The 62,857-nt window shown below is 45.7% G+C and overlaps 1 protein-coding gene across 2 annotated transcripts; it reads left to right on the top strand.

The window, feature by feature from the left end:
• Positions 1 to 3,150: 3,150 nt before the first annotated feature.
• Positions 3,151 to 62,194, top strand: ALKBH8 (alkB homolog 8, tRNA methyltransferase). 2 transcript variants are annotated; one of them, XM_028726197.2, is made up of 12 exons: positions 3,151 to 3,221; positions 6,587 to 6,744; positions 8,102 to 8,342; positions 11,908 to 12,039; positions 14,780 to 14,875; positions 17,581 to 17,685; positions 19,978 to 20,048; positions 42,585 to 42,691; positions 44,811 to 44,962; positions 50,212 to 50,468; positions 59,104 to 59,253; positions 61,519 to 62,194. In XM_028726197.2, the coding sequence occupies exons 2-12, from the start codon at positions 6,616 to 6,618 to the stop codon at positions 62,050 to 62,052; spliced, it is 1,974 nt and encodes a 657-aa protein (XP_028582030.2). In that variant the 5' UTR covers positions 3,151 to 3,221; positions 6,587 to 6,615; the 3' UTR covers positions 62,053 to 62,194. The 2 variants fall into 2 exon arrangements, with proteins under 2 accessions (XP_028582030.2, XP_077783168.1); XM_077927042.1 differs by lacking the exon at positions 3,151 to 3,221 and adding an exon at positions 3,240 to 3,430.
• The last annotated feature ends 663 nt before the right edge of the window (positions 62,195 to 62,857 follow it).

Below are 62,857 nucleotides of genomic sequence, written 5' to 3'. Positions count from 1 at the left end.
AGAATTGATGCTTTTGAATTATGGTGCTGGAGGAGACTCTTGAGAGTCCCATGGACTGTAAGAAGATCAAACATATCCATTCTTAAGGAAATTAGCCCTGAGTGCTCACTGGAAGGACAGATCATGAAGCTGAGGCTCCAATACTTTGGCCACCTCATGAGAAGAGAAGACTCCCTGGAAAAGACCCTGATGTTGGGAAAGGTTGAGGGCACAAGGAGAAGGGGACGACAGAGGACGAGATGGTTGGACAGTGTTCTCGAAGCTACAAACATGAGTCGGACCAAACTGCGGGAGGCAGTGGAAGACAGGAGTGCCTGGCGTGCTCTGGTCCATGGGGTCACGAAGAGTCGGACATGACTAAACGACTAAACAACAACAACAACAACAACAACGAAACATTCTGCTGCTGTCCCATTATTTACATACAATAGGGAACAATCCAGCCCAAGGTAATGGCAGAGTCCCAGTGATTTCAGTGAGGGAGAGCAGAACATATGCTTAACTTAGCTCAGGTGTTGCCAACTTCCCTGCCCCACGGGCCAATTTGCACACTGGAGAAACTGTCGTTATAATTCCTGCTCCATGATTGCAGTCACGGGATTGTTGTCTTTCACATGATGGTATATGTTTTGACTCCACAGAGTGGGAAGTGACGGAGACAGGATGTTTGTGTTACTGTGTTCCGCGAAGTGGGACTATTGTTCTTTGTTCTTTTTCTCTTTGCTGTCTGAGGCTTGAGAGAGAGGGAGCCATGTTGCAGTGCTCCATGTGTGTTTATATGTAAATAAAGTCGATTAGCCAAAATGCTGAGTTGCTGAGGTCTGTCATGCAAAGCTGTGAAGACTCTGTGGATCTCTAAGTGTGCCGTTGTCGGTTGGCATTGGTTGCTGTGAAGCTACTGAACGATCGACCAGGAGGGAGAGAACATGTCTGTCGGGCATGTGTCTCTGCCAGGGTCCTACTCGAGTGTAGGCTGAACTCTTGACACAACACACACACACACACACACACACACACACACACACACACACAGAGTACACACCACAACCAATCCATTAGCTACAACAAAATGTCTCTTTCAAGCCAAATTTCAGTGGAGGGAGGGGACCCTGTGGGGGCCAGGGAAGGGCCTCTATAGGTACAGATGTGGTCACAGATGCTGGGCTGGCAACCCCTGGCCTCAGATTTATTTGCGAAACAGCAAGCAGAAAAAAGATGGAGAGAATCTCCAATAAGCCAGTGAGCAAGCAGATGTGCTTTTGGAGTTGTGTCTTGAATCCACAGCGACTGTTTTGAGACTGGGGAGCAAGAGTGGAGACCAAAAGAGAAATTGAAGGGCTCCACCAAAAGGCAATATATGGTTTGAGTCTGAGAGCAGCTGCCGATTAGCTTTGACTGAGAACCCGCCTGAAACCCCAGAAAAATGATGGTGATGATAATCAGGGGTTTTTTCCAGCCAGAGCTCGGTTCCGGCACGTCTTATAATGCCATTGCCATTATAAGAGAACAGGAGAGGCATTTGTGGTGATTTCTGGCACCTCTATTTCTCGAAAAATACCATTGATGATAATAAATAAAATGAGAAAATAAATCAGATTTTTTTTTTGTTGGGGGTGGGGAATTGTATGTTTATTGTATCAGCCAGGATGTGACGTGATCTCGTTTATGTTTTTACTTTTTTCTTATATTATTTTTTCAAAAAAGCATTTTCAAAAGAATTACTCGTTAAGCTTTGCTTTAAAGCAGGAATATAGGAAGTTGCCTTATGCCGAGTCAGACCATTGGTTCATCTAGCTCAGGGTTTCCCAAACTTGGGCCTCCACTTCTTTTTGGACTACAACTCCCATCATCCTTAGCTAGCAAGACCAGTGGATGATGGGGATTGTAGTCCAAAACCAGAAAAGGAAAAAAAGGTGGCATATAAGTGTAATAATAATAAAATGAAGCATGGCCTCCAATAGTTCGCAGATGATGATAGGAACATGCTTGTCACATGGAGGGGAACCAGGAGAGAGGGAAGTACCACTTGCAAACGGCAGAAACAAAGGAGGCAACTCTCAGAAGGGGCTTGGTGATAATGACATGCTCTCAGGCAGCCTCCACCCACGACATCACCTAGGTCTCATGTTTGGGCCCTGAAATCTCAGGGTCTGGGGTGCTCCTGGCAACCCTAGTTTAGCGTGGCAGCACCTACACCTTTGGAACTCCCTGCATATTGAGATCAAGCAGGCACCTTCACTGTACTCTTTTCGGCACCTGCTAAAAGCATTCCTGTTATAGACAGGATGCTTTAGCCAGATGCTTAGAAAGTTGAGGTAATTTTTATTTGCTTTAGTATTTTAACTTTTGCATGTTTTAAAGCAGGGCTGTATTTTTTAATATTTTTTTTTGTAAATTGCTTTAAGGTGGCCAATACATCAAGTGGCCAATACATTTTATGAAATAATAAAACACTTATGGGGGTTTGTTATTGGTATGAGCTTTCGTGTGCATGCACACAAAAGCTCATACCAATAACAAACTTAGTTGGTCTCTAAGGTGCTTCTGGAAGGAATTTTTTTATTCTGTTTCGACTATGGCAGACCAACACGGCTACCTACCTGTAACTAGACTCATAGGGGTGATCATGAGGAAAGCTTGCACTCCAGAATTCACCACTACAAAACTCCATGTATGCATGTCTGTTTAATTAATTGCTCATCCATTCCCACTACCCTTTTGCTGATTAAATAATAATAATGCAAGAGTTGTCTTCTAAGTTTAATGTTGAAGCTAGTTGCACATTTTTGTCTGGAGGAAAGCCTCATTGAACCCAGTGGGACTTATCACACATTAAGCCTACAACGAAATTGCATTCCCTCCCCATTTTTTTAAGCCACACATATTGGCTGCAAACACCTAGAAACTTAAAATGCAGAGAAGGTTGCTGAATAATGCTGTACGATTTCCACCAAAACAAAACCTTCCTTCCCCTCCATCACGCTCAGGGCTCTGAAAAACAAAGCAGTGTTAGTTTTCGTTTTAGTTAATCTTTATCCCATCGAGAGACAACATAGTTTGAGAAATAAAAAAAAGAACTCTGCAACGTGATACCGCATGCGTGCAATGAAGGGGTTAAAAGAAAGCCAGGAGTTTGCAAGGCCTGACGGGAGTTGTAGGCGAAGAGCTTCATGGGAATTGTAGTTGGGCTGTTTCCTGCAGCATGGCTGCTCTCCTGTAAGGTAAGCCAGTTTCTTTTCTCTGCTGTGCCCTGCTTTGCAAAAAGGCAAATGGCAACATCTTTTAACCAGGCTGCAAATTCGAACCCAAGACAGGACGCTTTCCTCTCCTGATTTCAGACTTGTGTGGCGTCCCCTTCTCCCGAGACACTGAATCAGCACTTTATTAACAGGATGTGGCCATGCTAACTCAGTTTTGGAAAGAGAGTGTTGTAAGGATCGTAGCCTAAAATTCCTGCCCAGACATAACAGCTGCTGTTTGCAGTGCACTCCTTTTTTTGAGGCGTTGGGTGGTGGTGGTGGTGGAGCAAAGGCAGCAAAAAATAGACACCACAGTCCTGGCTTTGATCCCGTGTATAATCTAGTTGAGATTCCTACACTGCAATGGGGTTGGAGTAGATGACCCTTCTAGCTCTCCAATTCTGCAATTCCATGATTCTATGAAAACAACAGCAACCTTGAGCATGTTTATTTATCCATCAGTACCGCTTCCATGAAGGGACGCGGGTGGTGCTGTGGGTTAAACCACAGAGCCTAGGACTTGCCGATCAGAAGGTTGGCGGTTCAAATCCCCGTGACGGGGTGAGCTCCTGTTGCTCGGTCCCTGCTCCTGCCAACCTAGCACTTCGAAAGCACCTCAAAGTGCAAGTAGATAAATAGGTACCGCTCCGGCGGGAAGGTAAACGGCGTTTCCGTGCGCTGCTCTGGTTCGCCAGAAGCGGCTTAGTCATGCTGGCCACATGACCCGGAAGCTGTACGCCGGCTCCCTTGGCCAATAAAGCGAGATGAGCGCCGCAACCCCAGAGTCGGCCACGACTGGACCTAATGGTCAGGGGTCCCCTTTACCTTTACCTTACCTCTTCCATGCTACCTTTAGCCACGTGTGAGAGCACTTGGAGTAATTCTGTTCAAAGATCGAGAGAAGCAAAGGGCCTCCCATTTCATGTCAACTCACTCAAAGTAACTTCCATTGAGCTGAATGGGGCTTATTACTGAGCCAGTGGTTTGTGTCATTTCAATGGGTTGCTTCATTTGTGGTCAGATCCTATGCTTTATAGAATGGTCTGCTGAATTCAAGGAACTCGACCATGTTAATGATGATAATTTTTTTTTTTTTAATATCCCGCTCTTCTACTTAAATGTACACACAGCAGCATACAACAAAACCAGAAATACGGCCCTAAAAATTCTCTCTCTCTGTGCAATAAAAATGTCTCTATGTGCGTTTAGGGACCTGCAGGTAGGGAGGCAGCTGTTTTCCTTGTGTTCTCTTGCATGCTTTCTATACACATCTGGCTGGCCACTATGAGAACTGAATCTGATCCAGCAAGACTCTATGGTCTTATATTTTTAAATTTCTAAAAGCAATAGCTATACGAGTGTGAGAGATGTGAGCATATATATCAAGAAGACTTGGAAGCACAGTTTTCTGTATGCCTTCCCAGAAGTAAGCTCCATTGAGTTCAGAGGAACTTACTCCCAAGTAAGTGTGTGCAGGGTTGCAGTATTGTTCTCAAGTAAGTGTGCAAAGGATTGCAGCCCTAGGGTGACCAGGTGGGCGTAAGAACAGGTCTTATGTGCTTTCGATAGCTAGGTAGAAGAGAAAATTGCTGCAGATACAGCTTCTCGTGCAGATTTAAGAAAAGTTGCATCGGTCAAAGTTCCCACTTCTGTACAATTTCTCTTTGCATCTGGTTGTGCTAACCACGCTCATTGACCAAGGAGCTGTTCTTATACTGAACCCAACAACTGATCCAGGAGATAATGACTGTCTACTGTGTCAAATGCTTTTCCATGCTGGCATCTTCCTCAGCTTGGGGGATCTTTATGGGTACCAGTGAACATGCCACAGGTTCCTACTAGGACCTTTCAGATTTGTTTATGTTTATTTATAAAATAAATTTCTGTCCAGCTTTTCCTTTCCAAAATAGGGGTACCCAAATGGCTTACTAGATGCAGGACACGTCTTCTGCCACTGAGTTAGTAGAGGCCACTTCTAAAGCCCTGTTTTTGTTTATTTAAAAACCTGCTTTAGAACAGCTTGCTATAATAGCTTAAAGGTAAAGGGACCCCTGACTGTTAGGTCCAGTCGCGGACGACTCTGGGGTTGCGGCGCTCATCTCACTTTATTAACCGAGGGAGCTGGTGTACAGCTTCCGGGTCATGTGGCCAGCATGACCAAGCTGCTTCTGGCGAACCAGAGCAGCGCATGGGAAATGCCTTTTACCTTCCCGCCGGAGCGGTACCTATTTATCTACTTGCACTTTGTGCTTTCGAACTGCTAGGCTGGCAGGAGCAGGGACCGAGCAAAGGGAGCTCACCCCGTCATTGGGATTCAAACCGCCAACCTTCTGATCGGCAAGCTCTAGGCTCTGTGGTTTAACCCACAGGTTGCTGCTAAATGCTCTGCCACTTTACCTCTTTGCTTTGTTTTAATGGCAACTCCAGGGCATTTGCTAGCTAATACCAACCTTTTCAGAAGGCCTCAAGTTTTTCACTTGCATTAAGATTACAGCAAAGTCAATTTTTTACTCCTGCGATTCTGTAAGCTAGGAATGACCAGAAATAAAAAGGGAATAACCATCAAGAGTGTGAGGAATTTTAAATGGGCAGAGTGCACCATCTACTGGTGTGAAGGAGACTCTTTTGTCAGTACAGTGAGAAATAGCCCCAAAGGAGAAAAACTGAATCAGATTGTTCCATCTCTAATTGTGCAGCTCAACCCAAATTTTTTTTGCTGAGGAAAGAAATTGTGTTCACTGGAAATTACTTCCCAGTAAGTATTTGCAGGAGGGCAGTCAGTGTTGGACTGTGTTGCAGTTTCAGCAGCCTTATTTTGGTTTTAGGTGCTGCGTTTATATCCTGCTCCCACAACCAGAGGGCTCCTACAGTGGATTGCAAATAAGCTACAACAATAAAACAGAAAAGCAAGCAAACATAAAGGGCTCAGGGGAAATCTCATGGCGCTCACCTCTAACTTCATGAGACATATGAGAATAATATCAGCCAATTTCACAGGGTTGTTATAAGGATTAGGGAGCAGTCCTATGCGCAAGAAGCTGGTGTAAAGTCACACCAGATCCAAACCCTGGTCAGCAGTGGGGCTGCTGCTCTGCCTAACCCTGGCAGAGGGAAAACAAGCCATTAAAACTGGGTTCTATGCAGGGTTGCCAGGTCACGTGACCGCGCCGAATGCTCCCACCAAGCCCCTGGGATGAGCAAGTTACACTGGTTTGTATCTTCAGACTGAGGATTTAATGTCATATTGGGTGTTCTATAAAGAGCTTTATAGGTCACAACCAGGATTTGTTGCTGATTGTTTTTGTTCCGTTCAAGGGATTTAAAACCTGGTCCTTTCTTTCCCCCAGGTGGCATCTTCTCCGTTGACCTTTTCATCATGGAAACAGACGGCATCGGTCAACAGAGACTCAGTAAAGCAGAGAAGAAGCTGCGGCAAAAACAGATGAAGGCCAGGCATACCCTGCTAAGGCACGAGGGGATTGAGTGCGTGTCGTACCCCACCAAGGTGATTTGGGAGTTGAAGTTGCTCCTAGTTGAATGCGAATTGTGTTTTAAGTAGGTTTACTAAGAGATCGGTCCCACTGATCTTAATGGGGCTCATTGGCCAGGCTTGCTGTGGCTAATGGTGTTTGGAGTTCAGCAACCTCTGGAGGGCAGCAGGTCGGAGATGGGGAAGGCTGGTGTGGAACAGATCACATGGCAGAAATCCAAGCTGTTGGTGAAATGGACAACTACCCATCCTGGATTAATACGACTTGAGTAGTTTTTCCATAAATGAAAGCTGCTATCAATAATTATATATGGTGCAAAATTCAGTGGCCAGGTTGCTCACCAGAACAAGATGGTTTGAGCTTATAATGCCAATCCTGACCCAACCCAACTGCACTGGCTGCTAATTATTTTCTGGGCCCAATTCAAAGTGCTGGTGTTGACCTATAAAGCCTTACACGGCTCAGGATCTCAATACCTTAAGGACCGCCTCTTCCCATACGAACTGACCCAGACCCTGTGCTTGTCATCTGAGGCCCAACTCTATGTCCCCCCGCCTTGAGAGGTTTGGAGGGTGGCAAAACAAGAGGGGGCCTTTTCTGTGGTGGCTCCCTGTCTGTGGAATGCTCTCTCCAGTGAGGCTCGCCCAGCACTGTCATTAAATGTATTTAGGCGCCAGGTGAAAACATTCCTTTTTAGCCAGGTTTTTGACCATTAAATAATCTATGGCCTGTTAAAGGTGTGTGCATGTGTGTGGATGACTGTTATTATGATGGTTTTTATGGCTATGCTGTCTATTACCATGCTTTGTTTTATGTTTTTATTATTATGCGCTGTAAAATATATTTTTAATGTTGTCCACCGCCCTGAGATCTTTTTATAAAGGGCAGGACAGTGGTACCTCAGGTTACATACACTTCAGGTTACGTATGCTTCAGGTTACAGTCTCCGCTAACCCAGAAATAGTGCTTCAGGTTAAGAACTTTGCTTCGAGATGAGAACAGAAATTGGGCTCCGGTGGCGCGGCAGCAGGAGGAGGCCCCATTAGCTAAAGTGGTGCTTCAGGTTAAGAACAGTTTCAGGTTAAGTACGGACCTCTGGAACGAATTAAGTACTTAACCTGAGGTACCACTGTGTATGAATCAAAACCATAACAACAACAACAAATTTCTAGCTATTTCAAATCTAAACATTTCATTTTGTTTTTCAAACAGCAATTCTGGGATAAGAGCCTAATTTCCTCTTTTATTTCTCCAATGTGTTTATGGAATGTTGCTTTCAGATGAATAAATTAGTGTTGATTACTCATGTCTGTGTCTCACTTGTCCTCCCCCCCCCTTCCACCGCCCTCCTCTTTATCTCCCGATAATTAGAGCCTGGTGGTTGCCAACGGAGGTCTGGGCAATGGTGTAAGCAGATGCCAACTGCTCGGCGTAGTGCAGGATTGTGGGCTGGTGAAAGCTCTCCTAATGCCTCCTGGTAAACCATATTCGTTTGTGAAATACGGAAGGACAGAAGACTCCCAAAAAGCCTATGACTCCCTCAACGGGAAGGAGATAACAGTGGAGGACTCTGGCCAAACTGTCGTTCTCTATTTCAACTTTGTGGAAAAAGGTATTGCTGCTGTATTTAGATGATGATGATGATGATGATGATGATAATAATAATAATAAATTTATTATTAATACTCCGCCCATCTGGCTGAGTTTCCCCAGCCACTCTGGGCGGCTCCCAATCGAGTGTTAAAAACAATACAGTGTTAAATATTTAAAAATTCCCCAAACAGGGCTGCCTTCAGGTGTTTTTAAAAAATAGGATAGCTGCTTATTTCCTTGACATTTGATGGGAGGGCGTTCCACAGAGCAGGCGCCACTACTGAGAAGGCCCTCTGCCTGGTTCCCTGTAACCTCACTTCTCGCAATGAGGGAACCGCCAGAAGGCCCTCGGAACTGGACCTAAGTGTCCGGTCTGAACGATGGGGGTGGAGACGCTCCTTCAGGTATACAGGATGGATAGATGATAGATAGATAGGTAGGTAGATAGACAGATAAATAAATGCAGGTTTAATAAATAAATAGAGCCAGCCCACCCACCTAGGGCTTCCACTGTTAAATGCATCATACTTCCAGTGTACAACCACTCTAAGAAGTTGATCTGCCTGTCTGTTTCCTCCTCTTTGGTCTCAGTGTTGCTCTTGTAGAGCTCAGGAGGGAGGAGAATGGCACTGCCTGTCTGGCACCATTTTCTGCTGGTCTTCCCACCTTCTTCCCCACCTGTCATCATTGCATACCTCTGTAAACCCTGGGGTTCATCCGCGCTGGCTGATGCCTCCCTCTTGTGCGTGGGTGGTGCCGTTTTGGCTGCATAAGCGATGGTATTGAAAGCCCAAACATCAGAAATCGAGGGAATGCTATCTTATTTTAAGATCAGCTTTTAGGAATATAGCAATGCAACAGGTGAAATGTGTGCAGGTACTTATTATTTCTGGATTATTATTTGAGTTACTGATCAACATTAAAGGTGAAGGTAAAAGACCCTTGACCATTAGGTCCAGTTGTGACCGACTCTGGGGTTGCGGCGCTCAACTCGCTTTATTGGCCGAGGGAGCCGGCGTACAGCTTCCGGGTCATGTGGCCAGCATGACTAAGCCACTTCTGAGCATGACTAAGCCGCTTCTGAGCAGCACATGGAAACGGCGTTTACCTTCCTGCCGGAGCGGTACCTATTTATCTACTTGCACTTTGATGTGCTTTCGAACTGCTAGGTTGGCAGGAGCAGGGACCGAGCAACGGGAGCTCACCCCATCATGGGGATTCGAACCGCCGAACTTCTGAATATTTTCTTTTAATTGTTTCCATAATCTTGTGGGCTTGCATTCTTTTTGCACGGCTGACAATCTGTGGCAGGCAGATAGGGGAAAGGGGGCTTACTGGAAGGGTCAGGTGCACTGCTTAGGGGGTTTGGGGCCATAGGCTGCATGCATTTAAAGCACCCCCAAAGAATATGAGGAAGTGTAGTTTGTTAAGGATGCTGGGAGCGGTAAACTACACTTCCCTGGTTTCTATGGGGAGCAAAATGTGCTCTAAACATATCTTCTTCTTCTTTGGCGATCACTTGTAGCCGAGTAAGATTGTCTTCCATAAACATTGTTTTAACAGTAAGTCCATAGGTGACTGTGGAGGCCAATTCTGGATCCACACATCCTTCCACAGTGGGGACATAGGTTTCCGGGTGGGAGTTGATCATGGGGAGGATTTGCCAAGCGTCCCTTCCTCTTAGCGCATTTCTCCCTTTCGTCTTGAGTTCGAGCGTCTTCAAAACCCATGATACCTTTGGTAAAGGCTCTTCTTCAAATGGAGCGCTCGCACGCTAGTGTTTCCCAGTTGTTGGTGTTTATACTACTTTTAAAAAAAAAGATTTGCCTTGAGAGAGCTTTTGAACTTTTTTTGTTGACCACCGGCATTACGATTGCCATTTTTAAGTTCGGAATAGAGTACAGTGGTACCTTGGAAGTTGAACAGAATCCGTTCCAGAATTCTGTTCGACTTCCAAAACATTCGGAAACCAAAGTGCGGCTTCTGATTGGCTGCAGAAAGTTCCTGCAGCCAATCGGAAGCCCCGTCGGACGTTCGGCTTCCAAAAATAGTTCACAAACTGGAACACTCAGTTTGCAGAGTTCGGGAGCCAAAACGTTTGAGAACTAAGCTGTTCGAAAACCAAGGTTCGACTGTAGTTGCTTTGGAAGATGATATCAGGCACCCACACAATAATGACCTGTCCAGCTAAGTTGATTTTGAAGAATCATTGCTTCGACACTGGTGATCTTTGCTTCTTCCAGTACACTGGCATTAGTTTGCCTGTCTTCCCAGGTGATGTAGGAAATTTTTCGGAGACACTGTTGATGGAATTTTTTGAGGAGTTGGAGATGGCGTTTATAAACACATGGTGTATATGCAACCCTAGTCCAAGATCCAAAGGAAGTAAATTTTGTGACTGAGCAACTGACCCTGCTCCCGCAGCATTAAATGGCTTTTGAAACTCCCTTCAGCTGGGGAGGGGGCTGCTAAAAATGTCTAACTCGCTTCCACGCACCTTTGGGCTCAAAGATTTGTCGTTCTTTTGATCCTGGACGTAGCATTTAGACATGTCTTCTTTCCCCGCTCTGTATTCATCGCCTGTTGGCCACAAACAAACTCTCAATCCTCGTGAGAAGTCCTGGGAAGAGACAGTCAAAGGCAGCTGACATCTCACCTGGAACAGCCGGGGGAAATGGTGACCTTTTCCTTTGACAAAGCAGTCAGGCGTTTGAATCTGAAAAGCAGCCGGGTTCTCTGGTCCTAAACAGAAGGGGGTTTGCGTGGCACAGTGTGTGGGGACCAAGCCTGTGGCGCATGACTAGAAGGATTACTGTCTCCGATTAGGATTGCTTTTGGCTTTATCGCTTAATTCACTAATGCGCTTTCCATAAGAGGTTTTCCAAGATCTTTCTAGTCAGGCAGGGGCTTGAGGTGAGCAGGTTTCCCCCTACATCTACTTCTTACAGCACCTTTCTGTCAATATATTATATGCAATTCTCAACCATGGTTTGTTATTGCAAGAACAAGCCTAGTCTCTCTTCTGGGCTTGTGCAGCCCCTCTCACTGCTCCTGCTGCAAGGATGAGATTGGAAGCTTTACCCTTTACCTTATAGAGGACACACCGGTTAGCATATTATTCAGACCCTAAACTGTGGTTAATCATAACTGTGTTTGGTGAAAGTAAGCCAGCTTTATAAACTGTGGTTTGAAGTTGCCCTGTTTCCACTTACCAAAATTAAGATTAACCACAGTTTGTCTGAGTGAGGATAATAAGGCAAGCTTCAGTTAACTAAAAATGGAAGTAAAGGCTTATAAACTACACCTACTGGCTGCTTCAGAGGGGAATGAGTCAGCATGGAGGGGTAGGAGTGGGTAGCTAGGCTCTTTCTGGTAATATAAACAACGGTTTAGTGTTGCATCCAGCCAAGCCCTATATTTAACTGCTTGGTCATTTTTGATGTTGCTACCTGCCTAGAGAGCATTTAAAAATTGGCAAATTCGAACATCTAGATAATTACAGAACTTGTTTGTTTGAGGACTATATGTCTATGCAGCTTGAAAGAACAGCATGGGGAGTTGTTCAATTTTTTTTATACTCCTAGTTCCTTGGGAGGACATGACACCTACAGCCTTGCCTCCTGGCCTGAAGATACTTGAGGAGCTGGTTTTGCCTGAGGAAGAAAAGGAACTTTTAGAAAGCATTGATTGGGCAGAGGATGAAGTCACCTCAGCTGGTAAGTAATGCTTCCTAAGAATGGCTGTTATTTTGGATGAATCTGCCAATCACATATTTGCTCACTCTTTGAGGGGATTTGTGTGTTATGGTAAATCGGGTTCGGCTTCCCAATTTTGGGCAATGAGGCCAGGGATTTGGAGCAAGAGAAATAACTTCTCTCAGAGCTATTCCCAGGTACTCCGCTTACGCCAGAAACACTGGTGCAAATGGGGCTTGTTGTGACAGGACTTTCCTGGCCTGAGGAAATGCTGTTTCCCACATGAGATTCAGTCTCGGAAGTCCTAGTGGATCCGCAGGTTCCTCCTGTCCCCATTGGAGCTAAGATCGTGAAAGTAGGCTTGGCCCTTTTAAATGAGGAGGTTCCTCTTGCTGAAGGCAGAAGTAGTTACTCAGATAAAGCAGGTCCTCTTTGAGGCTGACTGGTGATGAGCCAACATTTGAGGTTCTGCTATAATGGCAGTTATAATGGCCTGAGTGCTGCATAGAGCTATCTTTCAGCATATCTCTGCAGAAGTTGAAAATAAGAAAGCTTTGTTTCCTTCTGCTGGTTCCCTCACTGCGTGAAGCAAAGTTACAGGGAACTAGGCAGAGGGCCTTCTTGGTAGTGGCACCCTCCTTGTGGAACACCCTCCCTTCAGATGTCAAGGAGATAAAGAACTACACAACTTTTAGAAGATATCTGAAGGCAGCCCTGTATCAGGAAGTTTTTAATGTTTGATGTTTATTATGTTTTTATATATGCTGTAAGCTGCCCAGATGGGGGGGGGGTATAAATAAAATAATAATAATCAATTAATGGAAATACTGTCTTGATAGGAAAGATTCTAATTCTATCCAACCAAGGTAAAGGTGCTTTGAGCCATGCTTGTTTTTAATCCATGGAATTTTGACAGTTGTAGGTTCCCATATTGCTAACTTTTTAGTCGACAGGTTGGGAATCCTCATCATTCCTAGCCAGGATGGCCAGTTATCAGATATAATGGGGATATAGTCGAACAGCATCAGAGTGTCAAATGCTTCCTTTTCCTGCTGTCATGGTTTTGGACTGAACAGTGCTGAAATTTGGGCTGGACAATGAATTATTTGCCTAAATACTTGCAAGTGCTGTGAGACAGGAACTGTGAAAATAAAGATGATTAATTGTTTTAAGGATTTGCATTTCCGTTCCAAGAAAATTCTGCTTGAGGTGTTTTACAGCAAAAGATAAACGTGCACATTCATCTTATCTGTGTAAGCTTCCTTAGTTATGGGTGGGGAACTTGAGTTTCCGTGGTGCAAAATCTGGAATCATTTTGGCAAAGCATTTCAACCTCTGTGGTTTTGATCAGTTTAGTTGCTTGCTCATGGTACTGGTTTGTAACAGGCACCCTTGCCATCATCTACATAGACAACAGTGACTTAAGAGCTGGTTTGGAGGTTTAACTGCAGTACAATAGACAGCAGATGTGAAGTTCACTGGTGCCACCTGCAACCTTTTTATAAAGCAATGTGCAAATCTCTGGCACACACCTGAGACCAGACACACAGGCGTGAGGATTCATGAATTTGACCAAGTGACTCATTCTGTGCAGTGGAAGCAAATCTTTCACCTGTTGTTTGTGTATTCATTGCGGCAATTGCAGCATCCAAGTTGTCTTGAAGGCTGCTATTTATTTCCAATGCCTCTTTATGTTATTTAACCATAGTAAGAACAAAAACCGTAGTAAGAACAAAAAAGTTTTTTGTGGGAAAGTGTGTGTGTGTGTGTGTGTGTGTGTGTGTGTGTGTATATATATATATATGCTTTCGTAGATTTTCACGGGTATAGGTATGCAGGTTTTGGTGTCCTCGGGTGTCTTCCCGTGTAAAAGTTGGGGTGTCTAGGCGACGTTTCGACGAGGTCTCACTCGTCATCTTCAGGCTGGTGCTTTCGGCTTCTTGTTACTGGAACAGAGCTCTGTTCCAGTAACAAGAAGCCGAAAGCACCAGCCTGAAGATGACGAGTGAGACCTCGTCGAAACGTCGCCTAGACACCCCAACTTTTACACGGGAAGACACCCGAGGACACCAAAACCTGCATATATATATATATATATATATATATATATATATATATAAAAAATATAATGTTTTGTTTAGATTGTTGTAAGATGTGTGATTCCTGTTGTATATTTTGTTGCTTCTTCCGCTTGTAAACTGCCTAGAAAGGCAGTGTACAAATTAAAAGTGAAATGAAATGAAAATGACTCTAGTTGAAAAACAGGATTACTCAATAAAGTATAGTAGCACTTCAGCTTACATAGCCCTCTGGTTATGTAAACTTCATGTTACGAAAGCAGCAAACCCGGAAGTATCGGACTGGGTTTCTCCACACACGCATGCGCAGAACAGTGATCCTCGGGCTGCGAAAACCTTGGGATCCGGCCGGACCTCCGGAATGGATCCCGTTCGCAACCGGAGGTACCACTCTACTTCACAAGCATTATCTAGTAATCTGTACAACAACCCTATAAAGTAGGCTATTATTATTATCCCCTGATCTTGAAGGTGGGAGGGACTGAGGCTGAGAGAAAATGTGGATCATCAGAAGCCACAGCGTGAGTTGAGGGCACAGGGAACTTTCAAACTCAGAACTTCCTGAATTCTGGCTTGGTCCTTAAGCCACTATGCAACAGCAGCTCAAAATATATATTGTGGTTTTTTAATTTTTTCTCCCCTTCCAAACATGGTTCTGTTTTTCTTCCTTTCCATTTTCGCAGCTCAGAAGTCTCTGAAACACAGGAGGGTAAAACATTTTGGATACGAGTTTCGATATGATAACAACAATGTTGATAGAGACAGACCGTTACCTGGAGGTGAGCATCCCGATGGAATGCCTGTTATGTGTGTCTTCCGTTGAATAATCAATACAGCTTTCTTCACTGATTAGTAGTGGTTGCAATTCTGTATATGCTTACTGGGGAGTAACTGTTGTTGAAATCTGTGAAACTTGCTTCCAAGTATACAATAGAAATGGGCTTGCAGCGCAAGGCTTCCATTCACCTAGGTTGTAATCTTAAACATGCGGTTGACTCCCAGGTAAGTGGGTCTTAAAGGACTTTGGCCTAGATATGTGTTTGAATCAATTTCCTTTTACAGTGGTACCTCGCAAGACGAATGCCTCGCAAGACGGAAAACTCGCAAGACGAAAGGGTTTTTGGTTTTTTGAGTTGCTTCGCAAGACGATTTTCCCTATGGGCTTGCTTCGCAAGACGGAAACGTCTTGCAAGTTTGTTTCCTTTTTCTTAAAACCGTTAATACAGTTGCGACTTGACTTCGAGGAGCAACTCATAGAACGCGGTGTGGTAGCCTTTTTTGAGGTTTTTGAAGACTTTGGTGATTTTTGAAGCTTTTCCAAAACTTTCCCGACACCGTGCTTCGCAAGACGAAAAAATCGCAAGACGAAAAAACTCGCGGAACGAATTAATTTCGTCTTGCGAGGCACCACTGTAATGTGTTTAGGGAAGAATCCAGAAAATGCTTGATGAGTAGCTTTGAAAATCTGACATGCATATGAGATGCACAAAACCTGAAGAAGGTAGCAGGAGTTTTGGAAGATCCAACATCACAGCTAGTACATTACAGCCTGGGAATGGCTTTGACTGGCTGCCTAACCAGATGAGGGTAGCCGGTGTGTCTCAAATCCTCAGTGAGTTAGGGACTTCCCCTGCATGCGAAGACAGGATTGAGTGGGTGAGACCAATGCTGGGTCCAGGGGTCAAGAAAGCGGTTTCTGCATGTGCTGTAGAGGGGAGTGAGCGGCTGATGGGGCTCATCAACCTGGGAAGGCAGCCCGTCTAGGAAAGAGAAAACTCTGATCCTAAACCACCACTGCCTTGTGAGATATCTTCAGGAGAAGAAAGGGCTAAGGAGTAAAACCTACACTATCCAGAGTGGAGTGAGAGCTGGACCATAAAGAAGGCCGATCGCCGAAGAATTGATGCTTTTGAATTCTGGTGCTGGAGGAGACTCTTGAGAGTCCCATGGACTGCAAGAAGATCAAACCTATCCATTCTGAAGGAAATCAGCCCTGAGTGCTCACTGGAAGGACAGATCGTGAAGCTGAGGCTCCAATACTTTGACCACCTCATAAGAAGAGAAGACTCCCTGGAAAAGACCCTGATATTGGGAAAGATGGAGGGCACAAGGAGAAGGGGACGACAGAGGACGAGATGGTTGGACAGTGTTCTTGAAGCTACGAACATGAATTTGTCCAAACTGCAGGAGGCAGTGGAAGACAGGAGTGCCTGGCGTGTTCTGGTCCATGGGGTCACGAAGAGTCGGACATGACTAAACGACTAAACAACAACATCCAGAGTGGAGTCCTTAAGGCGGTTGGATGGCACCTTTCATGCCTCCATCTGGCAAGTCCTGCAGCCAAGCTGGTGCCAAACGTATTGCTCTGATTTTCTTTGGACCACAACAGTGAGGCTGAGAGCGGGGTCTTGTCGTATGGGCAGCCCAGGACCTCCATGCACACTGCCTAGGCTTGCATCCCAGAGAGGTCACTTCGGTGCTGCTAATGCAGTAGTGTAACTTCACCCTCAGAGGCGCACTCCATTCCCTCTTGAGGCAGACGGATGCGAACAACTGCGGGAGGAGGGAGTTGTAAGCGACTCCTAAGCACTTTCCCCCTCACATTCTATTAGGAGACGGAAATTTTGCCCACAGCAAGAAGTAGCCGTGCGAAGCCTGATCGTTTGCACATTAAGACAGTATACATTACAGTTCGCTTCATCCCTTTCCCTGCGCATCAGAATTAGCTCACTCCAAGTGAGAGGCACAGTAGGATAATCTCAAATTCATTAATTTGGCAAATAAATTCAAAGTTGTCTTCTCCAACGGGCATGCCAGTAAGCAAACTCGTGCTGTGATCCAGGGAACACCGCCCCCCCTCCCACCCCAACTCATGCTTATAAAGATGCCGAGACCATTTAGTTGCAATTAGCCTGTTTCTAATTGCTTTATGCTGCTAGCGCATTTAAGAAACATGAAAACAGTCCCTGTGAAAATCCCAAGCTGCTTCCTTCTACAATAGCATCGAGTGTAATGTTTTCAGCTGTGGAGCAGAAATGTGCAAGGTGAATAGCCATGGCTGCATTTGTTTCATTATTACATTTATACCCTACTTTTCCTCCAAGGAGCTCAAAGCCACAGGCTTGTCATTCTCCCTCCTCCTCTTAACATCACAACAGCCCTGTGAGGTAGAATTATGCTGACAAATCGTGACAGGCTTAAGGTCACTCAGCAAGCTTCGTAGTTGTGCAGATTTAAACCTCTGTAGGTCTTGTCCAACGTTCTGCTACAACGCCATAATGGCAAAAAACCCAACACAACCCCATATAAATGTAACTGACATGTTTTCCTTTTTGTGGTGTATTCTGTATGAAGAATTTAAGAGTTGAAACTTCGCAGCTTTCCTAATTGTATGCTTTATTTGTTTTCTGATGTGGGAATGTTTTGTTGTGGATGAGGGAAAAGAGAGAAAACCTTCTGCTTTCATATTTTCTCACCGCCTCAGGTCTCCCAGATATCTGTAACAAGCTTCTTGCAAAATGGTTGAAGATGGGGCACATTAAGGAGAAACCTGATCAACTGACTATAAATCAGTATGAACCTGGACAGGGTACGTACACGTGTTGCACTAACATCTTTAACCTGACACAAACACCCCTTAATCAAAATGCCTTGGTAAATGCAGAAATATTATTGGACATATGGGAGGTGTCAGTTCCTTGGGTATATGGGGCAAGCCCTCCAAGGTCTCCAGTTGATACCCAGTTGAAACTGAAGACAGCAGTCTTACCTTTTGTTAGGAACATTGAAAGCTGTCTTATATTATCAAGCCCATTGGTTCATTTGGCTGGGCATCGTTGACAAAGTTGATTGGTAACAGCTTTTCAGAGTTTTAGGTAGGAGTCTTTTCCCAGCCCTTCTTAAAGATGGGGGAAGAAATTGATCTTTGTGTGTGTTTTGTTTAGGCAAACCTATCTAGACATGTTACTGTTGGTGCAAATAAAAATATATACAGTGGTACCTCGGGTTACATACGCTTCAGATTACAGACTCCGCTAACCCAGAAATAGTACCTCGGGTTAAGAATTTCGCTTGAGAACAGAAATTGTGCTCTGGCGGCATGGCGGCAGCGGGAGGCCCCACTGGCTAAAGTGGTACCTCAGGTTAAGAACAGTTTCAGGTTAAGAACGGACCTCCAGAATGAATTAAGTTCTTAACCCGAGGTACCACTGTAAAGGCAAATTCCTGGATGTTAACATCCAAGTTAAGAGCAAGTACTCTTTGTTGAGAGAACCCTGGCAGAGATTCAAAGTCACAATCTATGCAGCAAAGTAAAGCGTGGAAATGTAGGCTGTTTGACCTTTAAAATATGCTCTTCCAAGTGAGTGCTAAATTTTCCCTGTTCCCCCAGCACAGGAAAAGACCACACATTTGGTTAGTTAAAAATTGGTGTACTTACAAACTCTGCCAAGGTCAGGTTTATGTGCTTTCCTGTACATCAGCCAGAAAAGTTGCTCAGGTAGTAAAATTTCTCTGAGTTAAAAAGTGGTAAAGGTTCTTGGGTTATTGGTATAGGAACTCAAGAATGGCTGGTGAGAGCCATGCGGTTGAGCTAGAGCAACCAGTTTAAAGCTCTTCACACACACTGAGCATCTCAGGTAGACTGGGTACAACAATGGACTTGATTGCCTATTTCCTCCCAAGGTGAGAGGAAGGAAGGTGAGAGGAAGTGCTAAGCCTAGCAGGACAGCTTACTCTCTGGCGTTAACCCCTTCATGCATTAATTGAACTTGAGCATGTTGGTTATATAAGGCTGGTTATCTTAGTTACAGGGACGTGGGTGGTGCTGTGGGTTAAACCACAGAGCCTAAGACTTGCCGATCAGAAGGTTAGCGTTTCGAATCCCCACAATGGGGTGAGCTCCCGTTGCTCGGTCCCTGCTCCTGCCAACCTAGCAGTTCGAAAGCACATCAAGTGCAAGTAGATAAATAGGTACCGCTCCGGCGGGAAGGTAAACAGCGTTTCCGTGTGCTGTTCTGGTTCGCCAGAAGCGGCTTAGTCATGCTGGCCACATGACCCGGAAGCTGAATGCCGGCTCCCTTGGCCACTAAAGCGAGGTGAGCGCCGCAACCCCAGAGTTGGTCATGACTGGACCTAATGGTCAGGGGTCCCTTTACCTTTATCTTAGTTACATGTGAGTGATCTCTTTTTTAGCTACTGTAGATTGTAATAATCTTTCAAATCCTCCCCTGTTTTTATCAATAGTTTTAATGTATTATTATGTATTTTTGTAAACCGCTTAGAGGTTCTCTTATAATCAAGTGGTATATGAATTTGGATAGATATATGTAAGGGATTGAACCTGGGACCTTTCGTTTGCAAAACGTGTACTTTACTGCTGAGCAAGACCCCTCTCTCCTAAAACAGCTAGTGATGCAAAACACATGACATGATAGCATCATGCAGTGACATGCCCTGCTCCCTACAAACTTAAGCTTATAGTGGAGGAATGCATGGCTACAAGGCACCATATACTACATTTTCCATCCCTTAGATGGGGAAATAGTAAGAGGAGTGACAGTGGTGCTGTGTTTGGTGCCAAATTTGCATTTGCCATAAATTCTGGTCCTAGCCTAAGGCATCCATAGCACTTGTAACAAGATTTCTTTTTTCTTTGGCTTTTGTTGTTGTTAAATTTGATTTATTACCTGTCATAAACTGGGCTGGACGGCTGGGAGTTACAGTGCAAAACTTCTGAAGGACACTAGGTGGAATGAGACTTCTGTAGAGAACGAGGGAAGTTTCTTGGCCTACCAGGGTACAAGAGTAGGACTGATGGTGAGGAAAAGTGGAAAAATTGATTCTCACATGTACTGAACCACGGCTTTGTTTTATGTTGCAGGAATCCCTCCTCACATAGATACGCATTCTGCTTTTGAGGATGAAATCATAGCTCTAAGTTTAGGAGCTGAGGTAATTTGTATATCTTTTTCTGGGTTTTTTGAGTAGAGGCAAGTTGGGTTCCTCCCGGCCATTAGGGCGAATGAGGGGACAGCCTCAGGCAGAAGATGCTGAAGGATGGGGAGATGAAAAAAGTGTGTGTTTACTGTAGTTTTGCACCACATCTGAACTGAGCCCAGCATGCAGTCTCCTTTGACAATACTGCCAACCTTCCTTGTAGTGCACTCATGCCTTAACTTGCTTGGGGTGAGGAACTAAGCTCTGTGCCCTATCCAAGTTTTCAGTATTGGTTTCAGGAGAACAAAAGTATTTCTATGTTCTGAGCGCTTGTAATTTCATGTTATGGGGGGGGAAAAACCCTCCTGGTCTTAAAAATAAGTTGCCTAGAGGACTGAGACAGACTTGGCCATCTCTTTTCTTCACCCTGAAGCTATTTAGCTACACCTGTTGAATTTTTTAAAAATATGAGATGAGGATTTCTTAGAAGTAGCTGTGCCGCCGGTGGAATTCTTGCAGGGAGCTTTGCCTGAAAATCCTTTGTGGATAAAAAATAATAATATTTAATCCCTCTGTTTCATAGGTTATTTTTTGAGATGTACTGGCCTTGAAGTACTTTTGTCTGTCTTGGTCCATCCTGATCCAGGAACTAATGGATGCTTCTTATCTTCCATTGTCAGTTATGAAAGCTGACATTGGTGTACAGAAGCCTTTTCTTAAGAAGAGACAACAAAAGCAGAGGCGGGGGGTTGAGCAGGAAGGACACCTGTGCGTTTCCGAGATTGTGTTTTTCATATGCTGCAGCTAAGCTCTTTAAAGCGGAGTGCTCTAAATGAAGTGGGTCTGTCAGCTGATTGCGTTTTGCTGAAACCTTTAATGGGGGGTTCAGAACATGGGAAGCAGCGACTCTTCATTCATCTAGCCCATTTATTATCTACACTGATCCTTGTCTGCACGCTACAATACATTTAAAGCAGTATCATCCCGTTTTAAACAGTCACGGATTCTATCAAAAGAATCCTGGGATGTGTAGTTTGTTAAGGGTGCTGAGAGTTGTTGGGAGGCTCCTAATAATAATAATAATAATAATAATAATAATTTCTTATTTGTACCCTGCACATCTGGCTGGGTTTCCCCAGCCACTCTGGGCGGCTTCCAACAAAGATTAAAAATACATTAAAATGTCACACATTAAAAACTTCCCTAAACAGGGCTGCCTTCAGATGTCTTCTAAATGTCAGGTAGTTGTTGTTGTCTTTGACATCTGATGGGAGGGTGTTCCACAGGGCAGGCGCCACTACCGAGAAGGCCCTCTGCCTGGTTCACTGTAGCTTTGCTTCTCGCAATGAGGGAACCTAGAGCCTTCTCTGAGCTAGAATTCCCAGAATTCTCAGGGAAGAGGGATTGATTGTTAAAACTCACTCAGCATTGTAGCTCCTAACAACTTTCAAGACCCTCAATAAACGGAAGTTCCCAGGGTTCTTTGGGGGGTAGCCATGACTCCTTAAAGGGTTATGATGTAGCTTTAGAGGTATATTGCAGATGAGGCCTAGGTTCTCAGGCAGAGGCCTTTGCCATCACCTGACCCTTTCTTAACTGAAGATGCCAGGGATTAAGCCTGATGCACAAGCACAGTTTGAGACTGCTTGGGAAACATCTGGGAGAGGATGAGCATTAGAGAGGGTGGAAGGCAGAGGCCTTTAGTCCTGGCAAGTGTTCCATAGGGCCAAGGCCTGCTGGGAAGTGTTGCTGAGTTGCATGCTGTTTCCTTGAACACAGAGTCAACTTCACTGACAACAGAGCCCTGTGTCTTTCGTGCTGACCTGCGTCTGACTCCAAGCCCTGACAGGAGTGTTTCCTGCCTGAAACCCCAGAGAGTGGCTTCTAAGTCAGTGTAGACAATTCCAGTGGTCAGACTTTCTTTGTTCCTATAACCGCTTGCAGACTTATTTCACAGCAGTTTTGATCACTTAAGAAAGGCAAAAGTTGGGAATTGGGCTTCGTAAACAGGGCTTGATGGGGGCGGTCTGCTTCTTCTGCCCAGTTCACATAGCAAGAATTTGGGGAAGTGGCAGAGACACATGCCAGCTGCTAAACTGAGGACGGCAGGATGGGTCTTCGTTTCACTGCTGAGATACCCTTGTAAGTTCCACCCAAACGCAGCCATGTGTCCGGCAGTAAAGTAAAAACAGAATTCATGGTTGGTTGTTTTTTTTAAAGAGAGAGCCAGCATCCACATTCTTTGCCTTGAAAAGTACCTGTGAGAGATGAATCTCGTCAACAAAATGCCCTAAAGCTCCTTCTCCGTCCAGGTCTTTGATGCCATTTTGTAACAGAATATTAATTCCCTGCTTTGGTGAAGGCAGCTGCAACAGCCCAGTCATTGCCTGATGGATCAGTTCCTGCTGTGGCAGCCTTTGCTTCTGGCAACATCCTTGTTCCTGGCGATTCTGTAATATGTTTTGTACATTGGTGCATTCATTGTAAAACATCCGGCATAGAGTGCTTTGTGGTTGTAAAGGTCTTTGTAGATTAGAAAGCTGTGTAACTGGTAATTAGTAGCAGCCGGAGTAGCAAATGAAGTAGTGAGCTGGTGAGGGTTGTGTGTGTTTACATCTTGGTCTCCTAGGTGCCAGAGGTGGAGTGGGTGCTGGCTTGGCCTCAGATTTGCTCCAGCCGCCTTCCCTGAAGAAGGAGGTCCCTGTGCGATGGGGCAGGGGCCAGAGGAGAAACTGAGGCGGAGGGGCATGCTTGGAAGGGAGGTAATGGGAGGCAGTCCTGAGACTTTGCCTGAGCCTCCTTTGGAGGGTAGAATCCCACCCCCCTAAACTGCTGTGGTCCTCCCTGGGATCAGACATTGCTAAAGGTTTGTAATCTGTAACCTCTACCAAGCTGGTTCCTCCAGGTCTAACTCCCTGAGCTCCTCCTCCTCCGAGTCTGACCACTCACATGACATTTCAGTGGGAACTCATGACAATCGCCTTACTTTGGGGTTCCCTTACTTCCCTTACTTCCACCAATCTGGTGGAACGCTCTGTCACAAGAGACTAGGGCCCTGCAGGCCCTGACATCTTTCCGCAGGGCCTGCAAGACAGAGCTGTTCCACCAGGCCTTTGATCAGGGCACAGCCTGACCCCCTCCTCTGGCAATCTGCACAGAATGTTGCTTAATGGTTGCCATTAATTTTGATTTTAATTAATTTTATAATGAATGTTTTTAGAATGTTGGATTATTTTGATTGTTGTTAGCCGCCCTGAGCCCAGCTTCGGCTGGGGAGGGCGGGATATAAATAAAAATTTATTATTATTATTATTATTATTTCCATAATAGGATTCATCGTATTCATGAAATTTGTCCTGTGTATATCAAAATTACACCGAGCTCGCTGATACCACTCTCTTGTACATGGGTGGTTCCAGGGAGTGGGTGGCGCTGTGGTCTAAACTACTGAGCCTCTTGGGGTTGCTGATCAGAAGGTTGGCAGTTTGAATCCCCGCGACGGGGTGAGCTCCCGTTGCTCTGTCCCAGCTCCTGCCAACCTAGCAGTTTGGAAGCATACCAGTGCAAGTAGATAAATAGGTACTGCTGCGGCGGAAAGGTAAACGGCGTTTCCATGCACTCTAGTTTCTGTCACGGTGTCCCATTGCGCCAGAAGTGGTTTCGTCATGACCCAGAAAGCTGCCTATGGACAAAAGCCAGCACCCTTGGCCTGAAAGCAAGATGAGCGTTGCACCCCATAGTCACCTTTGACTGGACTTAACCATCCAGGGGTCCTTTACCTTTTTTTTAATTTATTTTTTACATGGGTGGTTCTGTTTTGGCTGCATAAGCAACAAACCTAAATATTTGTAGAAGAGGAAATGAGATAACAGTAATTATTATTAATTGGAATGTCACCGAACAATTGGATACATCCTTTGATTCACATTGTGATGTGCACATCCTCATCTGAAATTATGTGTGACTGTAAGTCAACTGTAAGCAGATACTCTGTAGGAAACCATCTTAGCCCATCCTTTAAAATGTATTTGCTCTACTTGAAAAAAAATAATCCTAGGCCTTCTTCATTTTGCAAGTAATTTATTACCCTTTTTTATATCCTTCTGTTGCATCTTGCATTGAATTTGCACTCATAATTAAGAAAATCACGTAATAAAAACGGGAATGGATTGTACTTCCCAAAAGGTTAAAAAAATTCCACTTGATTTTTCTGCAGTTCAGGTTTTTAACCAGACCTCCAACCATGAAGGCAAATGAGCACTTTGAAAGTTTATTGCGGTTTATCGCATTACTGTGAAGTGGAGAAGTGCAATTATTCTCCTGTCGTAGACAGAAAACACCGTGGCTAAACACCTTTCGAGAACTCTGTAGAAAGGTAGGGTATTATAGCTAGGGTTGTGTGGGTGGTGATTATGATACAACCAGAAAACATAATAAAAAGGGAGAATGCAGCATTAAGAAAAATCCGCTTTAAACCAGTGTTTTAAAGCTTCCTTTCTCAAAGAAAACCTTTGCACATTGATTTATCTGCTGAGGAATCTGTCTGCCTGTGGGTGTTTGTGTAAGAACCTTCCTGGGGCTTGTCCAAGGGGTGTAGAGTTCAGGGGGCTACTTACACATCACACACACACACACACACGAAATGCACCAGCAAAAACAGGTCAAAATATATGGCAAATATTAGCATATAATTTGCATATGCAACTTTATGTGTATAGGTGCGAGTTCAGAAATAATTTCTAGAGTTTAAATAGAAATGCAGTACATTTCATCATAGTGGGAAAGATAACCTGTGGTCTGATGCTCGATGGGAAATTCCAAGACCTCTGTTTTCCTTTGTTATGGTTCTTTATCCCTGTACTGGACTGGGACCAGGCAACCCTTTAGATAAGAGAACTGTCCTCTGTAAAGTAGGATACATGACCACTCTGGGCACAGTCCGTTTAAATGGGGTGCTGGCTCTGTGATCAACCAGACTATGCTGGCTCTAGGATTTTGGGAACCCTCAGCCAAGATAAACTCAGTCTATCCCCTTACCTGAGACAGGTGTGGCTGCCTTCGACGTTCTTGGTGCTCCATGAAAAGGAACAATGGTGGAACTATTTGGCCAGGGGGGCATTTTTCAGTCTTGGGTAATGACTAAAATAGTGGGATTTCTGGTCACAGAATACAGGGATCTTTAAGTTCCAAATTCAGATTCCTACCTAGAAATACTCAAATGATTGTAGCTATTCCTACATGGAGCTAACACAATAAGTTGGTCATGATAAATACAATTGTAATCCTCATTTTCTTTCTGCACATCAGAAAGAAACTTGGGATTCCCCTGCTCCCAGGACACTATAGTAATTTCTTTGCCTAGGATAGCTCAGTTGGTAGAGCATGAGACTCTTAATTTCAGGGTTGTGGGCTTGAGCCCCACATTGGGCATTGCCAGGGGTTAGGCTAGATGGCCTTTGTAGTCCCTTCCAACTCTACATTTCTATGATTCTACTGTCAAATTGTTCTGTCTTAACGGTAAAGGTAAAGGGACCCCTGACCATTAGGTCCAGTCGCCGCGACTCTGCGGTTGCGGCGCTCATCTTGCTTTATTGGCCGAGGGACCCGGCGTACAGCTTCCGGGTCATGTGGCCAGCATGACTAAGCCGCTTCTGGCGAACCAGAGCAGCGCACGGAAACGCCGTTTACCTTCCCACCAGAGCGGTACCTATTTATCTACTTGCACTTGGACGTGCTTTCGAACTGCTAGGTTGGCAGGAGCAGGGACCGAGCAACGAGAGCTCACCCCGTCACGGGGATTTGAACCGCCGACCTTCTGATCGGCAAGTCCTAGACTCTGTGGTTTAACTCACAGCGCTTACTGTTGGTTAAATAAGCAGTAGCCTCCTGATTTATGTGTTCCTTATAAAACAAATGCTTGTGTTGCAGCTCACTAGCAACTGCGTACGTGCTGCTTCCCCCAAGGAAATAACCTATTTGCTTGGAAAATGCAAAGAGGCAGACCTGCAAAATGGCCTTTTCTTAAGCTGCCTGGTTAGGTGTGACTGTTGTATTCATGGCTTCCGGATGGTGTCTCTAGAGATGCACAAACTGCCTGCATGCCTGCTTTGTTGTGGGAGCATTGCTTCAACGCAGGCTCAGCTTCTGTCCAGCTCTAAACAGATTTCAGTGGCGTGAGCCTACGGAAAGAGTCGGGGTCCCATTTTGAAAACTGCCAAAGTAGATGTGACAGATGAAGCTACGTTTTGTAGAGCTAAGCATCCTCAGGGACGGGGCTCTAATTTTTTGTTTGTTAAAAGGTGTTTTCGAGAGGAATTGAACCCTGATCCTTCCTTGCCTTTCGTTCTCCACTCTGCACCATCACAGGTACTCCCGCCCCCAAACCCTTCTTGCAACCAAGCAAAATCCCCTTCCCAGACAGGATCCCCCTAGATAAGTATCTGCCTTGTATGCACAGCCACTAGATCACTTAGGAGCATGGGAAGCTGTCTCACAGCAGGAAAACCGTTTGTCTGTCTAGCCTAGTTTTGTCTGTTCTTGCAAGAAGTGCCTCTCCAGGGTCCACAGCAGAGAAAGGTCTTTTTCATCCTCTGTTCCCTGCTTGAGACAAAAGCTTCCAACTTTGTGATTTTGTACAAAAGCTTCCAACTTTCTGATTTTGTAATTCTGTACCAGTCCATCCCAGGGGGCTTCTCAAGGCTCCTTACAGGGCTTTTCAGCAACTAGTTTCCACTGATGCAAAAGGCTCAGCGAGTGGCGAATGTGGCCTCACAATGAGAGCACACTTCAGCCCAGCATGTGGGTCCCTGTATTCTCTCTCCCCTTTTTAAAAATAAAAATTAGACAGGCTATTCTGTTAAGACACTTGCCCTAGTTTATTTCTTTTGTCTCTGGCTTCTTTATATTCCCACATTTCTCTCAAAGACTCATCCCGCAAATCTTGCATCCTGCTGTTGGTTCTTCCATAATATATATATATATATATATATATATATATATATATATATATATGCAGGTTTTGGTGTCCTCGGGTGTCTTCCCGTGTAAAAGTTGGGGTGTCTAGGCGACGTTTCGACGAGGTCTCACTCGTCATCTTCAGGCTGGTGCTTTCGGCTTCTTGTTACTGGAACATATATATATATATATATATATATATATATATATATATACACACACACACACACACACACACACACACACACACACACACCGTATATATTTGTATATGTATGTATGTATTGCAAGGCTCCTGGAAAGGTATGGTTTCAGCTTTCAATCTGATTCTTCAAAAGGAACCCCACACTGTAAAATTCCTCAGCTCATCAGCCTCACATGCAAATGCATACCTGCCTCCATCTTCCTATGGCGATGCCTGTTTCTAAGTGAGCTTCTCTTTTAAAGCCAAAGTTAAAACTACAAGCAGCCAGTGAGAAGGGTGGCACAGACTAGTATCTGTGTAATGAAAGAGTCGGATATCTTCACCCAAAGAGACAAAAATATAATGTGCCTATTTATATACCGTATTTTTTGCCCCATAGGACGCACCAGCCCATAGGACGCACCAAGTTTTTTTGGGGGGAAATAAAAAAAAAATATTTCCCCCCCAGGCGCTTGTGGGGCCGGCAGCGGGGAGAAGCGCTCTTCTCCCCGCCACCCGCCTGCAGACCAGGTCCGGGGATAGCGGGAAGACGCGCTGCGGGGCGTCTCCCCGCCATAGCCTCCAAACCACATCGGGACACAGCGGGATGGCGGCGTTCCGCCTCCCCGCTGTCCCCCGACCTTGTGGGGCTGGCGCTGCGGCTCTCCTGAAGCCTGGAGAGCGAGAGGGGTCGGTGCGCACCGACCCCTCTCGCTCTCCAGGCTTCAGCGAAAGCCTGCATTCGCCCCATAGGACGCACACACATTTCCCCTTCATTTTTGGAGGGGGAAAAGTGCGTCCTATAGGGCGAAAAATACAGTATTTCGTAAAATGTTGATTGTGAAAACCCCCTCAAAGAACCATCGTTTTTAAAGCAGTTACTTTTGAAGGGCTCTGCTTTGATGGATACCTGCATGTTCAACGAGACACAGATACTTGTTCTTTGTAGGAAGCATACAAAGAACCAACTCATAGGGGCTGAGGTCTCTTTGTCCTCCCATAAAATATTTGAGGGGGCCACCCCCGCCCCCCGTTAATGGACATTGTCATTCAAATGATGTGAGGGTGCTGCATCATGTGACCGATTATGCATGGTGGGGCTTATCTCCCCCCCCCCCCCCAATATTTTATTCAAGTTGGCACTCTGGTAGAAGGATTCTCATTGGGTGTTTTGTACTATTATAAAAAAAAAATCCTGAAAATTGCAGAGTGAGTTAAGCTCTTTTTTTTTTTTTAAATGCAAAGTTGCAGAATTACATTTCTGTTGACTTTGCCACATAATTTTTCATTTTTTGCCGCAGGGTAATCGCAGCCACAGCAAAATCCAGAAAATGCTACTTCTGCTTAAATTGTGTCTCCGTGGGGGAATCACTGTCCATCTTTCAAACGCCTTCAATTGTCCATTTACTGCAAGGCGAGAATGATTGTGAGCAGTATGCTTCTGAATTCCAGCTGCTGGAAACGTCAGGAGGAGAGAGTGTTGCTGCAAATTTAAGGTCTTGCTTGCGTGATCCTCCCCGTAGGCATCTAGTTGGTTACTGTGATAACAGGATGCCAGGATGGGCTGATCCAGCAGGGCCCTTATGTTCTTATTGTCTGTTATCAAGGCTCAGCCCTTCTGTACTTTCGCTAATCAATACAAGTACTTGTCAGATTGTAGTGAAATCCTATACACTTCCGCCAGAAGTAAACGCCATTGAAGTCAGTGAATCAGATGGATGTCTCCTTCCCAAGGTACATAACCAGAGCAACTATTTCCAGATTAATTGGTCAGCGTTTTCTCGACTTCCTGTCTTGTTTTTGTCGGGTATCTCCTTTTTTTAATCTCATCATTACTACAGGACAGTGGATCGTGCTGTGGAATTGCTTTAACACAGCAGTGGCTAATCTGTTGCCCTCCTGGTGTTGTGGGACTCCCAACTCCCAACATCCCAAACCTCCCTAGCCATTAATCAGGGATGTTGGGAGTTGTGGTCCACCAACACCTGATGTCATGGACTGGCCAGATGCAGAGGAGTGGTGGGAGGTATCAAACTGGGGAACCCCCAGGGGAAGGAGGCTCAGACTGGTGATGGAATGACAATGAATGGTCTGATGAAGAGAGGGAGCAGACTGGGAGGAAGGAGTTGTTGGAAGCTGAAGAGGTGACAGGGTTTAGTGAGCAGGGAGAGTCTATGGCAGAGAGAAGCCCAGAAGCAGAGGCAGAAGAGGAGAGGGAACAGGAGACAGAGATGAGTCAGGCTGCTGAAGAATCCAGGGAGTCTCCCCCTCCTCCTGCGACCAGCCCCTGTCTCCCCTGTTATTCCAGAACACACAGAGAAATTACGAGGGTGGAGCAGGGCAAAGACAAAGAGGCGAGATGAAGGAGCCTCAGATTGCCTGGGAAGGAACTGGGAGAGGAGCCTTAGGCAGCAGTGGGAAGGCAAGGTCCCTCAGTCCTTGCAACTGCCTCATTGGGGCAAGACCTACTGAGAAGAGTTGTTGTGATCACTAGGCCTGCACTGTTTTGTTTCTTTGAATAAAGAGCTAAGTCCACTGACACCAGGTGTTTTACCGCTGACCTATGCCTGACACCTGGAGGGCCAAAGGTTAGCCACCGCTGTTCTGACAGAGAGCTTCTTGTGAGATAACAATCTTCTTATTAAATACCGCCCACTATGTGTAATGTACATATGCTGCAAGGATCTTGGAGCAAGCTCCATCCTCCGGAGAAGGCCGGGAGTGAGGAGGAAGGGGAAATCCCACAGATATTGAGGAGAGTGCTCTTGTGCTCAGGTGCTGCTTTCAAGTTTCCTACAGGAACCTGGTTGGCCATTGTGAGACTAGGATGCTGGACGGAATGGGCCATTGGCCTTATCCAGCAGGCTCTTCTTATGTTCTTATTTATGTTGAGATATTTTTCCTCACACATATTAATACTCTGCCTCCCCTTCCCCCTGTTTTGCCATTGCCTCTGTTGGTGCAGGTTTACAAGAGGACTCCAAGCTCTTTTTGACCAAGGCCTCTACTGAGGTAGGAGAATGCAGGTCTCAGTTGCTAGGCAACCACTGTTGTTTCTAGAGAATAGGAGGGTGGCAGAAGTTGCCTAGCAACCGCCATGCAGTTTTTCTCCCTTTCATCCTAGGCTTGTGTCTGACCGTACTATCTTAGTGCTCCATTTTGTGCCTTCAGGGCTGGGACTGAGGGGCAGTTTCCTAGGTTACCTGGCCTCTAAATTGAACAGTTGGGCTGTTGGCATGCTTCTGCCCATCCATCCGTCCCCATTTGCCTTTCCTTTATTATATTATATTTGACATTTTAAACCTGTGTTATCCTCATCCCTATTCTTACTGTTCCCTTTTTGCTACATTCTTATTATGAATTATAAAGGGTTTCAGTATCTGTTATCCTTAATTATGCAGGTCAGCATTTATATCTCTTTCTCCCTCCCTTAAACCCTCAAGGAGTTGCAAGCGCACTAGGACTTAAACCCCCCAACCCACTCAATAATAGTTTTAATTTCTGCAAGAGCTCTACCAGTGGTGGCTACTTAGAACAACAACAAACAAACTTTCAGAGCTATTTTTGGAAGATCAGAGCATGAAATGAACCTGGCTGCAACTGATGCCCGTCAGAAATTAGCAGCAGCTGAGCTGAACTGTGGAGCATTAGAAAGTAGCTGTTGCATTTCAGCAGTATTCAGCTCAGGGATTGACTAAAAAAGGCTAATTTCATCGAGCCTGTGACGTCATTCCCCCTTTGTTATAAGAGTCTATTTTAAGGCTGTGGCAAATTTTGTCGGAAAAGTTTTCTGCATGCAGATGGAGGCTGTGGAATGATAAAACCAGAAGGAGGCACAATTGGTCTTTCGAGCAGCGAAGCAAACTTAAATTGGCAATCACTAGTTTGGCGGTATTGTCCCTCCGGGATGTAAAATGGACTTGGATAATATCTTCAACACAAAAGCCGTAGCCCCGGGGATTTATACTTCCATTACTATGCCAGGATAAAATGTCCTATATACAGCAGTGTCCTTTTGAGCCCTGAGGGGAGGTTTTAGAACAATACGTCGAATATTTGTATAACTAGCAAAACCACATTTATGAATCTGTATACCAGCGCTATAGTTTGTCAGATGGAAATTCCAGCCAAAGTATATTCTCGTTGCTTTTGCTTTTGATGCGGTGTAATATCTGTTTATATCTGCCCGAGAAAGGAATGTTGAGCCCACAGGGTGACATGGGCACTATCTTACAACGTGTAGGGCATCTCCCCTGTGGGATGTGCAAGTTATTCTTCGGCATGGGCAGTGCTGAGTGCGAATGCTGTTTTGCCAAGCACTAACTACAAGTGTGTACATGTGTACCCACAGAGAGGTGGGGGAGCAAGGTGCACAATTCAAAGCACTGATTTGAATCTTTAAAAGCCCTTAACAAGCTTGGGTTGGACATACCTCCAGAGACCTCTTAGTAACACTGCGGCTGCTAAAAAGCAACTGGAGACATCATTTGGATCGTACCACCTGTTGCAACAAACGTGAAGAGCAGCGATAACACAACTGTGAACTTCCTTTCCTTAGAGGTCTGTTAACAATCAAAGAACGAATTCTTTCTGTAGGATGTTATTCTTTATAATGGCAGCTCCAGGATTTTCGAGTGTGGGGCTTGTTAGGAAGTCATTCTGCAAAGAAACAGAAAAAGGTGTTTGTAGCTTTAAAGAAGTTTTCTTTAATAGGAGTGACAATCTAGGCTATTTGGTTACAGCTGGGGGTGAAAATAAAAGAGGAAGTTGCAGGTTACACATGCCTGCAGGAGGAAAGAGTATCCACACGCTGTGGTGGAAAGATGTATGTAAATAGTTTTGTATATAGTCACTTGTGAACCAAGTAACTCTTGACTGAGTATTTTGCATAAGTCTTATAGTCTCTTGTCATCTGCCACCAGGAAGAAACTCTGTTGCAAGCTGTTTAAAGCAGTTTTCTAGAGGAGCCACCACACCAGCAGCAAGCGCAGTACAGTGGTACCTCTGGTTGAGAACGGGATCTGTTGCGGAGGCCCGTTCGCAACATGAAAGGAATGCAACCCGCAGCGGTGCGTCTGCGCATGCGTGGGTTGCGATTCGCTGCTTCTGTGTGTGCGTTTGATGTCATTTTGCGCGTCTGCGCATGCGCGAGTGGCGAAACCCGGAAGCAACCCTTTCCGGTACTTCCGGATCACTGCGGAACGCAACCTGAAAAAACGTAACATGAAGCAAACATAACATGAGGTATGACTGCAGAAGTGTGTGGGCAGCAACCTCCAATAGGGCTTGGGCAAGGTGCAGTCTAGGCCGCAGCAGTGGCGTAGCGTGGGGGGTGCAGGGGGGGCCGGCTGCACCGGGCGCAACATCTGGGGTTAGGGCAAATCCACGGGTTAGGGGGCGCAAATCCACAGGTTAGGGGGCGCAAATCCACGGGTTAGGGGGCGCAAATTACTTGCCTTGCCCCGGGTGCTGACAACCCACGCTACGCCGCTGGGCCGCAGCCTGAATGGACATCTTTGCTGTCTCTGCAATCTGTTCACTCGACCAGTCCACCAGGCAAATGGAGGGTGTTGCTGCATCTCCTTTCTCTTGTCACTGCTTGCATGTTTAAAGAGGCCTGGTGAGCAAGGGCCAGAGAGAGGCCCTTTCTCATGAATGAGCCTAGCCATATGCTCAATAATGCCTACCATTGATGCCAGCTTTGCTTCAAGGCCCAGGATTGAGCAGGTGTGGCACAGCTTATTAACCTGAGGAGTTCTGTGCGTTGTTTTGACTGCTGCTACCTGTCCCCAACCTGCTGAGGAGGGATACGAAAGGTTTCATCTACCTATTTCGAGTTAAATATATTTCTTTTATTTTGCATATAAAATATGAATGTATGTCTTTGAGAATGCGGTATTTCATATGTTTCTGCGAATCCCCATTTTTCTTCATTAGGAGTTAAGCACAACTGTAAGAGCGTTGCAGTCTCAGAGAGCAGTTTCCCCAAATGGGTTTTTACAAATCCATTTCAAAAGCAAGCCATGCTGCGTTGAAATTAAATCCACATGTTTCCTATACGATAACGTTGGCCGAAGTGATGGCTTTCATTAAGTTTGTGGGTCTTCTTGCTAAAGAGTAGTTTTTCTTTAAACATATTCTTGTATTTCAGGCCTGGAGAATCCTCCATGATACTTTCAAACAGGAATTTCAGGGACCCTTATCAGTCTAGGTTTTTCCCCCCAAGCCATGGAAATTCCTGCTTGGAAGCATCTTTCCCCTCATGCTACACCCAAATTCCACCCATAAGGAAAGAAGGAAGGAAAAGAGGGAACATAGCAATGGTGACTTTGTGTGGTTGTTTGGGGGCCCTACAATAATAGATGTAAGAAAGTGTTTGCTCTTAGGTGGAAGGAAGCCCTCACTGGGACTTAACTCCAGAGCATATGTGCTGAGCTGAAAGGGACATAAAAGTGTGTGGGGGGGGGAATTAAGAAATTGGTCCCCAAATGTATGTTGGGATTAAAGTGAATTCCAGGTCTGAAAAGGTTGAAGTCTGTGATTCTGCATTGACTAGCAATAGCTCTCTGGGCTTTGAACCTGAGCTGCAGCCCCTGTGAGCCTCAGAAGGGACATGTACTTGGGATGGTGCTGCAGGTATGACGAAGAGTGGTACCCAAAGGAGGAGGGGGATCAGGTGTGCATATGGTAGATTTGGATGAGTAGACAGATGCTTTCCCCAGAGCTATGTGCAAGGCACAGTGCAAAACAGGAAACTTACAATGTACACCAACAGTAAAGAGCTCCTCATTGCAAGTAAAACATTGTCTCCAGGTGGCCGTGTTTTGTTACAAAGAAATCAATTAAATAAAAGATTTATCTCTCAATCTTTCTCTCTTTTGGGATGCTGACAACGTCACAGATTATTTTTCCTGGGTATATGAAGGCAGATGAGCTCCTGAAAAATATTTGTGGGCTAGTAACTTTTGTGGACTTATTTCATGCCAGTGTATGTGCCTAAAATGATTACATGGGCATAACAGCTGTATCTGTCTGGGTCTGTACCATGCCTGTACCCCACAGTTACTGAGCTACCAGTAAATTAAGGGTTCAGAAGGGAGGAGATGGTTTGGTGACAGCCATACGGGTTTAGGAGAAGTGCTGGGTTGGGAGTTGGGTTTTGTTATTAAGGAGTAAGTAAATACCCACCTACTTCCCTCCACAGAGGTTGAATATGGAAAGCCAAGAGGCTGGCAGGGGGGATGGAATGGGGCAGCTGGAATCCTGAACAGGGCACACACCATACTGCAACATTTTGTTGCAGGCCCCACTTGTCAACAAAATCGACAGTTGTGGCCAAGTGGAGCATAAGTACACCCGCTGCTGGGACAAAAAGAAGCAGAAGGACATAATTGTCATGCTCCGCTCGTAAGCACACTGTTCTGACATTCAGAAGAGAATAGTGGACTAGACAGACCTTGCTCTGGATCCGGCAAGGCAGCCCTTATGTTCTGATGCATCCAGAGGGGCTGCTCTCGTCAGAGGTGGCGGCACATGCCTGCATCAGTGCTAAATTTTTGGGTTCCGGGCATATTCCAATGTAGCGAAATCCTCTCAAAGAGGCAAACAATACAGAGACTAAACAGCATTAAATGCTTCTTGTTCGTAGAAGGAAGGCGGCTGAGGAAACAGTGGGAGCCTTTTGTAAGAAGCTGAGCGTGGGCAGTTGGTGAAATTTAATAAACCAGGCTATGCTGGGAGCCTGGCTTGAATCCTTGGCTTTGTAATCGCACAAGGTGCCCAAGGCCTGCATTACTTTTCCTGGGGGGGATTAAGTTCTCGCTACACCAGTCAGCGTGTGAGAGATCAAGAGGCAATGAAAACTGTTAAACTCTTGGCCTCAGGAGCCAAAAGTTCCTGGCAGCAAACTTTCAGCAGCAAATACTTTGTGGCTTAGGGCAGGCAATTCCAAATAAGCAAATCAATAGGAAGGAGAAGTAGGGGTGCCTTGTGGCCTGGCGTTATCGGACAAGCGATAAGATGGCAAGTTGTGTATTGAAGTCATGTGAGGTCAAGTCATTTGTACGTCATCAGATGGGATTTGCCTGCATTCCCAATTGGCTGGCCACCAGCTCCTCACCATTGGTCTAGAACAGGCTTCCTCAACCTCGGCCCTCCAGATGTTTTGAGACTACAATTCCCATCATCCCTGACCACTGGTCCTGCTAGCTAGGGATCATGGGAGTGGGTTGGGCTGGAGGGCTGAGGTTGAGGAAGCCAGATCTAGATCTAGCAGCCCTAGATGCAGCTTGGAGACTTCATTGTGCTTTGAAAGGGCTTTGGGAGGCAATATACTTTCAAATTAGGACTATTTATATCAAATGATAGTTGAGAGCACTTTTTGCCAATGTTGGTTTGTCCAGAGTGGGGGGGGGGGCATCTCTTTCATATGCACCCTGGAAGCAATAGTAGCCAGGCTGTTACCACCGAGGTACAAATGGTTGTATTGGAAGGATCCAGCCTCACATTCAGTAAGGACTGGGGAGCAATTGTGAAGCAAAGGATTGTTTCCAATGCTGTAGTCCAGGCATGTCCAACAGGTAGATCATGATTTACCAGTAGATCGCGGGGGTGTCCCAGGTAGATCGGCAAACCTTCCCCTTAAAAAAGCTCCAGAACTTGGGTCAAACCCCCCCCAAAAGCTTAACAACTCCTAGCAATGACAATGGGTTGATCACAGCTGGTCTTTTTATACTATGAGTAGATCACAGTCTCTTGGGAGTTGGACGTGCCTGCTGTAGTCCTACTAAGATTTAGATTTCAACAGACACAACAAACATAGGTTCATTAATATTTTTTCTTATTTTTGCAAATAGCTTTTTTATATTTGAAGAAATACGGTATCAAAACATTTTGATTTATGTATACCGAATATAGCCTTTTTGAAAAAATAGATTGGTAAAAATAGATTAATGGATAGAGAACATCTTTGCACAGTAGGATATGTAGAGCCTTATAAATGAGTTGGAGATAATGGTGTACAGAAGAGAAAAAGAGGATGGAGAGGGGACTGCTGGGTATTGATTGGAATCAATCAAGATCTGTTAAATGTTGGATGTGGGTATAAGTTGTGCAAATCGACGTTAACATATTTAATAAAATCACACACAAAGCATGTCTGTCTTGCTTTGTTCTCTAGCCAATCTCAATTTGTAAGTAAGTTTCCTCCCCGCAAATAAGGCGATCTCCCACACTTTATTATACCAGGATACAAGGTTGGCACCTACTAAGTCCTTCCCATGTCTAGCCATAATAGCTTAGGCAGCAGTTAACAAATGTGACCCCAATTCTTTGCAATGGGATGGTGCTTCTTCGTTTTCAAATATATTCAGTAGTGCCACGGGGGCGGGGGGGGGGGAGAGGGGAATCACTATGACCTATAATCTGAATTATTTCCTGGAAAATTGAGGTACAGAATTTTGGTGTTTGGCACAATACCACCACATGTGAACATATGTGCCTTCTGGCACCCATGCCAGCATCTCACTAAGGAAGAGGGAGGCATATACGCCAATCCACGAGAGGTTAAATACCATCAGTGAATTAATTTTAGGGTTAACTCTCTGTTCCTCTCTGAGATGGATTTATATTGTTTGGGGGGGGGGGTGTCATTGCCACAATCTGAGCAAGGTATTAACGAGAATGATGCAGTCCAAGTCCTTCCCACACCATCTTGGTCCCCTTCAGTTTGTTGTACTCAGCAACCAAAACAAATTTATATAAAGATGAAATTAAACCCCTTGATACGGCGTTCTGATTTTTAATTGGAGTTGTTTTTTTTATAAAAAAAAGGTTAAATGACGAGTGGCGCTTTCTGAGAAAATTTTATTGTGTGTTTATGTTCCGAAGGTGTTGTCAAGAGTAGCCACAGGAGAGGCTGGTTACCTCATTTATATTTTAGCTGTTCTTGAGAGATTGGGGTTCCATTAACGTAAAGATCAGACAGAAATTTAATGCCTTTGTACCTCTGTCTCCTGATACCATAGCCTATGCCATTTATTGATCGTTGGATGAGATGCCAAGAGGGGGAATAGTGAAGGAGACAAGTAAACTCCTTTCTGTCTAGCACTTAAAAGTCATACATAAGCAGAGTCATACATAAGCATTAGGGCAAGGTCTAAATTTGTTTATACAGAACCAAAGAGCATGTAGTGTTAGTTGCATCTGTCATGTTGGACTCGAGTTTGGGCCATAGTTTATCCTCATCTTCCACAAGTTTTACTAATTTCAATGAGCCTGCTTCGAGTAGGACTTTGTTGGATACAACCCAAACACTTTCCCTCTCCTGGTATCTGAAGAAGAAAGACATCAGCACGTCAGCCGATTTAGACCCCGTTTCTTCTTTCTCGCTCTAATCTGCACCGGCTGCTGACCCATCTCTTGCTTCGCTCCCATCTGATGGGTGGATGATACACCGGTTTCGATTTGAAAGTTCATTCATACTTGCTGCAGTTCTTACTGCAGAGAAAGGTAACCAGGCAACAGTGTCCCATGTCCTGGTTACCTCCGTATTGCATTATTGCAATGCACTGAACATGAGACTTCCCTCGAGGAGGACTTGGAAGCTCTAACAAGTGCAGAATGCAGCAGAATGCAACAGCATGCACTAAGTGTGCTCTCACACTTGCTCGTTCACACTTAGTCATGGTTTGGCTTAGTGTAGTGTACAAATCATGCCAGTATAAGACAGCTTCCTGTGTTCAAGAAGTGTGTAAGAGCAGAGACATCTATCTATATCATCTACCTACCTATCTCCCTATTATCTGTCTGCCTGTCTATCTATCTATCTATCTATCTATCTATCTATCTATCTATCTATCTATCTATATCTATCTATCTATCTATCATCTATGTATCTATCATCTATCTATCTATCTATCTATCTATCTATCTAAATATCGTTGTTGTTGTTGTTTAGTCATTTAGTTGTGTCAGACTCTTCGTGACCCCATGGACCAGAGCACGCCAGGCACTTCTGTCTTCCACTGCCTCCCGCAGTTTGGTCAAACTCATGCTGGTAGCTTCGAGAACACTGTCCAACCATCTCGTCTGTCGTCCCCTTCTCCTTGTGCCCTCCATCTTTCCCAACATCAGGGTCTTTTCCAGGGAGTCTTCTCTTCTCATGAGGTGGCCAAAGTATTGGAGCCTCAGCTTCAATCTTCTATCTTCAGCTTCTGTCTGTCATAGGAGATGTAATAGATAAGCAGGTTCCATTTCAATAGAAGTTTTAAATAGGTGAGCTGCTGCTCTACCCCCGTGGTAGGAGTTTGCAAGCTGTTGAGTCCCTCAGATCTGCCGAATGAAGAGTTAAGTGTAATCTGGAAGTTGGCCTACAGCTGCAGAATTTGATCCAAATAAAGGTATCACTTTGCAGGGCTTTTGTTCCTCTTTCTTTCTTTCTTTTTTAAAAAATCACATTGCATCCCTTATTCTCCATGCCAATGTTATAGCTATCATTATCAAACAATGACTCACTTTCTATATAGCCTCTTTAACAATTATTTCCCCCCTCCTTCTCTCTCTCTCTCTCTCTTTTTTTGTCTACTTGGCCTGCCAAATGCAATTTCACCTCTGTGCAAGCAGCCTTGTGGTACTTTCCTAGCTCTAAGAAATACCCCTTTCTCTCCCAGCCGCTCTTCTCTTTGAATTCTCTCTCCCCCCCCCACCTCCCCTGTCCCCCCCCCATTGCATTATATAGCCCATGCCTTTAGCAGTGGGATCAGCCTTCAGAATGCAAGCGCCTGCTCCAATGTCTATCTAGGCATCTTTGCATGCTCTGCCACGCATTCCCTCGTCACGAACGCTTGCTCCAGCGTCATGTTTACACTGCAGAGTGGTATTCTTAGCTTCATGCGTATCGCTCACGCTTTTGAGGGAAGGGCTGGGTGTGAAGACGCGCTATTCCGAAACACCCCCTTTGAAAGAAACATTGGAAAGGATTGTGCGAGATCAAATATCCAGCATCGCCTCCCATAATATAGACACATACAAAAATTTGTATATATAACACGTATTATTGACTGCAGTCCTTAGTGGTGCACAATGGGCAAGCTGGAAATTTGATCTTCATTGGCTTTGCCACCTCCGAGAATAAAGAAAATGGGTAGAAGCGAAAATAGTAATTGGAAATCGCTCCTGTGGAGGAAAGCTGTCATGAGAGGCGGATTGATTTGGCAGTGGCAGAAGTAGCGCTATTGATTGCTAGTCCTTAGTGAATTAAAAAGAAGACCAGGAGCCTTAATGCACCTCCCTCCCTTTCCTTTTGTGCCTGTGGGTGGGGGGGGGGGCGAGACAAAGAAGTGGCGACTTAGATTGCACTGCTGGGATAAAGACTTACAAAGAGGCAGGGAGATGCTGTCTGGCTCCTTCAGTGAGTGGCCTCGGCAAGGCAGAGTCAGAACAGAAGCCTTTGAGACTGCAAAAGGATTATTATCATAATTATTATTGCTATTATTATTAAAAGTGGGATAGAAATTACTTTCTGGAAGGCTTCTACGATGGCATTTGAGGAGGCGGAACTAGGGATGTATACTTGATACTCTTTATTTTAAATTATTTCATTCCATGACATCTTCATAACACACTTTACAGTACATTTTGAATTATAGCTATTTTCAGTTCTGTGTGTATCAGTTCTGTGTAAATAGCTTTTCCTTATTCCTCACCCTGTGACTTCCCTCCACCACCTAACAGCTTCTTCTGTTTAACACTCTGTTTCTATTGTGTTGTGAATATTGGTTTTAATTTCCCCCATAAGCCATCTAGCCATATTTTGCCTTTACAAAATTTGGTTGATGCATATCAATAAATTTGTTTTGGAACAATGTTTTTCCATGTATTCTATACATATCGCCACTATAATATCCACTGTTGGAGGTAGCAAATCTTCTAAATACAGTGGTACCTCTGGTTGTGAACGGGATCCATTCCGGAGGCCCGTTTGCAACATGAAAAGAGCGCAACCCACAGCGGGGCGTCTGCGCACATGTGGGTTGCGATTCGCCGCTTCTGCACATGCACGTGACGTCATTTTGTGCTTCTGTGCATGCACGAGCGGTGAAACCCGGAAGTAACCCTTTCCGGGACGTGACCTGAAAGAACGTAACATGAAGCGGACGTAACATGAGGTATGACTGTACCAGTTGCTACTACACACAGTTCCTACTTGCAGGTTTCCCATAGGCATCTGGTTGGCTGCTGTGAGAAGAAAATGCTGGACTTGGATGGCCCACTGGCCTGATCCAGCAGGTTCCTGTGTACAGTGGTACCTTGGGCTACAGACGCTTCAGGTTACAGACTCCGCTAACCCAGAAATAGTACCTTGGATTAAGAACTTTGCTTCAGGGTGAGAACAGAAATCGCATGGTGGCAGCGGGAGGCCCCATTAGCTAAAATAGTACCTCAGGCTAAGAACAGTTTCAGGTTAAGAACAGACCTCCAGAACGAATTAAGTTCTTAACCCGAGGTACCACTGTACTTAAATGGGGCATTTTGAGTACTGGTTCTCAGCCGTGGCCAATGCTAGGTTGTGTCCCTTCTGGGGGGGAGGGGAGACGTTTACCGTATTTTTTGTCTATAAGACGTCCCCATGTATAAGACCTCTATTTTTTGAGCCCAAAATTAAGAAATAAATATTTTAAACAATCCATGTATAAGACGACCCCCAACTTTAAACTTAAAAAATTTGGGGGGAAATATAGTCTTATACACGAAAAAATACGGTAGTTTCATTTTCTATTTTGCTCCATGTACAACCTGCAACCCACCAGGTTTTGCACAGCCCCACCAGCCAGGTATGACAGTCCTTTACTAAGTCCTTAAAGTTTCCTTTTTTCTTCTTCTGTCTGCCTTGGACTGCAAAACCAGGGGTGATGTCTAGGCCCTGACAGGCCACCCTAAACGTCAATGAATGGCCAACTAGATGTCTTTGGGAAGCCCACAAGCAGGACACAAGGGCAATAGCTCTGTCATTATGTACCCCAGCTACTGGTATTCAGAATTATACTGGCTTTGATCCTGGAGGTAGTATATCATTGTCTTGACTAATAGCCATGGATAGCCTTATTCTGTTGTATGAATTTGTCCAAACCTGACAGGAGCACGTCAACAATAACTCACACGGCTTCAGTTAACTCTTTATTCAAAGAAGCAAGACAGCTCAGGAGGCCAGGCCCAGTGAGCAAAGCCACTCATCCCGGTAGAATTTGCCCCTATGAGGCAGTTGTGGGGACTGAAGGTCTCTGCCTTCCCATTACTCCCCAAGTCTCATCCTCCCTGATTCCTTCCCAAGCAATCTGAGGCTCCTTCGTCTTGCTGGTCTTTGCTCTGCCATCATCATACCTCTTTGGATTCTGGGAAACTGGAGGGGAGGGTAGCTGGTCGCAGCAGAAGTGGGGGACAGCCCGGCCTCCTCATGAGCCTGACACGTTGCTGCCTCTTGGCCCCCTCCTCTCCAGCCTCTGGTTCTGCAGTGCTCTCTGTCACAGACTCTTCCTGCTCACTAAAACCTGTTGCCTCTTCAGCTTCTGCCAGCCTTCTCCTCCCAGTCTGCTCCCTCTTCTCCCAACTGGTGCCTCCAGCCAGTCCATCACAAAACCCCTTGTAAAATTGATGGGCAGTAGCTCAGTGGCAGAGCTTCTGCTGTGCAGTCAGAAGGTTCCCAGGTTTGATCTCCAACATCTCCAGGTACCCCTTGGAATGTCCCATTCCTGAATACCTAGAGAGCCACTGCCAGTCAGTATAGGCAGTACTAAACTTGGTGGACCAATGGCCTGACTCTGTACAAGGCAGCTTCTGTGTTCCCAAAGACTCTGTGATTTTGAGTGCAAATGCCTGCTGTGTCTGTACACCCACAATCAAAATGCTGATTTCTGCGGCAAATCTTGCCTGTTGTTGTTGTTTAGTCGTGTCCGACTCTTCGTGACCCCATGGACCAGAGCACGCCAGGCACTTCTGACTTCCACTGCCTCCTGCAGTTTGGTCAAACTCATGCTGGTAGCTTTGATAACACTGTCCAACTATCTCAACCTCTGTCATCCCCTTCTCCTTGTGCCCTCAATCTTTCCCAGCATCGGGGTCTTTTCCAGGGAATCTTCTCTTCTCATGAGGTGGCCAAAGTATTGGAGCCTCAGCTTCCAGATCTGCCCTTCCAGTGAGCACCCAGGTCTGATTTCCTTCAGAATGGATAGGTTTGATATTTTTGCAGTCCGTGGGACTCTCAAGAGTCTCCTCCAGCACCATAATTCAAAAGCATCAATTCTTCGGCGATCAGCCTTCTTTATGGTCCAGCTCTCACTTCCATACATCACTACAAATCTTGCCTACTTACAATTAATTCTCAGAAATAACAGATGATTTCCCCCTCTTTTCCGCAGATTGTTATGGATTTCAAACATCCGGATGGACATGCCGCAGCAGTTATGCTGCCTCAGCGTAGCTTGCTGGTAATGTCTGGAGAATCTAGATACCTCTGGACCCATGGGTAGGTGTTGACAGTCACATGTTAATGATATTACGTGCATAAAAATGGCAGAGCAGACTGGCGACAGACTTCCCTTCTTGTTTCTTTAGCAGTCAATAGTTAGTGATGATAATCCATTTGCCGTTTTTTGTTTATTTACAGCAGGGCTAGAGAGTCTGTGGTCCTCCAAATGATCCTGGACTCCAACTCCCATCCTCCCTGATCATTGGCCATGCTGGCAGGGGCTGATGGGAGTCGGAGTCCAACAACAGCTGGAATACCACAAGTTCTCCACTCATGAGGAATAGAGGTGATAGGCAGGGACGTGGGCCCTTTGAAGATATGCCCATTTATGTTGGCTTTAGAAACCAGGCTAGATGTTATAGGATAACTAAAAATGGTGAGGTAGTGTGGTTTTTAGGTCTGCTTTGTTCAGACTCGCAAAGCAATGATATGATTTGCTGCAGTTTATTCTGCCACGGCTGAACTTGGCTCAGCAGCATAGAAGTCAATAACAGGCTGAGCGCTTGTCTTGCTGGGAGTCAAGTGCTGACGACTTTTCAAGTCAGCAATTCTGATGGGCTCTCAACTGGTCCCCTGGACAGATATACCGCCCCTCCATGGCAAATTCTGCATTAATGAAGCTCGTTTATCAAGCTGAGGGGGAAAAGGCTGGACGTGAGAAAGATTTGGAGTTTTGCAGGATTTCCCTGAGGAAGCTCAAAGAGACTGCACAGAGGGATACTTGGGCAACATAGTTCCCAAGATTCCTTTTCCTGTACCAGACAGATTTATTCATTATGTTACGATCCCACCAATCCTCCAGGGTGCTCAGGAATGGTATTTATGGGTCTTTCCTCCCACTTTCATTCTCTCAGCAGCTGTGTGAGGTAGATTAAATAGAGAGGCAGCGTCTTGCCCAAAGAGAACATCATGGCTGATCAGCGATTTGAACCCAGGATCCTTTGAGGCACTATCCAGGGCATTGCCCTTGCTCTGAAAGGTCTGCATTGTGGGCATTTCCCTTGTCAATATCAAGGTCCGCAAATAAATAAATAAAAATAAAATTTTATTTATATCCCCAACTCCCCAGGAAAAGCCGGGCTCAGAGCAGCTAACAACAGTAAAAATAGCACAATTTACATAAAATCACAGTTAATTAATTGAAATACATTCTAAAATCAATTCAGTATCAAATTAATGGCAACCATTGGGCTAGAGTTCTATGAGGATTACAGAAGGAGAGAGGAGGTCAGACTGTGCCTTGGCCAAAGGCCTGGTGGAACAGCTCTGTCTCGCAGGCCCTGTGGGAAGATGTCAAGTCCCGCAGGGCCCTAGTCGCTTGTGACAGAGCGTTCCACCAGATCGGGGCCACGGCCGAAAAAGCCCTGGCTCTGGTTGAGGCCAGCCTAACCTCCCTGTGGCCCGGGATCTCCAAGATGTTTTTATTTGAAGACTGTAAGGTCCTCAGTGGGACATACCAGGAGAGGTGGTCCTATAGGTACGAGGGTCCTAGGTCCGTAATGTCAGCAAATGAGGTATGCAGATCCAAGAGGGACCTGCAGCAATGTGTTGTAGTGCAGAGCAATTTGTTTTAGCCCGGCAATGTCATAGTCTCGAACTCTGAAGAGCAGGAGGAACCAGCTGTCTCTGGGGGGCTGTTGTACCCCCAACTGGGCAATCAGGCCAAGCTTCTGATGCTGGTGTTTCAAGAGCTGGTGACCCGAAACCTACAGAGCCTGAGATGGGTCCCCCCCCCCCAGGAACATAGACGTTTAGACACTTGTTTCATTATTTCACAGGTTTCCATGAACCATTTTATCTAATATGTTTGTCGTGCGTGGTGAGCCAGTGTGGTGTAGTGGTTAAGAGTGGTAGTCTCGTAATCTGGGGAACCGGGTTCACGTCTCTGCTCCTCCACATGCAGCTGCTGGGTGACCTTGGGCCACTCACACTTCTTTGAAGTCTCTCAGCCCCACTCACCTCACAGAGTGTTTGTTGTGGGGGAGGAAGGGAAAGGAGAATGTTAGCCACTTTGAGACTCCTTCGGGTAGTGATAAAGCGGGATATCAAATCCAAACTCTTCTTCTTCCTCATGTTAGATAATAATAATAATCCTAGCTTCTGTTTTGTTTTAAAGCATCACACCTAGGAAGTTTGACATTGTTCAAGCATCTGAAGGTCAGAAAATTGGAGCCGTCACTGCTGACATTGGAGATTTAACCTTGAACAAGAGAGGGGAAAGGACATCTTTCACTTTCAGAAAAGTGAGGAGAAGCCCTTGCAATTGCTGTAAGTTCCAGTTATTCAGATGCAGACAATGGACCTTGTGGGGTCCCACCCCTTTAAGGTTGTGCTCCCCCCACTTAGCCCTCAGCTCTTAAAAGCATGGCTGGATTAACTGCTCCTCATTAAACGTTGTGCCATGTTCATTCTACACTTGTACAGAATCAAATGCTCATGGCTGTTCTGACTCTGTGGAACTCCCTGCCCATTGATACCAGACTTTAACCAGACCTGTTTTTGGCACTGCTAAACAATTTCTTTTTCTTTAGGCAAGTCTGGCCAGCTATGTAAAGTCAACATATAATTTAATGAGTGATTTGCTTTAGAATGAGTATTTTAACTGCAGATCTTATTTATAATTTTAAATTATTTTGGGTCAATTTGTTTTTAACAATAATATTAATGTATATTTTATGCAAACCGTTTTTCCAGTTAAGCAGCATGCAAATTCTGTAAAAGAAATGCATTTTTAAAAAGCGAGCTTCAGCATGTCTTGCTGAGGCTACAGCATCTTGGGACGCTTACCACGTATTGCAGCAGTAGCCAACGTGGTATCCTGCAGATGTTGCGGACTGCAACTCTGCCCTTCCTCACCATTGACCATGCTGCTGGCCGGTCTGATGGGTGTTGTAGCACGGCAACATCTGGAGGGCACCATATAATCTATCCCTCCTGTATCCCAGGAGTGTCAGGCACTCGTCTCTGGGCTCTCCTGGCCTCCAGTTGTGGAACAAGCTGTCTTGGCAATATGGGAGCCCCACTTTGGGCAAAGGAATAAACTAGGGCTGAGTGGAAGGTCTATGAGAGCTAACAGCCTGCAGTAGGGGCACTTCTTCCCTCCTCTCTGGATATTCTTGCCAGCCGTGCTCTAGGGCCTGACTACTGGTGACCACTACATTCTTACTGGTCCCATTCCCCTTCCCACTCCCAGGACTCTCAACTTGTCATGGTCATAGCTGTCAGCCGTCCCTTATTTGGCGGGAAAGTCCCTTATCCCAGTGCCGTGTCCCACTGCTGTCCCTTATTGATGATGTCCCTTAAATTTCCCGGGTTTCAAAGGAAGCAGCTCCTCTCCCTCCCTCCCTGCCAGCCAGGGAGGAGGGAGGCTCCAACTGTGTTGCTTGGCTGCGTTGCTCACCCAATAAGGAGTCTAAGAATGACTAGGGGGTGGAGCTTGCATGCCTTGTGCCGATCAAATCGTTGCCTGGGGACTTTGCTCAGCACTTCCCAGCAGAGAGGTGATGGTGGTTTTCCTTGCTGCATCCCCCTTTGCCGAGTTGCTGTGCTGTGGGAGCCACCGCTTGAGGCTTCATTTGGCTGCTGGCTGGGCTTTCTACCTTTGGCTCAGAGGGGCTCAGAATTCGAAAATACCTGTACTCGGAAAATCCCTTATTTTGGCTGCTGATCCCTCATTTTTGAGGCTGCTGGTCCCTTATTTTCAAATCTGTAAGTTGACAACTATGGTCATGGTTCACTCAGGGCTGACCTATTTCCTCTGCAACACTTAATGCTGTCCCTTCCAAACCCCACCCACTCTCCAGCTTTGCTACCTCTGATTGGTTGGGTGGAGCAGCAGCAGGTGAGCAGTTAGATTCCTGCCCTTTTGACTGGGTCTGTTGCACTACAGGGCTTTTATTCCTTGGTTGATCTGCTGCTGCTACACAATACTGATTTCACCTGGAAATAACCCTTTTCTTTGTTGTCTCCTTTTAAAAACAAACCACTCCCCCTTCTTCTCGGCTAGCGACAAATTTGTCTTTGAAAGTGCAGCAGGAGTAAGCAATATTTCCCACCTTTTAGCCTCCAGAAAGCATTCCTGTGGCCAAAGAACACCCCTTAGCACAGAACGAGCACCTTAATCAAAGTAAGACTTTTGAGTCGAGCATAGCTCTAGTAGTTCAGACAGCTTTACACAAACAATCTGATTGATGTGTTTCGAGAGAAAAAAAAAATAGATTTTTGATTTGCTTCTTATGGTGTAAACTTTGGGAATTGTTGTTAAGGTTTGTTGCCACATCGGCACACCTAGGGAGGGTGGTTCTATGTAGTCACCCAATACAAGTTTGGGCTTTTTGTTGCTGGTGCCACACCATGTCCTGAATCATCCTGTCTTTGCTCTTATTTAAACTTGTACAATGCAGTTGTACCATTTATGCATGCAACGTGGTGCAGATATAGCATGGAAACCATGGTTTGCAAATTGAGATCCAGCCTAGTGGCACACACTCACTCTCCTCCCCTGCTCCCCTCCCCAAAGAGAAGTCTTCCCTCCCTTCCCATCTCAACATTAAAAGTTTTGAAGAGTTATTTGTGCACTGGTGCTAACTATGCAACAGGTTATTCTAGCCATGGTTCTCTTTTGAGCCAGAATTTGGTATTATGGCTTCACATGAACCATTAACTTCAGTGCAATGTAACTCTAAACCAGTGTTTCCCAACCGGTGTTCCGCGGCACGCTAGTGTGCCGAGATACGTTGCCTGGTGTGCCGCGGGAAAAATTGGCGGGGGGGGGGAATAAAGGGGGAAAAATTATTCCCCCACCGCCAGGCGTGGGGCTGGGGCGGGGGAAGCCCGAGCTTCCCCCTCCCCCAGAACGGGACCCAGAGCCATGCCGAAGCTGCGCGCAGCTTAGGCATCGCTCTGGGAGCTTGCGGGGCTGGGGGAGGAGGAAGCCCCCCGCCAGCCTCCAAACCATGTCGGGAGACAGCGGGATGGCGCGCTGCGCCTCTCCCGCTGTCCCCTGAGTTTGCAGGGCTGGCGATGGGGAGGAGCAGGCTTCTCCCCCCGCCAGCCTTCCAGCCAAGTCGGGGGGCAGCGGGAAGGGCGCGCTGGGTTTCTCCGCTGTCCCGGACGGCTTTCAAAAGCCTGCCTTCAAAAGCCGTCGGGGACAGCGGAGAAACGCGCTGCCTTTCTCCGCTCTCCCGGGAAGGCAGGCAGGGGGGAGCAAAGACTTTCGCCCCCGCCCACCTTCAGAAGAGGTCCAGGACCTCTTCTGAAGGCCGGCGGGGGGCAAAAGTCTTTGCTCCCCCCTGCCTGCCTTCCCGGGAGAGCGGAGAAAGGCAGCGCGTTTCTCCGCTGTCCCCGACGGCTTTTGAAGGCAGGCGGGGGGGAGCAAAGACTTTTGCCCCTGCCTGCCTTCCCGGAAGAGCGGAGAAACGCACTGCCTTTCTCCGCTCTCCCAGGAAGGCAGGCAGGGGGGAGCAAAGACTTTTGACCCCCGCCGGCCTTCAGAAGAGGTCCAGGACCTCTTCTGAAGGCGGGCGGGGGGCGAAAATCTTTGTCCCCCCTGCCTGCCTTCCCAGGGGCTTTTAAATCGCCCCGGACAGCGGAGAAGTCCTCCGCTGTCCCGGGCGATTTTAAAATGCCGCCCGCTAGCATTTTAAGATTGCCCCGGACAGCGGAGAAGTCCTCCGCTGTCCCGGGGTTTTTTAAAATGCTGGGGGTGGGAAGAAAAGCCCTTGTCCCCCCCCCCCCAGCCTTCAGAAGAGGTCGGGGGACAGACTGTCCCCGGACCTGGTCTGAAGGCGGTTTCCCTAGGAACGCATTAATTGATTTTCAATGCATTCCTATGGGAAACCGTGCATCGCAATACGAAAAACTCGCAAGACGAAGAGACTTGCGGAACGAATTAATTTCGTCTTGCGAGGCACCACTGTATCCGGAGAGGCGGCCTTCAGGCGAGTTTTAATTTTAATTTTCCTTCTCCCACTTAATGCCCCACGCTCGCCCGAGCAGCTTGCAGTCCTCGGTAACCACGGCGACCCGAGGGAGGGGAGGGAACAGGGAAGTCGAGGGCGGCGGCGAGCCGCGATGACGTCAGTGGGCCGCGCCGCCTCGCCCTGGCACGGTGTGAGAGCCCCGGCTAGTGGCGCGAGCTTCAGAATAAGTGGGATCCGCGTGCACGAGACCGAGATTGCGGGTAAGGAGCTCAGCCCTGGGCAGGAGGAAGCGGGGCCGCGCGTGCGGGCCACATCCCCACAGAGAGCGAGCCTCCCCCGGCCCACCACTCCGGGCAGGTCCACTCGCATGAGGGGGCGGCGATGGCGACGGCCGGCAGCTTGCCTGCAATGCCATCCCTCGAGCAGGCGAGGAGCCCGGAGGCTACCAGATGCGAGTCCTCTTTCCCACCCTGCTCGGGAGTCCAGAGCACTTGGTCGCATTCAGGATCTAGAGTGGGGAAGCGGGGCTTGTGTCTGGGCTGGACACATTGGGCTGCCTGTGCCGCTCGACCTGCGGGGAGAAATCAGGGTGGGAGTCACGACCGTGAGGCAGGGCTGCCAAGTGTGGCAGAAGAGGACACGGCCGTCGCACCTGTCCTTAGGTAGGAGCTTCTTCCGTGTCGACCTGCTGCCCTAAAGTCTTGGCTTTTTTCTTGGCTTTTTGGCGGTTGGCACAGAAGGAAGGCAAGGGGGAGGGGAAAAAATTGAAACTTACACTTTCGTGCGTCCCTCCCGGCGTGACGCTGCGTGCTGACGTCACGGGGCTGTAATGGTGGTGTGCCTCGAGATTTTTTTCATGAAACAAGTGTGCCTTTGCCCAAAAAAGGTTGGGAAACACTGCTCTAAACCATGGTTAATGCTGACAGTTACATGCAGACATGCAAAGTGAGTCTTTGTCATCATGCTTACAGGGTTGCTGATCTTCCCTTTTAGTAGAAGCCCCTTACGCCTTGAGAGATGGCACTCCAAAAGATCCCCAGAATTTTGGAGGGTGAACAGGGGGCTCAAAGTACAAGGGGTAGGATCTGGAAAGCCCCTATGCGTGGGTAGAAGACTTCTAGTGTTTAAGATCCTGGCCATAGTGTTTTTCAGATACAGTTCCTAGGATGTAAACCTAGGTCTAGTAACTACTCTGCCCATACCATACTCGTGCATCCTGATCCTCTTAGAGTATCTCAGTTTAAACCGAGATATACCTTTTAGTTCAGTGTTTCCCAGACTTGAGTCTCCAGCTAGCTAGCAAGACCAGTGGATGATGGACATTGTAGTCCAAAAAGAGCTGGAGACCCAAGTTTTAGAAACACTGATTTAGTTCATGAAATGTATAGATTAGTGTAGATCACTAACTAGGTAATAGATGTGCCATTTTAAATTCAATTCAATTCAGTTTTAAAACTGAAACTCAAAATGTGCAATTTGGTTTGCGGTTTTCAGAATTCTCTGTTAAGTGAGCGCAATCCAAAATGGACCACTCTGGTTTGGAGCACTGTGTTCTGTTTACGGACAAATAAATCCTTATCCTTTCCTACTCTGTAGCTTATCCTTCTGTGTGTGACAGTCAGCGTAAGGACACAGAGCCCTCCTTCCCGGATAATGAGAGTGACGCCTCGAAGCTAGAAGAAAAGTATGTCCATGAGGTGTATGAAGGGATTGCCACGCACTTCAGTAGCACGAGACACAGCCCATGGCCGCGAGTCGTTGAATTCCTGAGGACTTTGCCGTGTGGGGCTGTTGTGGCTGATGTCGGCTGTGGCAACGGAAAGTATTTAGGAGTCCGCAAAGACTTACATATGGTAAGGAACTATGTGGTTTCAGTCCTCCTTGCTTTGAAGGGGATAGTTAACCTATCAGAATTGCATCTCCTGTGACATTTTTCCTGCATGGAAAGCTTTCTCTCCCTTTTTCTTTTTCTTTCTCCTCCTTTCCCTTCCCTCCCAAAAAGGTCCCACAAAGTGACTTACAACACAGTAGTTCAGTTTCGAATACATAGGCTGGAATCAGGGGGAGGAGCCTGTGACTAATGTTTCCAATCCCTCAGATGGCGATTCTGACTTTTATTTGGCTTTGAAAGGTCACCTGAGTTGCGCCAATATTCAAACAGGCCATTCAAAATGATAAAGAGTTCCTCTAGCCCAATAAAGCCATTGTAACAATTGTGGCATGTGTCAGAACCAGACCAGGGTTGTGGGTGGCTGAATCTGAAACCTGGAGCATGTGCTTGCCATCACAGTGGGATCCTGGCTGTCCGTTCCTGGCACTGGCTGTAATGCACTCGGCTGCAAATTTTGGATGTGGAGAGGCAGATTGGCACTTGCTTTTGAGATGAATAAAAATGAACAGTATCCCTTTATCTTTGAATGAACCCGTTCTTTCCTCCTCCTTTGAATTGCAGGGCTGCTTTCCATGGTTCTGAAACTCCTGGCTTCTCTTTCTTGTCCAGAGTTCACCAGCACAAAGCCAGCAGGGGCAGCTGTAGCATCTTGCCTCCTGGTGGGGACAGAGATATGTATCAGGACACTTATACTGCCTGCTGTTACCACCAGTGTTTCACATCGCTGCTCTCTGTAGAAGCACTTCAAGCCTGTGCAGAAACAATTGTTGTAGCTCTTAGGCTTGGCCATAGACCTAGACTTCTGCAGTTCTTGGTTCCAGCTGGGGATCCCTCTGAAATTGTGCCACCCGGTCCCATCTTGGCTTTTCCCACTGCCTTGAAGTTTTCCCTCTCTAGTGTGTCCTGAAACTGCTGCGTCTGTATTTTGACAACTAAAATTTGCCATTACAAGCCTAACCGGTTTGGCTGACTGTGCCTGGATTCATGCTATATTACCATATAATGATACCTGAGGTTATATGTAATATTCCCAAGAAAAGTCAAGAAAATGTGATAACACAGAGAGCAAAGTTCCATCCCCCCACTTTCAGGCAGCGCTTGAAGATTAAAACCCCAGGAGAGCTGCTTCAGCTATAGAGTACTTTTCACAGTTGCTGTTCAAAGTACAAAGCCAGGGGGGGGGGGAGAGACAAAGTAGAGCAAGGGTGGGCAATCTGTGGCCTTTCACATTTTGATGGACTTCAACCCCCATAATCCCTGGCCGCTGGTTGAGGTCCCCTGAAGGGCACAGGTTCCCTACCCCTGCTCCCAGAGCAAAGGTGACCAATTTCTGTTGAGAAAACAGAAATTGGTCACCTTTGCTCTGTGAGCAGGGGTAGGGAATCTGTGCCCTTCAGGGGACCTCAACCAGAGGAACCACATTGCCTTCCAAACCATTGTCAAGTCAATAATAATAATAATAATAATAATAATAATATTTGTACCCCGCCACTCTGGGCGGCTTCCAACAAAGATTAAAAATACATCAAAATGTCACACATTAAAAACTTCCCTGAACAGGGCTGCCTTCAGTTGTTTTCTAAATGTCAGGTAGTTGTTTATCTCTTTGACATCTGATGGATGGATGGATGGATTCCACAGGGTGGGTGCCACTACCTAGAAGGCCCTCTGCCTGGTTCCCTGTAGCTTTGCTTCTCGCAGTGAGGGAACCGCCAGAAGGCCCTCGGAGCTGGACCTCGGTGTCCGGGCAGAATGATGGGGGGGGGGGAGGATGCTCCTTCAGGTATACTGGGCCAAGGCCGTTTAGAGATTTAAAGGTCAACACCAACACTTTGAATTGTGCTTGGAAATGTACTGGGAACCAATGTAGGTCTTTCAATGTAGGTGTTATGTGGTCTCGGCGGCCGCCCCAGTCACCAGTCTAGCTGCCGCATTCTGGATTAGTTGTAGTTTCCGGGTCACCTTCAAAGGTAGCCCCACGTAGAGCGCATTGCAGTAGTCCAAGTGGGAGATAACTAGAGCATACACCACTCTGGCGAGACAGTCTGTGGGCAGGTAAGAGCTTCATAGCTCTAATAAAAAGGAGCTTAGACATTGCCAAGGAATTACATGCACAGTTCAGAGACGTGAAACATGACATTGTGGAAGAAAATCCCTCACTTGCATTACTGCACTGGGGGTGAAACATTAACCCCACACTGATTGAAAGTAGGTAGATTGCCAGGGGCCAGTTAAAATTGCTTTGTAGGGCAGATATGGTCCCGTGGGTTGTGAGCTGGCCACCACTGCTTTAGAGCACAAACCCTACATGCACAAATGTGTTTCTGTGGTCTTCTTTCGGGTGTCCTTAGTTTGGAATATTCCAGGAACTTTAATCAGCTCAGCGCATAGTGAAACTATGGAACTTGCTCCCACAGGAAACAGTGATGACCGCTAACCTAGATGGCTTTAAAGGACAGGTGCATGAAGGGAAGGGTAATCAATGGGCTACTTGCCATTTTGACTGTGTTCTGCCTCCACAGTTAGAGGCAGCAATGCTTCTGAATGCTTCTTGCTGGAAAGAGTTACAGAGTTATGACAAATTAAAGTCTAAAGTACGAGATTGGTTGCATTACCCTCAGATAAATGAGGTATTTAAACAGGACAGGAAAATAGGTTTTCAGATGGAGAGGTCGAAATTAGAAACAGAATTGTTAGAACCCAATACTAAGAATTTGTCAAGAATGTATAATTTGCTGCTGAAATGGAATACACAAGATGAAACAGTAAAATCAGCTATGATCAAATGGGCACAAGACATAGGTCATGACATTATGTTTGACGACTGGGAAAAGTTATGGAACACCGGTGTTAAGTTTACGGCTTGTAATGCCTTGAGAGAAAACATAATGAAAATGATCTATAGGTGGTACATGACCCCAGTCAAACTTGCAAAAATTTACCATTTGCCCAATAATAAATGTTGGAAATGTAATGAGACTGAAGGTACTTTCTATCACCTTTGGTGGACCTGCCCGAAGATTAAAGCCTACTGGGAAATGATCTATAATGAAATTTAAAAGGTCCTTAAATGGACATTTTCTAAAAAACCAGAGGCTTTTCTCCTGGGCATGGTGGGCCAATTGGTTCCAAGGAAGGACAGAATTTTTTTCATGTATGCTACCACAGCAGCAAGAATTCTTCTAGCAAAGTATTGGAAGACGCAGCAGCTACCCACTCTGGAAGAATGGCAAGTGAAGGTGATTGACTACATGGGAATGGCAGAGATGACCGGCAGAATCCGTGACCAGGGGAGTGAGACAGTGGAAGAAGATTGGAAGAAATTTAAAATATATCTTAAAAATTGTTGTAACATTGAGGAGTGCTGAGATGCTATGGTGTTAAGAAACAGAGAATTGCAGCTGTAAATCATAAGTTTAAGGAAATTATAAGGAAGATGAGTTAATTAATTAAATGGAGGGTTGCTGAGAAAAGGTAAAAATAAGGATGCAGAAAAAGGGAGGTATGGGGAAGTCTGGGAACTAAGGTGAAGGAAAATAAGTTTATGAAATTATACATGTTTATTTGTTTGTATGTTTTGTTTTGTTTTATTGTTTGTTTTTAATACATGTTTGGAAAATTAATAAAAATTATTTTTTTAAAAAAATGAATGCTTCTTGCTGGAAACCACAGGAGTAGAGAGTAGAGAGTCTTGTGCTTGAATCCTGCTTTTGGGTTTCCCATAGGTATCTGGTCAGCCACTATCAGAATACAGTTCTGGACTGGACGGGCCGTTGGCCTGATCCATCAGACTCTTCTGAAGTTCAGTTGACATATCTGAAGTCTTCCACTGGCCTACCTCTTATGATGGTGGCATATTTGGCTTCTGCCAGTGTAGCAGGTCTTCTACCAAATCCTATGACATCTCAGCTGATAGACCCTAGCCTTAAGATTGCTCCCTACGAGTAAAAAAATGTTAACTGGCACACAGTTCGAAAGCCACTTTTAGACAGTAAGCAAACCCCAAACTGACTTGCTCCTGAAAAGGCCAAGGGAAGCTTTATTGTTGCTTAACTTTCTCCCTCTTTGCAGCAATCTGTCATTAAGATTTGTCTCTCCAGCAAGCTCTCTCATTCAGGAACTGGCGTCTGCAATGTAGTTAATATCCCAAATCAACTAATAATTATTTTCAGGCTACAACATTCAGGCATAAACACGCCCACTCATAAATCAGTAGATTCCTTCTGGTTAAAAATAAATTGCCTGAAGCAGATGCATTATAATTCCAGACAGGGAATTATAATAGGAACTTTTATTTTATCAGTGAGCAGAAAGAAGGGAGATAAACATGCCTGCCAGTTATAACGATGCTAATAATAAACATATATCAGGTTGCTCCGCTATTATTGCAGCATGCCCGGCAACATCACAACGGCTCACTTCATAATTTTGGTGTGGCTTTAGCTTGGGTCTGAATTGTTTGACAGAGTGCGTGAGAAATAGCCAAAGGAGTGTTGAAATTACCAAGAGATTTTTGAGAGAGACTCTTGGGGATGGGAAGCGAGTGATAGATTTGCTACACTGGCCAAAAGGCAAATGTGGATTTGGGATGGTGGGAACCTCGCACATCCTTTCAATCAAAGTATTGCTTTATTTAAGCCAGTGAAAAGGGAACATATCTTGCAGGTGAAGGACTCAAAACAGCAGACAGGTGAAAAGAAAGCCAAAAATAAAAATAGGGAGCCCACTGGGTATATGACACAATTCTCCTTTTCGTGGCAACGAGAGATGGCCTTCTCGTTTTTAGACGCAGCCCCTTCTCTCTGAAAGGTGACGCGGCAGCTCTCTGTGAGGGAAAACAAAACACTACGTGAAAGAAATGTTAAAGGTCTGACTCAGAACAAGTGAAGCAAGGGAATTTCTCTCTCCTTTCTCTGTCTCGCACTGTGGCTGCATGCTGTCGTCTTTCTTGCTGTGTTTGTATGAATTTGCCCGAATTTAATTTGCTTCCTCAAGACTCTCATGCTATTAGTTATAGCTGAGATGTTTCTCTAGGGAGCCACATAATTTCATTTGGTGGCTGGATTTCAAAATTAGATGTAGTTCTCTCTCCATCAGCTTTCTGATGAGTCGCATCAATCAGGTTTCAAATGGACTTAAATGATCTAATTCCACCAGGAGGAGTTAGTGATTGTGAGGTAAAGCTAAAATGACCACAGCATCCTGTGGTTCTTTTTGTTCCCTGAGCTTGGAGAGATAATCAGCATCTTGTGGATGGCAGGCTCCCTAATAATTATTATATTTTGCATCTTCCCATCTCCGTCGCTAACCTGGTAATAGAAATAAATGTGGCCACTGCAAATAAATATGGCCCTATTCTAGGGTGAAACCATGGCACTTTGGTTTCTTTCCTTCACAGCCTCAAGAAATGTGGACAGGAAGAACAGAACAGCTCCTAAGATTCTTTGGGGAAAGCCATGGGGGACCATGTGTTGAGATTCCTGCATCTCAGGGAGTTGGACTAGATCAGACCTGTCCAACTCCCAAGGGACTGTGATCTGCTCCCAGTATGAATAAACTGGCAGTGATCTACCCATTGTCATTGAGGATTGACCAGAGTTGTTGAGCTCTTTTTGGGGAGGATTGACCAGAGTTTTTTGGGAGAGACAATAGTTGTTGAGCTTTTGGGGGAGAGGATTGCAGTTTACTTAAGCCCGCGATCAACCAGGATCACCAGGGGATCTACCTATTGATCGTGGTCAACCGGTTGGACATGTCTGGATCCCTTCCAATTCTATGATTCTATGACTGTTTAAAGTGGTATAATACTGCTTCAGCATCTTAAAAAGTAGAGACATCACCTTGCCAACAAAGGTCCGTATAGTAAAAGCTATGGTTTTCCCAGTAGTGATGTATGGAAGTGAGAGCTGGACCACAAACAAGACTGATTGCCGAAGAATTGATGCTTTTGAATTATGCTGCTGGAGGAGACTCTTGAGAGTCCCATTGACTGCAAGAAGATCAAACCTCTCCATTCTGAAGGAAATCAGCCCTGAGTGCTCACTGGAAGGACAGATCCTGAAGCTGAGGCTCCAATACTCTGGCCACCTCATGAGAAGAGAAGACTCCCTGGAAAAGACCCTGATGTTGGGAAAGATGGAGGGCACAAGGAGAAGAGGACGGCAGAGGACGAGATGGTTGGATAGTGTTCTCGAAGCTACCAGCATGAGTTTGACCAAACTGCGAGAGGCAGTGGAAGACAGGAGTGCCTGGCGTGCTCTGGTCCATGGGGTCACCAAGAGTCGGACACGACTAAACAACAACAAAATACTGCTTCAAATGTATGGTTATGGATGTGCGGCAAAGGCACTCTGCAGATGCTCAGGAGTGTTCCTCTTTGTTACTTCACCTGCTGCAAGGCTAAACGTTGGGATTTCAGACGGGATGATGGGCTGAGCCAGATGAAACCTTGGTTCACATAAGCATGGGGGGAAAGAGAGAATGAGTTAATTAAAATAATATGAAAGTGCCTCTGATAATCCAGTAAGATCATTACACCTTCTTAGCAACTCGTAATTATCTGTGTCCAGTCATTATGGGCATGCCTGCAGCTCCCATCATATTATTTATATCAAATGCAAATTTAATCTGAAGCCTGTGTAGCCTTTGCAGTTTCTTCTCTGCATCTCAATTGAGGTAAGCAATGCTCCTGGGTCTTCCCCCCTCTCCCAGTGCAAGATCTAATCTTTTGCTTTGGGCAGTAGTGGATTCGCTTTAATACATAGGACGTTACAAGTAAGCCCGACTTCACAATTATTTGATATAATTTAGATGCAAATTAGGAACCTCATATTCTGCCGGTCGTAGGCTTTCTTCCTCTTGGTTAGCTTAGCTGCAGCTCATTACATTTCATCAGAGTACAGTGTTGCCTCTTTTCAAGGTCACTCCAGTATTGTCTTTTTGATTGAATTCCTGCTTCCCAGTCAATTTATACTGTACATATTTAGGACAGAGTGTGATTGAAATCAGAAGAATTGTGCCTCTTTTTTTAATCATGGAAGGTGGCCATACAGATACAGTCAATGAAGCACTAACTTTTTCCTCTTTTCAGCTGCTTGTTTGTATGTGGGACCCATTCACAGAATTGTTCAGAGACTTCTAGAGGTGGAAGGGACCCTGAACATCATCTAGTCCAAGCCCTTGAAATGCAGGAATAGGCAGCTGTCCCATACAGGGATCAAACCTGCAGCCTTGGTGTTATCAGCACCATGCTTTAACCAACTGAGCTATAAGGCTACTTAAACCTTTGAACCTCATTGGACTCTTAAGTGCTGCGGCTTCATTGGCTAAAATGCCTGTTTGAAGTTGAGTGGTGCCTTAAATTTCTTTCATCTTTCTCAAGATTTCAAGGAGGGAGTCCTAGCTCATTGGTAGAGCATCTAGTGTCCATGCAGAAGGTACCAGCTTCAATCCACAGCAACTCCAGTTGGGCCTGGGATGGAATATCCCTGTCTGAAATCCTGGAGAGTAGCTGGCAATCAACACAGACAGTTCTGAGCTAAATAGGCTATATAAGGCAGCTTCCTGGTAGAAATTGCTGCTGGTCAAAATTTGCCTTGTTTGTGTTGGGATGCATTCTGGGAGACGGGGGCAATTGGCAGGCTCCCAAGCTGCCTCCAGCCCACCGGCCGGCAGCCAGGCAAACTCTGGTTTTCAGAACAGCATCAAAAACTGCGACTTAAGCCTCAGAAACCTTTAGAGACTGAGCACGCAAGCCAGCAGAGATAAGAACTCTTTGCAACGCAAGTAGCTGACAGAAGCATATGTAAGCATATATACGAGCGTTTATTCAGCATTACAACAAAGGAAAAACATGTCTGCTCCCCTTCGTGTACAAGCAATAAGCATAGGCAAAAGCTATATACAACGGAAGTTCCCACCAGACTGTGCTGGAAGTAAACAGACATGTGACATACAACAACTCCATATGCCTGTTCTAAAGGTGGGATGGAACTATATCCTAACAGTTTGCAATGCTTTTTAAATTCTTTTTATTTAATTGCATTTTTAATAATAAAAAAGGGGGGTTAGCTTCTACCAAAGGCCAACGACATTTTGAGGAAAGGAAACCAAATTATTTTATTCTGGGAGTAAGGAGCACTTAGCTTTTGACACCCTCTGCAAAATCCAAATAATAACGAACTACTTTACTGGGACATTGTGGGACAGAGGAGGCTCAGAAGACAAGACAGGCATCACAGTGCAGCATTTCAAAGGAGATGGCATTTCTACCACACATGCTGGAGAAATCCAGAGGTGCCATTTGAGTGTGTCACATCTCAACAGTCCTCTTTTATTCCTCCTTTCTTCAAATTCCTACGCAAGTATGCGGTTAAAATTTTGAAGAAGTGAGATCCAACCATGAGATACTCAATTATTTCTTCCGCAGAGGAAAAAAATGTGCCAGAAATTCAAAATACTTGCAGGCTTTGTTGGGGGGGGGGGGGAATGTCTGAAGGAAAGTAGATCTCCTGCCTGTAGGTGACTTTTGCAAAATCTGCATGAAACTTTTGTATGTATCTTGTTAAGAGTGCAATCCTTCCCATTTTCTCTTGCAGTTTGGCTGTGACCGTAGCATGACTCTTGTTGACATTTGTGGAGAGAAGGGATTTCAAGCCTTTGTGTGCGATGCGCTCAGAGTACCAGTACGAAGTGGCTCATGTGATGCCTGCATCTCCATTGCTGTCATCCACCATTTTTCAACAGTGGTAAGTTAAAACTCTTCCCTATGATTTGTTGCCATATCCTTTACACAGCAACACTGGATGTCTTATACAGTCATAACTTGGTTCTTGAACGCCTTGGTACTCGTACATTTTGGCTCCCGAATGCCGAAAACCTGGAAGTGTGTGTTCCGGTTTGCGAATGTTTTTTGGAAACCAAATGTCTGACATGGCTTCTGATTGGGTGCAGGAGGCTCCTGCAGCTAATCGGAAGCGTGCCTTGGTTTTCAAACGTTTTCGGAAGCCAAATGGACTTCCAGAACGGATTACGTTCGAGAACCAAGGTACGACTGACTGGGTCAGATTGCTTGTCCATCTATCCCAGCATTGTCTCTTCCGAAGGACAGCAGCTTCCCAGGGGTCTTGGGCCAAGACCAATCATCCACTTTGGCTTTCAGTGGCTAAGGCTAAGCCGATATGAGCTGGTTTCAGTTGCACTCACTTTTCTGTTGATGGGTGGGGCTAGGCCATCAGGACACCCATGTTTAACTTCTCAGCCATTAGCTGGCTAAGAGAGCCATCCTAAAGCCAGATGAACCAGGGTGGGCAGGTTAGGATCTATCCAATGGGTCTCTGGCTGAGGTTTCTGGTGCAGCCAGGCTACATTGGCATAACACCCCATTCTTGGCTCAGCCAGAGGTACCTTCCCCATCCAGGCTTAGCTAGGGCCCAGCTGGCTGAGTTGAGCCTGGTGGATCTTAAGCCATTGTAAGCCCTAAAAAGGATGTCTGGAGGGGGCGACTCAGGCTGGATCTTAAGTAGGGCTGGGCGATATCTGGTTTTCAACATCACAATACATCACCAGCTAAACATTGTGATATACCGATATATTACAACGTCTGAAGTAAGGATGGAACTATGTAGAGGCATTAGCTGGCTTCATGGTTTTTCCCACATTGTGATTTTTGCATAGCACCCCCCCCCCCCCAAAAAAAAAAATTTGCGATATATTGCCAGGTCAAAAACTATGAAGCCAATATGGACTTCAAACCGGTTTTGGATGATATATTGCCCAGCCCTAACTCCTAAGCCTGTTCAGAATGGTCATGTGACCTGGCCACCTAGCATAAATTAAACCAGCAGAAAAGGTGGTGTCACTCAAATACTGTCTTATGTGTGTGTTTTCCCTCCGCCAGGCTTAGGCCGGCTCAGTCAGCAGTAGCCCCACTCCTAAGCAGGAGTTTGAATCTGGTATACTTCACAGGGACTTAGGGACGCGGGTGGCGCTGTGGGTAAAACCTCAGCGCCTAGGGCTTGCCGATCGCATGGTCGGTGGTTCGAATCCCCGCGGCGGGGTGCGCTCCCGTCGTCCGGTCCCAGCTCCTGCCCACCTAGCAGTTCGAAAGCACCTCCAGGTGCAAGTAGATAAATAGGGACCGCTTACCAGCGGGAAGGTAAACGGCGTTTCCGTGTGCTGCGCTGGTGCTGGCTCGCCAGAGCAGCTTTGTCACGCTGGCCACGTGACCCGGAAGTGTCTCCAGACAGCGCTGGCCCCTGGCCTCTTAAGTGAGATGGGAGCACAACCCTAGAGTCGGACACGACTGGCCCGTACGGGCAGGGGTACCTTTACCTTTACCTTTATACTTCACAGCTGCTTAATTTATGCCGGCTTGCTTTACTCCAGCGTCTTGTGTCTAGGGTTGCTCCTATATGCAACAAACACACGTTTCAGTGTACGGAAAGCTATGGTTCCCAAGGCTGGGCGATGGATACTGGAAGGGCTACTTCTGCCCTTTTGAACCTGTGCACACACTCCAGTTCTTAGGGGAGGAGGCCCTGTTCTGTATCCTACCACCATCTGAGATGCCATTGGTAGGTGGGAGGAGCAAACCCTTCTTGCATAGAAGAGCCAGGGCCCAGATTATGGATTGTCTTGTTATGAAACGTCCAGATTTAGGCACCAATTGTTATATTTTTTTCCTTACTTAGGCACACCTTACAACAATGAGCTTACATCTGACTTTGGTTGCTCCTTTTTCATTTGAGCAAGCAATCATAAAAATGGCAAGCATAAGCAGTCTTTTAAGAGAAAAACAACGTTTAAATGGAGGTTGATAATTGCCGTGGGTATTACAGAGCAGGAAAAATTTTTTACCAAATAAACAGATAAAGAGCAGTACAGGTGTTCCTGATTATATAAACCACTAGAGCACATCAGTTTTCCTTTGCTGTACTCGAAGCGTTGCTCTCACTTGCAGTCCTGCTGCTGTTAACATTCGGACTGACTTGATCTGCTTTCCCCTTGACCAGGAGAGAAGGCTGGCTGCTCTCTGCGAATTAGTCCGGCTGCTGAGGCCAGGTGGAAGAGCTCTCATTTATGTCTGGGCTATGGAACAGGAATACAAGAACCAGAAGTCTAAATACCTGAAAGAAAAAAGAGCCAGCGGTGGTGCGTCGGAAGAGCTCGGCAGTGACCCAGTAGAGGAAACGGGCGACAGTGACTGCCAAAGTTCAGTGCACCCCAAGAGCAGGTGTTGCAATGCAAACCAGGCCGTTCATGCTAAACTGCCTGTTCATACCAACAGAACATCCTTTGGCTCCCAAGACTTGCTGGTCCCTTGGCACCTGAAAGATGGCATGAAGAAGAAATCCAGGCATGTCCAGTCTCACCGACCTGTGGGATGCTCTGCAGACTCGCAGGAACTTAGTCCCATATTTCACCGTTATTACCATGTCTTCTCCAAAGGAGAACTGGAAGCGCTCTGCAAGAGGCTAGATTGCATAGAGGTGCAAGAGAGTTACTATGACCAAGGGAACTGGTGTGTAGTTCTTGAAAAGCAGTAACTTATCAACAAAACCTTGCAGGCTGCCAAAGTGGAAAGGGAACATACTTGACATAAATATTTGGTTGCAAAAGGGTATTTGGGCGGCATCTGGCTTTTAGCAGTGGCTTTATGTTTATAAAATAAATATTGTTTTTACAGTGTTGCTGGGATTATTTTCCTTACCAGTTTAGGAACTTGTATCTTGCTCTGGCTTTACCAACCAAGTATATTTCATTTCTCTTGTTAAATTTGGTATTCTGCCTTTCTACACTGAGGTACTCAAGGCAGTTTACACCTCTTAACAAGGACAGCCCCAGCGGCTGCATGAACACACAGTTGAATCAGGACTTGTCACTAAATGCAGCACCTGTAATTTGAGTCAACAGCAGAGTAAGACAAGATGCTGAATAACAGTAAATGGGCCTAAAGTGAAGGATTGTCTAGGACAGTAAAATAAAAAATAAAGTAAAATGGTGGTTTTGGAACTGCATAAATAAATGAATGGGTGCTCAAGAAATCAGAGGAGGTTGAGGAGAATGGATCGTGAAGTTACATGGGAAGAACAATTAAGAGCATAAGAGCAAATGTTTGTCCTGAATGTAAAAGTTTATTATATAAAGTTAAGTAGCGTTGGCAAGTAGAAACAAACAAACAGAAGAACCCATTAAAAAAGGCAATATAAGCAGAGACTTATAAACTTTAAACTAATCCAGAATCACAAGAGACCATAATGTTCAGCACAGTCATTGGCTCATTTCCCCAGTTTCCTTATGTACAAATGTTCCCCAACTCTTTACAGTGATTTAATTTTCATCTCTGGTTCT

Source organism: Podarcis muralis, chromosome 4 (genome assembly GCF_964188315.1).
Source record: "Podarcis muralis chromosome 4, rPodMur119.hap1.1, whole genome shotgun sequence".
In the NCBI taxonomy this organism is placed as follows: Eukaryota; Metazoa; Chordata; class Lepidosauria; order Squamata; family Lacertidae; genus Podarcis; species Podarcis muralis.
Note: the sequence above shows the minus strand (reverse complement) of the source record. Positions and strands in the feature narration are given on the sequence as shown.

Bases quoted from the DNA above. Each gene is read 5' to 3' on its own strand.
- ALKBH8 (XM_028726197.2), top strand. From the start codon at position 6,616: ATGGAAACAGACGGCATCGGTCAACAGAGACTCAGTAAAGCAGAGAAG. The intron at 6,745-8,101 runs GTGATTTGGGAG...CCCGATAATTAG, and splicing joins GCGTGTCGTACCCCACCAAG to AGCCTGGTGGTTGCCAACGG. The intron at 8,343-11,907 runs GTATTGCTGCTG...TTATACTCCTAG, and splicing joins TTTCAACTTTGTGGAAAAAG to TTCCTTGGGAGGACATGACA.